Source organism: Taurulus bubalis (assembly GCF_910589615.1).
Source record: "Taurulus bubalis genome assembly, chromosome: 15".
NCBI lineage: Eukaryota > Metazoa > Chordata > Actinopteri > Perciformes > Cottidae > Taurulus > Taurulus bubalis.
The window spans coordinates 5,293,978-5,365,575 of record NC_136603.1 but is presented as its reverse complement, the minus strand read 5'-3'; the positions used below and the strand labels follow the sequence as shown (position 1 = coordinate 5,365,575).

At 45.4% G+C, this 71,598-nt stretch overlaps 3 protein-coding genes across 3 annotated transcripts; 1 reads left to right on the top strand and 2 right to left on the bottom strand.

Moving 5' to 3' along the window:
- Positions 1-12,982: 12,982 nt before the first annotated feature.
- Positions 12,983-22,270, bottom strand: efhc2 (EF-hand domain (C-terminal) containing 2; the record flags this gene model as incomplete). The annotated part of the gene is made up of 15 exons (XM_079230670.1): positions 12,983-13,111; positions 14,139-14,238; positions 14,499-14,591; positions 15,553-15,747; positions 16,088-16,221; positions 16,421-16,617; positions 17,116-17,255; positions 17,353-17,518; positions 18,435-18,573; positions 19,119-19,223; positions 19,965-20,216; positions 20,456-20,679; positions 20,867-21,017; positions 21,357-21,545; positions 22,229-22,270. The coding sequence occupies 15 exons, from the start codon at positions 22,268-22,270 to the stop codon at positions 12,983-12,985; spliced, it is 2,256 nt and encodes a 751-aa protein (XP_079086796.1).
- Positions 22,271-23,170: 900 nt separating this feature from the next.
- Positions 23,171-26,194, bottom strand: fundc1 (FUN14 domain containing 1). The gene is made up of 5 exons (XM_079230655.1): positions 26,145-26,194; positions 25,585-25,738; positions 24,816-24,891; positions 24,594-24,722; positions 23,171-24,073 (listed from the first exon to the last, which is right to left on the bottom strand). The coding sequence occupies exons 1-5, from the start codon at positions 26,161-26,163 to the stop codon at positions 23,996-23,998; spliced, it is 456 nt and encodes a 151-aa protein (XP_079086781.1). The 5' UTR covers positions 26,164-26,194; the 3' UTR covers positions 23,171-23,995.
- Positions 26,195-47,703: 21,509 nt separating this feature from the next.
- Positions 47,704-61,255, top strand: kdm6a (lysine (K)-specific demethylase 6A). The gene is made up of 22 exons (XM_079230423.1): positions 47,704-47,785; positions 49,031-49,157; positions 49,825-49,923; positions 50,596-50,815; positions 51,198-51,338; positions 52,543-52,635; positions 52,725-52,805; positions 53,925-54,035; positions 54,167-54,556; positions 54,743-55,626; positions 57,270-57,399; positions 57,513-57,618; positions 58,261-58,466; positions 58,666-58,718; positions 58,802-58,876; positions 58,990-59,138; positions 59,765-59,879; positions 59,973-60,160; positions 60,301-60,442; positions 60,544-60,670; positions 60,748-60,918; positions 61,140-61,255. The coding sequence occupies exons 2-22, from the start codon at positions 49,036-49,038 to the stop codon at positions 61,164-61,166; spliced, it is 3,630 nt and encodes a 1,209-aa protein (XP_079086549.1). The 5' UTR covers positions 47,704-47,785; positions 49,031-49,035; the 3' UTR covers positions 61,167-61,255.
- Positions 61,256-71,598: the final 10,343 nt, after the last annotated feature.

The window sequence follows — 71,598 nt, the reverse complement described above, 5'->3', positions numbered from 1 at the left end:
CACGAGTCGCCCACTAGAACATGTGTTTTTGTTAAGCGGACAACAGGTCCTGACCCCGACTGTGAAGCAAAGCAAACAAAGATGGTGACAGGAGTGATCCCCCGAGTAAACGCTACTTTACCGTAAATATTGTAATGTTGGTCCACGGCCAGCTCTGTCCTATCTGATTAACAATTAGCGGAGCGAGCCAAACATTACTTTGTATGCACGGCAAAGTGATTATTTTCTATTGATTGCCATCAGCCAGCTGCAGCAGCTCCGACTCTCACTGCACCGCAACGCAAACAGGGGACATCCCCCGCTACAAGGTGACGACACGTCATAATTACCGTCTCTTCTGGAGACTCGCCGCTTGAGCTCTGAAAAGCCGGTGATATCAATACATGGCTCCGAATGGCAGCTGGCTCAGATAATGGCGGCTTTCGGGGGATTAATAGATGGAGAGGCACTATCTGTGCGAGTGAGCTCATTACCGCTCTGCGAGCGCTGACTCGTGCGTGATCGCGATGCCTGGCCTCCCGGGCTGGAGCGAGGAGTGAAGCAAAGGTCAGTGTGGGGCAGGGTAGCGGCCTCCTCTCCAACAGCTCACCCAACACCGGCCCTGGACTCAGATTGATAGAACTCTTGGTGTTCGCAAACAGCAGCTGGATCCTCCCCCTCCTCCCCCCCATCTCATCCAAGTAAAATGGCAAAAAAAACAGAATCGTTACGCTCCGTCTCTTTCCTGGATCTGTCGTTTGGAATCGACCACATCGTCCACTCAAACCGAGGTTGTCTTTCTGATACAAATACAAAAGCAAATCCCCACTGAGCTCCACTTAGAGGTGCAGCGCTCCTCCTCTACTGGTGTCCTCTCCATGTTTCTGCTTCCATCCCTTCCTCCTTCATCTGTGTTGCAACCCGCCGGTCTGATCTACGTTTGGGAGCGTTGGATTAAAACGTCACGTTGGGGCTTTGCTGTTTTCATAACAAATAGCAGCTCTGTTGGCAGCGGAGCGCCGTCTGAATTACCCATGAAGTTTCAGCTCAATCAAAGTAAATAGCTTCGCTCGATGTTGTAGAAAGCCTGGTGCGAGGCCAGGGCTCCAACCAGTAGAACTCCACGGAGAAAAGTCAAATTTTCCGTCTGACAAGGTGAGGAACTTATCTCTGTTAAAACGCATTCGGGATCGTATGCGGTCTGGGACAAGAAACCCAGTGAGGTCATGGTTATAACTTTTGGTACATCCAGACTGAGTGGTGCAGGTTCTGCCACCCTGAAGCCACTGCCCTGACATCCCATGTTCAAAGCTCAGTTCTGTGGAAACAGTGGCTGCACTGTTGCTGCTTTAAGTGGGGAAAGAGAGATATCCTGGTCCACCGAGACAGGAAAAGGGAGCGGGGGCCTGAGGAGTGCCGAGACATCCAGAAATTAGCAATCGCAACCTTCCCATGATTGTAGTGCATCCAACCGAACTGGTGCCTTTATTATCAGGGGAGGGATAAGGCGGTAGAGGACTGGAGGCTAGGATTTTGCTGCAGAAACGCAATAAAAGATCAAGAAAATGGACCAATAGAAGCTTGATTCTACGATGGCTGCAACTAAAAATACATATTTGATCAGCATTAATTATCCTATGTTTTAACATCCTTGATTAATTGTACCTAATCTCTTGCAGGGCGCATGAGTTCTTCCCTCCAGACAGATTCAGGCTTCTCATTTCACATTCTCATCAGCTAAGGACCACGTGGAAGATGCTAAATAAAGAGCCTTGTTCTTGCACTTGCACTAGTTAGTATTACAAGTATCAGTTAATTAATACTTAAGACTGTAAGCTAGTTAGTTGTGTTTCATTTTTGCTCTCGTATTTCTTTGTTCTCATAAGGTAAAACCAAAAAGAAAGGACGTAGGTAAACTCTTAAATTGCAGAGTATCGTGCACGCTGCTGTGCATGTAGAGAAACCGAGAGCTCGACAAGCACATAACTTAAATAATTAGGCCCGACGACCCAAAAAACAAAGTTCCTGGTCCTCGAAAACTAATTAGAGAGCCCACGGGCGGATGAAATTAAACAGCATGCATTATATCTAACTACAGACATATTAAGTGTGGAGTGTACTGCTAATTAAAAGGCATATCGTATGTCATAGGGCAAATCAAATTTAGTAAATTCCACTTGGTTTTTGTAGATACAGCTCTGGCAGCGTCGCCATGGGGCAGATCGCTTAAGAAGGGTCCAGTATCTGCAAAAAACATCCAGTCTGGGTCGAGAATATCTGTGGAGCCAAACCCCACAACTACAATACGATCCCTCTTCATGTCCCACAATCCTCTCTGCTTTGGAGCTTTAGGACTTTGGGAGTTATGAGATGGGGATTCCAAGCTTAAGGAGTGCAGATATTGTGATGTGTCTCTTTGAGGCGACGGTGGGAAAGATGCTTCCCTCACGCACGCACACACACACGCGCACACACACACACACACACACACACACACTCAGAGTATTTAAGTACTACAACTATTGGAAATCTATTATTATTCCTTTGCAGACGCAATAACCTATGATATAAATATAATATGACATATAAACAAATAACACTTAAGAGGGACATTCTAGTGCATAATATATATATATATATATATATATATATATATATATATATATATATATATATATATACAATATTTAACTTTGGATTTTCTGCTGATGATATTTTTTTATTGTTGTATTGCTACATTTACTTAAGGAAATACTCACAATACTTCTTCCACCACTGAGAGAAATGGAATCTCAGAAAGACATTTACAAAACAATGACATTTTAATAAATAATTGTTGCTCTGAGTGCTAAAATACTAAGTTGTTTCATCAATATGTTTGTCCATCAACATGAAATAAATTGACAATTATTGTGATCACAAATTAGATATTATTTATTTAACTCATCCGGAAACATTAATTTCTTCAAGCTTTTAAAAGGATTTTCTCGTGAATTAAACATCTTCATATTTTTGAACTGTTGGTGCGACAGAACAAGTCATTTGGAGACTTCCCCTTGGACAGTTATGATTTTGAATTTCCAATAATGGAAACAACACACTGAAGTTAATGCCCAACAGATCGAAGGTGCGAAAATCAGTCATAATGAGGGCTTTTGTAGGAGCGGTAAAAGTGAAACAGTGACATCATCTCAGAATCTGTTATGAGAAGTGACACCACGACGCCGCCCACCTGTTCAGCCATATGTTGTGCAGAACACAATTTCTCCATCCGCGTCGCCACGTTTTGTTCTGAGCAGTGGGGCGCGTGTATAAATACCCCCGCCCACCTCACAGCTCCCAGACATGTACACGTATGCAGAGACGCAGGACACAGCGGCCTGTGTGTGTGTGTGTGTGTGTGTGTGTGTGTGTGTGTGTGTGTGTGTGTGTGTGTGTGTGTGTGTGTGTGTGTGTGATGGCAGAGGAGCCAGATCTTCAGAGGGATCCTCCGCTCTGTGACCCGGGCCAGCCGGCAGCTGAGTACACAGTTGTTGTCCAGAGACGGGTCTGTCTGCGGTAGCGGCCGGGCCCCTCCACAGAACAGGTGCATCAAAGGACACCAGAGGAGGGGGGGGGGGGGGGGGAATTAGGGAGAAATGACAGGTACAGAAGGGGGGCGGCGGGGGAGTATAATGTTTTGAGCCGTCATGAATACCTTTCTCTATCTCCTCCCCTCCCTCTCTTCATCTTTCTAACTACATCATCGGACTCCGTTCTGATTTGCTCCACCGCGGCTCCCCTCCTCCTCAACCTCACCACCCTCCATTGTTTCACCAGCTTTTAATAAACTAAAGGGCAGATTCCTGACTGGAGTGTGTGTGTGTGTGTGTTTGTGTGTGTGTGTGTGTGTTTGTGTGTGTGTGTGTGTGTGGGGGGGTGGGGGAGTGGGGGTGCAGACCCACAGACCTGTCCTCCAGCCACACACACATACAGTACATGCACACACACACACACACACACACACACACACACACACACACACACACACACACACACACACACACACACACAGACACAGACACACACACACACACACACACACACACAGTTTGGCATGCAGAGTGCCAATCTCTTTGCCTGTCTCCTGACGCCAGCTCCTGAAACACATACACACACAAACTTACCCTTTCACTCTCACTCTCACTTGCACACGCACACACACACACACGCACACACACACACACACACACACACACACTCTCTCTCTCTCTCACTTACCCTCCCCACGCGCCATCCTCCTAAAAGCTAAGCTCCCCACTAAATATATCCCCCCCAGTAAAGATAAGACAAACAGTGTGGATTTGAGAGCGGTGTACAGCCAATGGCAGGCCGCCGTGTGAGCCGCGGCTAAGCTCGTGTTAGCTTTACAATTTGGGCTTCTCAGAAACGCTGGTCCGACGCACACCGAGCAGGAAGACACAGAGGACAAATATGCATGAATATTCCCCGGATTTCTCTTTCTTTCTGACTAATGTTCAGTGTGTGTTACATGTGTGCTTTCATAGTAACAGAACCCCCCCCCCCCCCCCCCCCCCCACCCCTCAACCTTGCTGGGTCACACATGAACTTCAAATCCTGAATCCGCCTCCTCTGTTTTCTCCATCCTCGTCAGAGTGGGAGCCGGCGAGCTGCGGGGCTAAAAACCCAGTGCTCGAAACTAAATCAATCCTCCATTCAACCGCAAGCCTTAAGGCGCCCTCGAAAAAAGGAGTCGTGGGCGTGTTTGTTGGACCCGGTTTTCGGCGGGCAGCCGAGATCTGTCACACGCTTGTCTGGCGGGGCGGCGTTGAGGATCTTCCCGATGGCCTGCGGTTCGTGCCGAGCATCCATTTGTCACGAGCGCATTCCACCGGCGGTGAGACACTGTGAACTGCCGAAAAGCTTCAACACCGTCCAAATAAACACGCTCACAATGGGCCCCTGTGTGTGTGTGTGTGTGTGTGTGTGTGTGTGTGTGTGTGTGTGTGTGTGTGTGTGTTTTGCATGTGTGAGAATATGAAACACGAGAGCAGACACACATAACTGCCAGAACATTGCTGTCTATCTGCACCTGGCTGAATGTGCGAATGCTTCAAACACACCTCCTACTCCTCTTCCTCACCTTCCTCTCTCTCTCTCTCTCTCTCTCTCTCTCTGAACGGATCAAAAGGTGACTTTTTTTGGTTGGAGTGGAGGATGTGCAGACTCACGCGAAAAAACTATTTTCTCACCCCGCAAACTGTTTCTCATCTGGTGTCAGTGGAAGTGTCTGGAGGTGATGTTTTGCGTCACAGTCTCGATCTCTCTCTTTTTCTTCTTTTCTTCCTCCTATTGTGTCAGTCTCTCTGTCACTCTCACCTCTCTCTCTCTGCTCTTTCCTCCCCCTCTCACACATCTCAGTTTCATTCTGTTTCTCCTATTTATTGTGTTCTTCTCTGGCACTGCCTGTCCTCCGAAGGGTCCCCGGGTTCCTGTCTCTTTCTCAGATGTTTTTTTTTTTGTTCCCCTCCCACTTGGACGTCCTTCTCTTCCCCTTCTCATTATCCCCCCACTTTTTCGTAGACACTTCGTTTTTCATTTAAACACCTTCTCTCCCTCTCTCTTTCCCACGCACGCCTCTCCTTCTCGGCTAGATGGAAGTGGTAGCTCGTCTCCTCCTCCTCCTCCTCCTCCGACCTACCACAGAGTCTATTATATCTGTCATCATCTTCTTCTCGCATAAGCCAGCAGCCTCGGGGTCCAGCGGAACAGGCCAAGTCAATCACACACTCACGGACATAAACGCACGCACCTGTAAAACACATATCCACACGTATCCAAAGTTATTCACACCGCTATTAACCTCGTGCTCCGGCACACACACACACACACACACACACACACACACAAACCCGCACGCACACACTCCCTCCAAGCTCGCCGAGCTCCGCTATTTCCTTCCAGCATCGCTGTCACTGCCTGATTAGCGAATCCACCGGCGTCCAACACAAACATGTTTCCTCCTATTACACATCATGTCACGCTGTTTCCTAATCACAAGCACTTGCAGTTTCTGGACACGCGCGGGGAGCCCCCTTGAAAACCTGCAATAAAAGAGGAATGTGCACCTGAGCTTTCGGGACGTGCGCAAGCTGGGGGGAAAAGTGAGCAGCAAGTTAGGCTCGAACTCCAGCCGTATGACGCCTGTGATAATGCATGAATGTGAAAAAGAGGACATGCAACACAGCCCGAGGTAGTTTACGCTGACTTCTTCTACGGCCTGTAGCGAGGGAATAGAACACATCCTCAGCAAATTGGGCTTTAAAAACAGTAAGACGGGATCCTCCTGTAGCTGTGAGTGTGCTGATCCTGATTTGTGACGCCGCGGCCGGTGGTCTTACCTTCAAGCGCCCGGCAGCAGAGCGACAGCAGAGGTATCCAGAGGGAGGCTGAGATCCGGCACGCAACACTGGATTTGTTGTTCAACTATTGTTACCCAGCCAGCTCCTCTCTCCTCCTGTTTCCACCTCTCTCTCTCACACACACACACAGATTGTCTGAGCGCTATTCTCTCCTCCCTCTGTCTCTCTCACCTCCTCTCTCTCTCTCTCTCTCTCTCTCTCTCTCTCGTCCCACAGTCGCACTCTCTCACTTTCTCTTCAACGGGGGAAGAACGAGGGAGCAGCCTGGATGCTCTGCCTGTGAGGACGGTCGTCACATGTGGATCGTGACACAGCAATCGTATATCATACGCCCTTTCTCGCTCTCTGTCTCTTTCTCACACACACACACACACACACACACCAGCTGACGTACCGACACGCTCCACAGCGGCAAATGGGAATTCCAGCCCTGGACGGGCTCTGCCGGTCCCATCAGGAGAGAGCTGACCAAAAGCTGCAGCCAGTTTTACGAGGTCAGGGTTATAAAACTGTTAGCAGATTTGGTTTATTTAAAAACAACTGGCCCCCGTGGCCTTCCTCTTCACGCGCGTTCTCCAACCATGACATGAGGGCTGGGGGTGCGTGCAGGTGGGGTGGGTGAAGGGAAGTGAGGGGGAAAAAAAAGGAGAGGAGTTAAATAACTCACCCCAGCAATCTCCTCCTGATGGGAGCATCTGCGCCTTAAGTAGTTTAACGCGGTTGAAGCCGTGACGCCACCTGCAAGTTGCAGTTACTTACACGTTAAATACATCATCATAGGGAAAGCACACGGCATGCAGCATGTTCAACTTCACTCGTCGTGGAAGGTCATTTCTCAAACGACGGCACTCACTTTTTTTGTAAAAACGTACAGGACCCAGCGGGGTCACCTGATAGTACACCACTCACTCGGCAGATATTTCATTTTTGGATTATTTGTCTTCATCTGTAAACAATTATATGACGGTGCTCTGCCTGTAACGGTGGAAACAACAGCGGCCTCGTCCATCTTTCTCACGTGGCTTCGCCGTGACGACAGACGCCCTGAAGATAGCGAGGTGGCTGACCACGATGAGCGGAAAGCGAATAACTGCGGGAGGCATCCCCGTTCACCCCCGAGACAGCGAGCGCTTGCGTTTCTCCGAGGCTCCGCTGCCAAATTATTGCAATGTGTTACGTCAGCCGCTTCGCTTCTCTCTCAGCATTTCTGGAATCTTAACGGGGTTTGGCGGGTTTATTCCGAACCGTTTCAGTTACCAAAAAGGAGCTGAGTGCGATCGAAAAGCGACACTGATGGCGAAGGTGTAATCCAGAGGACGAATAAGTCACATCGCCTGGTGCCTGACCATGCATTCTTTCAACATGCCTCACGCAGGCGAGAATGTATTTTCTTACACATGGCAAACTCACGTATCTTTACAGCCGGATTTAAATTAGGAAAAGGGCGGTCAGACTGTGTGGGTAGAACAATGAGCGCCGTGCCAAAAAAAAAGGTGAAAAAGAACAACACGAGCTGTGTGAGGCTGACCGCATATGTTCAGACACTCATTGTATCAAAAACACACACACACACACACACACACACACACACACACGTCCTGGTATGCAGAGTCAAAACTCTCGGGGGAAATAAGGGGAGCAAGCAGCACACTAAGTAGGGCTTAGTGGGTCAAAAGTTTAAGAAGCACAATTACCTGAAAGACCTCGGATGACCCCCAAATTTCTCACCTTCTGTTCCCACACACACACACACACACACACACACACACACACACACACACACCTTCGACAGCGGCGATTTACAGGCAGCAGCAGGAGAGGTTGAACACGTATACACCACCAACAGGCCCCTAAAGAGAAGAGAGAGCGAGAGCACAGTTTGTATTTTGAAGACCCTTTCAGGCGCTGTAAATGATCACCACTGTGAACAGTGTCAAATTAAACGGCCATTACTCACCTGGACAGAATCTGACCGCCCCTCCTTGGCTTACTCAGCTTGTGTCCACAAGAAGGGTGGTGACAGCGAGTAAATGGCCTCAGATAATGTATCATAATATCACATTAAGGAAATGGTCAGCGGCGCCAAATGTGAATCCCATATGCGGCGGGAGGAGGAGGAGGTGGAGGAGGAGGAGGGGAGCGGGGGAAGAGGAAGAAAAAGCCAGGAGACAGAAGATATATTGAGCGAAAGGAGGGGATTCACTGAGCTCCCTGACAACTTGTAAAGTAAGCGCAGCGAACGTGGGTAAATGGACCGCAATGAAATGCAAAGTAAGGTCGTCCCTGTATGTGTCTGCTGCTGAAAGGTTCAGTCAGATTATGATAAACCCTTTACTTCCTCTATCCCACATTTCAACCTGGATACAAGTCGGACTGCTTGGTTAGCATTTAGGGAGCCAGCGTCCATTCGCACGAGGGGTCAGGCCAAAAGGTCGGGTTGCACCCTCGTTTCATAAGCCGGCCACGATAAAGACGTGGCAGTTTGTCCCCTGTCTCGGTCGAGTCCCACCTTGGCTGTAGGCAGTCGAAACGTAATGCGACTGGATGTGACTGGACCTGACGTGACACGAGTCATCAACTCGTCAGGAGGGGATTAGCGAGGGCGGGGTCAAAGCACGGCTCCGTCGCACCTGAGTTGCACCCGACGGCAGCCATGTTTAGCTTTTAGTTTTTCCGTTTGTTGGCTGACCCAATAGTAGTAACTCTGGAGAGTTAAATATTCGTTCCTGTCAGTTTTCAACTAAAGCACTCTGTTCTTTCCTTCAGCGCAGGAAGAGCCTCAATTTGAGCCGGTTCGTATTAGCTGTGAGGGGTAGATGGAGCACCGGGCATACTCCGTCTTCATTTGGATGATTGATCACTAGATTTATTTTAAGCAACATTAAAAAAAAGGGGGCTATAATTTTGGGAGATTTATGTGGACCGGTCTACCAAAAACGGTCTCCGCCGGGAACCAAAAACCTCAAAAAAGAAAAGTCTCATAGTTGTAATTTACAACCGGTGTAGAATAACTTTCTCTTCTCTTGACCAGGTAAAGTATTGTCACAGCAGCTGCCAAAGACAACGGATGTGTGATGAGTGTACCAGGTCTGGTTCTGGAGTCGAGGGGGGAGGGAAACACAAGGGCTCAGAATCAGGGGATAATGTCTAGTGCAGGATAAAACCCCGGCATCAAAATCAAAGAGAGACGGAGCTTGTCGAGACGGCGCTGCGGACACAGTGCAGACCACAGCGTAGCTGATGATATTAACACTCATGTACCCACACACATGCACATGCACGGAGCCGTGTGCATGATATTGCATGTGGGATGAGATCAGCAGCCGTGGACGGGAGAGAGAACGGGATGAAAGAGAGAAAGTTCAAAAAATTCAGAGACGTAGATAGAGGGAGATATGGAATAATGAGAGAGCAGCTAAGTGGTTCCCCATGTGCACCTGGGGCAGTGGCTGACCCCGTAAAGCGGGGTCTAAGCCTTAGCCCTGTCTCCCTCCACCCCTCTGCTCACTGCCAATGGCCCATAGGCACTGAGGAATCACTGGAATGAGGGAGAGCGGCCAAAAACAGTCTGCTAAACTCTCTTCATGTCTATAGAAGTGCCGTTACAGAGGGCCTCCGGTTGCAGACGGAGAACACTTAGCGGGCCGCTCCATCTTCTCAACGGCCCTCCTGGGACACTGCCGGGCTCCAAATGACTGACTCCTCTGTGTGAGACGCCAACAGGTAGGTAGGTAGACGCCAATGGTGCCAAGAAGCGTGTTCGAGACTTTGTGTCGGCGGAAATCAAGACACCAGTTGGAACCAGCTTTCACCTCCGAATTGATGGACAGGTTCGGTTGGTCGAACCGGCCGATCATTTTTCGTGTGTTTTCCCACGAAAGCTAGCAACAGAAGTCAATTCTTGTTAACCTTTCAAAATAAATTTCCGCCTCTACAGGCAGCAAATCTACTTACTTAGGTTCAGGGAAAAGAATCTCTGTTCGGGTTAAAATATCCACTGAGGTTCTGTTACTGAAGTGCGCAAGTTACACGTGACAAAAACATCAGCTTTACTTCTCGTGTCTCCTGCCTATGAATCTGTGTTTGTTGGAGCCATCCACCATCCATCCCTCACGAGAGATCATTTCATGGGATATCTATGAATTACGGCGCTTTATTTCTCGTGGGTGTGGCTACGAATGCTGGAGGAGACCTTCCTGCTTTGGTCCGCAGTGAAATATCTCAACGACTATCGGATTGACTCCCATGAAATCTTGCCGAGAATATTCAAGGTTTCCAGAGGACGAATCCCACTGACTTTGTTATTCAACTGACTTTTCATCTAGCGCGAAGGTCAAAATGACAATTTGGTTTGTGACCAAAATGGATGACATGTGTTGCCGGCAATTATCAAATGTTAGCATGCTAAAATGCAAAACAAAGATGTTAAACTTCACACCTGCTCCACATCAGCATTTTAGCATCGTCATTGTGAGGTTAGAACATGTTGGATGTGCACAGACAGGTGAGACAAGTGAAGTACCATTTTAAATGATGTGGCCCTCCGAATGCGGCAAGCATATATCAAGCTTTAGTCTGGTATATTCATCAATCCTTTCTGTTTTGAAAGAGGAAATGCATTGCATATACAGACCCCGAAAACAATCCCAAATGAGGGTTTCAAATTGTGTAACAATCAACTGAAGCAGCCAAATTAAAACATGAGACTTACACCGTGATATCAACTGACAGAAGCTTATTCAGAGTGAACTATAGGGCCAAAAATGGCTGCTCTGGGGGAACAGTTCTGAGAAAACCCTCTGAACGCAGGTGCTCGGTGTGAGTGTGTGTGTGCCTGTGTGTGTCTCTGTGTGCTTCCAGCTTTCGGATTTGTTGTCATGAGACAAGAAAGGCACGCAGCCAGTAAACAGAGACGTTTCCCCTCTTGTTCTCAGATATCTGTTTAGACTTCATAGATTAGCCATGACTCCATCAGACTTGCATTAGGCCCTCACATGCCTGCGCACACACACACACACACACACACACACACAAAACACACACATGCACGACCCCCAGGGACATTTATGAACTTCCCGTGTCTCGCTTTTTAACGTGCAGTGGTCCCGCGCGGGACAGCAGTAAAGTGGAACGAGGACAAAACAAGAGAAGCGGATTCTTTACAACGAGCCTCCGTGTTCTGCTTCTGCCGAGTGGAGTCGGCAGAGAGCAGGGAAAGAAACATGGCGTGTTGAGAGGAGACGTCATCGGGGAGGGTGATTCATGACAGTTCAATTCCCAAGTTAGCCAACGTGGTGGTTGAGTTTCGACAAATTATTTCTGTACATTACCCGAACAGAAGATGCCAATGGACTGTCCCAGTACGGTCTTTTATGGGCTTTCGTGACCTTTTAACACCATAAATGAAAATCAATATACTATTTGTCTGAACCTAAAGGATGCTCTGTACGCGATACCTTAAGCACCACACTATTCAAAGACCGATGACGAGGGTGCGAACTCATCCAGTTTGCTGTTGCTGTGCCGCAGAGCATGACAGGGCAGAAAAAAAGCGGGATGTGTGGGCGCTAAGAGGCGGCGGACGAGGACGTGTCGGAGTTCCTCCCTCGCTGTCCTCCCTCTCTCCACGAGGCAACAAAAAGGTCAAGTACGCACTGCAGAAGCTCCCTGCCGCCCCCGCCCGCATCGACGACATCACCCTTTGTGTTTTGGCAGCGGGTGACCGGGGAGGCTAATATTTGAGTATGTGCGAGAGCAGACAGAGAAGACCTGATAATGCCCGCGGTGATGTAATGCACCGTTTCTGGGCTCCGGCTGGACGGGCGCGTGCGGGATGTGTGTGCCGGTTGATTACCTAATGTTTGACTCATCCCCTTACAACGCAGGCTCTGATTACAGTGGCGCCTCAACCTGACCAACCTGTGCCTTTTTATAGTCGAGCACCGCCACGCACAGACAGCCGAACACATGCCGGGGGGTATAGCTCTTTATAAATGAGTTTTTATCCAATTAATGTAAGAGGCCAAGCAACCACTGACACTGCAATAAGCCTCAACACACCTCAAACAGGTGCAGAAGAGTGATAGTAGGACATAAAATAACTCGTCCATTATATTTTTCTACCTTGACATGTGAGATTTAGCCCAGATGATGAGGTCGTTGCGGCCTGGAAACACTTCCTTCCGTCTATGTGGTTTTCACAACTATTGGCTTCTGTTATGTTGGTGGAGCCAACGTAAAGTCATTATATAGCACTAATCCTTAACTCCAGAGCAGAAAAATGGTTCCGCTTTAACGCCACCTGTCTTCCGCCATGTCTCAGAGGGATTCCCGCCAACTTGTGTAAACACACAAGCACGAAAGTGTTCCCAGAACTCAGAAATGTTCCAGTCTCTTACACACCTTCATCGCTGCACACAGTAAAAACACAGACGCTGGTTGGCCGACAGACCGTGCTCTTTAATTACCGGAACAAGCATTGTGCGTGTGTGTGTGTGTGTGTGTGTGTGTGTGTGTGTGTGTGTGTGTGTGTGTGTGTGTGTGTGTGTTCGAGGGGCATCGTTCCACCTCCCACCTTGTGCCTAGGTTGTGGTGGAGGTTGTTGGGTCAGCGCTGTTGGAGGGAAAGCTGAAGACATCCTTCAGAAGGGAAGGGTAGTTGACGTGTTTCACTGCGGCCCCACCGGCGCCAGACCTGGAGTTCACATCGAACTGGAGACGACAGGAGAACACAAGTCACTGCACAACTCTGCAAATGTTTTGTTATTCAGTGTTGCCGATCACTTATTCTTTCATACTTTGTCCTGAACCTCCGTTAGACTGATTAAATCTCACACGTTTTTTTTTTATATTACAGAAGAAATGCAATTTAGCTATTTCTTTTGAGCAGGCGTTTTTTTTTTAATTGCTCCCAAGATTGTTGGATGTATTGAATGGGAGGGGGGAAGGGAATAATAGAGGTAATAAGAGGTAGTGAGAAAATTGGCCGTACTAAACAGCATTTGGATTGCAGCAAAGGCCAGAAAGGAGCAGGGAGTATTGAGTCAATCTGGGTCCATTAACATGACATTACTGGTGTGTCCTCGGGGGGGTACAACTTTTTAAGGAGGCCAAAGTCATCGAGCAGAGACTGAGAGACTCGGCAAGGCAAAGAGCAGCTGGAAGCCGTGACAGGGGAAAATGGAGAATTAAGTAAGCACTGCATCGGCGTACACACACTCACACAGCCAAAATCACACACACACACACACACACACACACAGACTCAGTCCACTTTCATGCTGTGCATGCAGGCCTCCCTTTGTTGTCGTGCCACGGTGTGTATCTCTCCTGCTCACCTGTTTCTGCTTAGATTTGGCTGTGGCAAAGCATGCTAAATCAGCATTACATAGGAAAGATACAAATGCAAGAGAGAAGAACAAAGGAGCTATTTCCTTCCTTTAAATACCACCTCTGTGTGCGTGTGTGTGTGTGTGTGTGTGTGTGTGTCTCTCTCCTTCAAGTCATTTTCTGTGCACAATAAATTGTCCTCCTGTCCGTCTGAACATTCCTTCCCACTCACTTGATTCGGCTTTTGGCTCACTCATCCACTGAGTCATCGCAGGTAGGGGTAAAATGTAGATTGATTTTCAATTTCAACTATTTAAGAGTCCGTGCACACGCTGAGAAAGCACTGACTGTGCTTTTCCGGTTCACTTTCATCCCAAAAACATGTCCTGCTGCCGCTCCGCTCTCTTACCTTCAACGCGTCTTCGGGCATCACCGGGGCAGCGAGGTGCTCTACCCAGTTAATGCCAGCCAGGAAGGCGTGGTAGTCAACCTCGTCCCCGTCTGCAAACCTGCAGCAGATTTGAAACAGGTGCGTACGACTTAGAGCTTTCGCTTGATTTAAATGAAGCCACTTTGCTCCACTTCATACATCATCTTTTAGTGGTATTCCGACTGAATGCTGACTCAGAGGTTTTTCAACCAAGCCAAGAAACATTTCTGGGCAAAGAACTGGACTTCACTTTACAATGAATGACTTCTTCTGTCTGAAAATGCAGTGGGACCCTGAAGAGTTCTTCCCTGAACTGTGCAGTGATCGGTGGGCTCTTACTTGCTGAGCAGACCCCCGAGCAGCTTCTCGGGCAGGGGAAGGTGGAAGGCCTTACAGATGGCCCTCGTCTCTTTGATGGAGAGACGGCCGGTCCTGGAAACACAAAGAAAAGCAGAGACATCGATATCAGCTGCGTAGAGGATGACGTGGTTTCACTTATGCACTTATGAACGCCATCCATGTGTACATCCAGTCAATGTTTGGACCCGCATCTGGCCGCTTGCCTCCTTGTATTGGGTTACTTGAATAAAGCTCCAGAAAAATACACTTGCTGAGGCTTAAGTCTCACATAAGACCAAAGCAAATGGGCCATCAGCAGCATTTGTTGTGCTTTTAAAAAAGCTATAATTTTTTTATATAAAATACATCACTGATAGAAGAAAATGCTGAAAATGAATTTGTACGAAAACAATGTGCGTGTGTGTGTGTGGTGTGTGTGTGTGTGAGAAACAGAAGTTGCTTGTCCTCTAAGACCAGAGGGTTTTTTCCCACCGTGATGCCAGCGGCCCACAGGCCCATTCTTGTCATACCATCTTCTCGACAATTTGCCGCTAACTGAGAGTGTCAACGCAACCACATGAACACACACGTCAGCTTAACCGTGCGGCACTGTTGCCCGTCCATTTCAGCTCGATAGATAGTTACTTTCTATCCATCCTACTTGGGTTAACGGTCTACTACGTATGGACGACTGGGCCCATGGAGCGTACGGGCATTAAACATGTGATTCTGTGCACAAATAGAGAAGGAAGGCACAAAGACAGCAAGTGTGTGTGTGTGTGTGTGTGTGTGTGTGTGTGTGTGTGTGTGTGTGTGTGTGTGTCCTCTGGTCTGCAGGGCTACGTGCCATACAGGTCTTCGGGGTCCATCTGGTTCCAATGCTCCACTCTCACACTACTGGAACTAATCGTTGCTCTGAGATATGGGGCCACTGACTGCACGATTGATGTCTTGTTGTGACGCTGCCTGTGTGTGTGTGTGTCTGCTACAGTTTTTTTTCTTGAGCTATGATCTGTGTGTGTGTGTGTGTGTGTGTGTGTGCGTGGCCGCCTACTTGTGTTGGTCGCGGTATGTGAAGGTTCTGTCCATGTCAGCGAACTCTTCAAAGTGGTTCTTCTTGAGGAGGTCCTGGGCCACAGCCAGCATCAGGCCCACGTCCGCCGCAGGCTGCTCGCGCTCCGAGAAGCTTCGGCCCAGCACCAGCACCTCGTGCTCCGACAGGCCGCACCCCAGGCCGGTTAGCAGGCCTCTGTGGTGCATAAATATATTAACGCACAAAAACTGACAAGACATAGCCACGTCTCCCAGTGCTACCTTTAAACAAAGAATGTCTAGAATTTCTCTTTGCTTCCTTTTGTCGCTTTCTCTCGTAATATTAACATCCTTTGTGGTAATCCCCATTTGTAATCCCGACACCTGTTCGATTTGTTCTTTCTGGTTATGCACACGGTCGTTACCATTATGATGTCCACAGGAATTACATGATCAGATCTTCCAGGTGGACATAAATTTGAGTTATTGCTCCATCTCAGTAGACTCATATTATTGCAACGTGGGGTGTACTGCACACATTGGCTGTATTGCTGTACCTGAATGACTCATAGGAAATGAAGCCGGTGTTGCTGGGGTCATTGAGAGTCAGAAAGCTCCTGATCTCGCTCTGTTTCTCCTCCGGAATAGATCGTAGTTTGCTGAGGATGTTTCCCACGTTGGCTTTGGGGAACTTTAGACAGTTACACACAAAACATGCAACAGGGGGATAGCATTACGTAAGGATCGAGGGCTATGTAATCATGTTTGCTCTGGCAACCTGCTCCGAAGACCACCACTGTTTGTAATACCAAAAACCTTTGATACAAAACCCCACATAAACCTTAGCAAGCCACAGGAAAGCAATATCCCTGCTGCAGTTCCCTGCTTACCTCCTCTGCATGTTGCTCCATGTAGATTAAGGTGCATTCACCCGCGTCCAGAACCTGGAAGTGGTTACCGCTGAGGCAGAGGGTAGCGCCAACGTACAGATCCTGAGCTTTAAGGTACTCAGAAAACTCGATCTTAAACAGCTCCTGGCCGGGCTTTTTTACGCGGCCACGCTGCAGGAACTTTCCACCGAGCACACCTGGTGCACGATGTGTGAGAGAGGGAGGGAAGACGTTAAAACGTTAGTCATTGTATCATCTTCACTGACTTCAGTTTGACTGCATTGGCCCTTTTTTTTTTTTCATGTTGGTTTTTGTACTTTTAAAATCGAATTCAAAGCTAAATTGAATCACGACTCAAACTGTTGCATCGAGTTACAGCATGTCGGCGGTTGGATAACTCATTTTGGAGCCATGCTGAACAGTCCTTGAACCCGTGACATTCTATTCATCTTACATTGTAAAAAATATACTGTCAAATACTGATTTACAATGATGGGAAAATCTCCATCCCTGAAAGAAATAGGTCTCTGAACTAAACGCCATCTATTTCATCTGTTTTCAAAAAGAGTTTGGAAATGGAAACTGAGCATGACAAACCTAATGTTTACCATGAGAGTCATAGATTTGTATCTGAAGTCCTCGGAGCAGTTGCGGCGCAGCTTTTGGGCCAAGCTTCTTCTTTTCTTTTTTTTTACCTGAGTTCTTCTGTGGTTGTTCAAACACACAGATGGTGTCATCGCAGAGATAGAAGTAGATGATGAACACCCTGTCTCTGTCAACTGGATCGGTGGTGACCATCTTGGCACGGAAAATCAGCACACTGATGACGTCACATCTGGGGCGGGGGGGCATATACACAGCAGAGTTGAGTACTGCCACTAATGCACACACAGAGAAACAAACATTTCAGTGTGTAATTTGATTGTCCGGACCTGTCGTGCTTCATAAACTTGTGGAAATCTTTCTGTGGGGGCTTGGGCAGCAGGCCCTGGCAGGAGCTTAGCGAGTCCTCCTCTGAGCCGAAGCCGGTGTAGGGGGGCATTTTCCTCGGGGGCTTAGGGGCTGGGGGAGATTTGTACACCACTGGGGCGAAGTCCTCTGAACGGACGAAAGGGGAAATAAAAGACAAAACACTTAAAAGAAGAAAGGAACCCAGGAGGAGCGCTGAAACGATCAGAGGGCAGCGGGTAATCCATCCATGCAGGAGCACAGCAGCCTGGGTCCGACCGTAACCCTGAGTTGACCTCTGACTGCTCAGAGTCAGACAGGACCCTCCATCACAGTGGCCTGTCACTGGGGGCTCTGCCTGGTTTACAACCGTGACTAATGCAGCGAGCCCCGAAGCCTGCCCAGGGTGGCAGACACATCCAGGTCCAGCTTGGGTTTCTCCTGCTGGGAAACTCTTGTGGTCCCCAGTGCCTTTAACTGTGGAGGCATGGAGAAATACCAGCGCTGGAGGGCCAGAGTATCTGGTGACAGGCGGACAGTGGCGCTGAACACTGGACTTGGCTCTTTGAACCATGGGGTGACCGAAAGAAAATACCGAAAGAAACACAGCATTATATAAGCTGCTATGTAAGTTTTTAGGGAAAAATCAGAATATTTCAGCTGTATTGACTGTACATATTTCCAAATACTTCATCCTCTGAACAAGAGTCTGCCATTAGGAAGGTAATAGCTCTTGCTGGTGCTTGCTCTTACTGCCCCTGAGTGTTCAGATTAATGTATTGCAGGCATGAGCAACAAATAACGGAAGATTAAATCCTTTCAAAGTGTCATTTGAAAAGGAAAAGCCAGAGTGAATGTACATCATATTAAATTAAGTATGTAAGATCAGGTTATTGTTGCACAGACAAAACACCTTGCTATAAATCAATCTATCCTATTTGAATAATAATTTAGTCTCTAAAACATACAAAATATGCCCTTTAAAATAGTGTTTTAAAGCTATTTCCCCGGAAACAGTTGACACGTTTGAAGCACTACTGAAAAAACAACAACAGTACTTGGTTACCTATTCCGTATTTGGAGCGGTAGTAGTTTTTGGTGAAGTTGTCACAGTCAGTGATGATCACTCTCCTGCCCCATACATTCACCTCCGAACCCAGAGTCAGATCGCAGTCCTCATAAAACTCATCATGGACAGCTCCTGTCTGTGAGAGAGAGAGAGAGAGAAAGAGAGAGAGAGAGAAAGAGAGAGAGAGAGAGAGAGAGAGAGAGAGAGAGAGAGAGAGAGAGAGAGAGAGAGAGAGAGAGAAAGAGGATAAACAGATGGCGGAACGACCACAAATGGGCCATTACTTTTTGAATGGAGCTAGAAAATTTACATTTAGCACCGCTCAGACTAGTTCATGAACCCGGTGGAGTCACACTGGCCACTGTTTAGTGTCAGTCAGAATGCTGTTCATGTACGAGCTCATCTAACTCCACACCAAACACAGAAAAACATGACTTTATGGCTTTATGGATTCATGTTTTACTGCTCGGGGGCAGCAATTTGCTGAAACAGGAAAGGCCCTTCCCCGAATTGTTAAAATATCATTATATGCTCTAGTGTTAAGATGTCAGTACTGCAACCTCTTGGTTAGTCTCCCTCACTGCAGGGCCGTTTTTGTGCATATTACATTTTTCAATTCTAATTATTCGTATTGTTATATCAGCGTGGTTGTGACGTGAGCGTGGCTGAGGCAGGACGTACTTTGAGGCTGTCCAGCATGTAGCGTTTTTCCTGATTGGTGGAGGCAAACACATTGAGCACTGTGCGGTCCGTGATCTGTCCGGGCAGCTTCATTTGGGCTGAACGCTACGGAGAAAGAACAAACAACCACACGCAGGATGAGGCAGAAGCGGTTGCTCCATCAAAACACACTGTACAGCACAAGATCTTCACAGATCTGTCTTTAAGGAAGTGGTGAAATCCCATTGGATGGTGGATTCTGGTCAACCTTTAGAGCTGACATTTAATACAAGGCATCAGAACACACACACACACACACACACACACACACACACACACACACACACACATGATTGAGGCCTGGCTGTCTTTCAAGATGAATTAGGCTTCAGTCAGTAACTGGAGGAGAAAGCCAAAATGCTTGAGGGAGACTGGATGCTGCAGCAGTCCTGTCAGACTGAATGACGTCTGGGTGAATGGAGGGATGGAGGGATGGTGGGAGAAAGACTCAAAGAACCCAACCAGAAAGTGAAGTCACTGCAAGCCTGTAGTTTTGGAATAAACCAGCAATATGTAAAACATGCAAATGGAAAAAGGACATTTAACACAATTGATGCAGGAGACAAGCTGTGAGACACATTCTGCTACATTCATGTACTCCCTAAATGCTCCTTACCACCCTTGAGATCTTATCAATTTCTCTGACATTTCCTGTCAAGCATGTTTCTGTCTATATTATAGAAAATTCAGCAATTTACATTATCCTGTGGGATCTGTGTTTTTTTTCTTTATTCCTCTGACAGCGAATGTGGCCCTGGTCTACTCTCCCACTTGATGAACATACAGTATCCCATCGCGGTGCCTCACCTTGGGTAGTTTGCTGCGGCGTAGGAACTTGGGCACATTGTCCCTCCCAGAATTTGGGGTAATGACCTCTAGGATCTCGACGGTGTCATCGGCCAGGTAGTAGTGCAGCTGGAGCTCCCGCTGGTCCCCGAACATGTTCTCCGTGTCGTCCCAGAGGCAGTTGAAGCACAGGACTTCGCGGTCGTGGTCCAGGAACTGCTTCAGTGTGTCGCGCCTCTCGTACGGCCGAAGTGGCTTCATACTTTTCTCAATCTGGGCGAGGGACCATGTGGTATAAAACAAATTTTAGTTTTTGCAATTCAATTCTTCAAGGGTGAGTATCTAATAATTGGGAACCAGCGCCATCAACTGGGCAGCAGTGTTGAGTAAATTATTACTTAATCCAAATACTATGAAGTGCAAACACCCCTCCATGCATTACTGGATTTTATCATTGTTATTTTTTATGAATCTCTTCATCATCTAAAGAAAATAAAGAACCCGGATCCTACCTCTTCCCGTTGTTTGCTGTAGGGGTCATCCGGTACACTGGCAGGGTTATTGAGGCGAACCCCAAGCTTTGCGAGAAAGTTTTGTGTGAAAGAGTCACAGTTGGTCACAGTGTACGTGCGTGAGTACAGCACCATCTGTTGGTTGATGTTGAAATGATAAACGTGGTAGAACTGGTCATCATTTGGGGCAGGCAGTGGGACACGCTGGCGATGAAGAAGTGTTCCTGCCGCAGGGAACAACAACACAGACGTGGTAAGGGACGGGTATTATATTACTCGTCACATGTCAGTGAGGTGCATTGTCGACTTGTGTCATGGATCATTTGACCAATTGGAGTCTTGAATGCATAACATGTAAACATTTTCATTTGAGCTACGTTGACATGACCTTTCCTGTGATATCACACACACCTTGAGGGATGCCACTGTTCTTGTACTCTGGCTCCACCACCTGGATGGTATCATCTTCCATGAAGAAGTAGATATTACACCTCCGGATCCTGTACGTCTCGGCTTGAGCCTCAGGCACAGCTTCCTGGAAGAATGCTTCAAAACACAGAGCCTGGAGGAGCAAAAGGGAATTTTGTGAATGAGATTCATCAAATTATGGCTCTTTGCGACATAACTGATCGGTGATTTTTCAAGATTCCTTTAATGATGTAACGGAAGTGTGCAAATTCAAGTGAAGTATTGGTAAAAATACTATACACTAAACAGATCAATAATATAATCCAACAGAAGTGGTGTACTATACTAAGAGACACAATGCTGTATGCAATATATTCATTTGTAAAGCCACTGCTGAAGTTTAACTTAGACCTCCATATAACCAGTACTCCAGTCAACTGTTAGGGACAATAATATATGTGTATAACTGGGAGGGTAAACCTGATGAAGTCACCTGTTTGTCAAAGGCTATCCATGATGGTAATTCCCTGCCCAGTCCTTTGGGGTAGACAGAGTACTTTGGTTTGAAGGTCTGGCCCACGAGCGGCTCTCCTCCGATGCCTGGCCTCTCAGAGCCCGCCAGCATTGGTAATTGATTGTAATATTCAAAATGTTGGGATTTGTGGAATCTCTCCTTCCCCAGCTGTAGTGCATGAAAAGAGAAAGTGTCTCAACTCAGCTGTCAACCTGAAAATACTTAACGTGGAAATCATTACATCATACTAATTGCTTGATGTATTTATAATGAAATAATCTATGAACAGGTCAAGTGCACACAAAGCAGGCATTTATGTAGAGCTAATTTAAAAAGGATTTTTCTGCTGCCTGGAATGATATATATATGGAAATTACACTTCTGACATCACATTCAGTACCGGTGCATTATTATCAAGCTCAAAACTCCACTACAGCCAAGTCTCTTATTACATATTATTGTATTGTTTACTAGTTCTTCAATGTTAAAAGTAACAAATAGCTAGCTAGCTGTTATAGCTAATTAACGCTAACTGTAAAAAAAAAAAAAAAAAAAAAAAAAAGCAGTTTCCCTCTGAACTGACGAGTAGAAATAAAAAGTAGCATGAATGGAAACACTCAAGGTAACTAGCTTTACAACCTAACGTTACTTGACACTTTTTTATTTTTATTTTGTACCATCAGCCACCTCCCCTTTAATTAACGTTAGGGCAGTTGGCTAGTTACATTACTCAGCGCACAGTTAGCTCGTTACAGCTAACTTTAGCTCACTAAAGCAGTAAAGTTACCCAAACTAAAGCTAAAGTCAAGCCGTATGTGTGAAGTCTGAGGTCCAGTGAATGCAACTCTTACTTGTTTATTGGGAGAATTCCCGGGTAGAAAAGGTAACTCCATGTTTGATTAGTTATCGATCTCCTTCGTGCTGCGGTGGCTTTTCAACGGGTTGTTGTTGGTTACCGTGGTTACGTCGCTTAGCGACGTCCACAGTACAACGTTGAGACCCACGTTCTAGTTTATACGCGCCGACATTTTAGAGGCAAATGCGACGGTTATTTGACATTAAAGTTACTGGATACTTTAATGGTCACTTTAATCACTTCAACTGGTGCAGTATAAATATATATTTTAAATATTTGTATTCTGTCTGTATATATATATATATATATATATATATAACAAAAATAATACTGCTATTGTGGATTCTTCACTGTGTTACTGTTTATTTATATAACTTATTTATTTTACTATGTGCACTTTACCTGTCTGCTGCTGTAATCCTGCAATGTCCCCACTGCATGACTAATAAAGGATTATCTTATATTATCTTATTTTAGTGAATACATATTACAAATTCAAAATACAAACAAACAAGATAAGTATATGTTATTATAGGTGAAGCTATATTGAAGAGTATATTAAGTAATGAAAAACACCCTCACCCTTACCAGCTGCAACATTAAAGTAATGTACACAACTCTAAAATGGGCCATTCTACATTAAGAGTAATGATACTATTTTTGTACTTTTACTTGAATGCAGTTTGTTCACACTTTAATATTGCTATATTTACTTAAGTAAACAATCTGAATACTAATTCTACCACTACTGTGAACTAAAGAGGCATTTATACTTTCACCAACTCCTTAATTACACAGAAATATGTGGTACACTGCAAGCTAAAGTAAAACCAAGCTAAGATAATAAACGTTGAACATGTAATGACTCTGTCATTCAAGACATACTCGTATCATTGTAAATAAATTGTCACAAAATACAAGAGAGAAAGAATTTCAACTGAGTGTGTTATTTTTATTTGTTCATCAAACTTGCATGGTAGACACACCATTGCTTTCTGTACTTGAAGCATCAATGTATTGCTACACAAAATACATACACCAAAAAAGGAGATGCAGGGGAGGCAGACATAACCCATCAAACATGTGGCACCTCTCAATAAAAGGCAGAACAATCTCTTATCCATCAGCAAGATGATTAAGCACAATGTCTGGAATTGAAAAAATATAACACTGGCACTGATGAATCCAGTGGACACCCGCTGCCGTGTGAAGGCGAAGGTTGAAATCTACTTGCACTCAGCTGCATCATGCTTGGCTTAATTGTGCGCAACAAGGCAGCGATAACGATACATACTCTTTCATTGTTTCACAATGACAGTTTGGTAAAAATAAATACATTCTGAGCCTTTACACTTTGTTTTTCTGACATGTATATCATTATTTGGCCTGTAGTATTTGAAGAGGGTCATTCGGGGCCATCCAAGGATCGAACCACCGAAAACATCATCTGAATAAAATAGAAATGCATATGAAGCCAGAGTTTTTTTTCCTACTTTATTTCTCGTGATCAGCACCTCATTACAACTCTTGGTGTGCGTTACTTTTCCAGAACTCTATCCCAGAAGTCCCACATCGACAGTGCTCGTCACATGTACAGTATTAAAGTAGACAAAAGGATGTGTGCAGCTTGTGTAGAAACACGCAGCTACAAGCTAATCTTAAATAGGTCGCTTGCTGTTGAAAACCCTTTAATGATTTAATTTAATCCAGCAATGATTTGTAATGTTGCACTATAGTTTCTCACGACACCAAAAGGAACACCCTAGGACACCAGGCCAATCAGGAATCCTCCAATGAAACCACTTGTGACAACAATGTTTTTCTTCACGAACACTGTGGACTGAAGAGGACAGAAAACGTGTTTCAGTATATGATAAGTACAGTTACATACCGTTCCAAACTGACATACAGCAATACAGGGGAATTAACCTTGTAAGTTACAAAGAATTTTCAACAGCAGGGACATTGTGAGTCAGGAGAATATTGTGCAATATTATTATTATTTTTAAGCAAGAATTTCAAGTATTGGAAAAATGAAAAAGCAGCATGTTTATCTTACTGAAAATGGTTCTGTAACTCATCATTTAAAAGAGAGTACAAACATTTGTTTAATCTAATTAGCCAGTGAGTAAATTGGTTACTTGTTTTCTTAAAGATACTTTTTAATTGTGTTACTGTAATTAACGTAGATGCCAACAGGAGACATGATGAAAAAGACAAAAGGGGTACGACATGCAATTAGGGTCAAGCATTTTGACGACAAGGTCCAACTGTGCTCTGTATACCCCAGCCGGATAATGGAAATTCTGATCTCCCTTAGTGTGACAATCAAAACTAAAAACAGCACACAAAAGTCTTACCTTGTCAACAAACGTGTTTATCTCTGGGCCTGCCTTATCGGTGCCCTTCTTCAACTGCTTCTTGGCTTTGTTGACATCCTTCTCCACTCTCTTCCAGTCCACCTGGATGTAGCCACTATTGTTGGCTATCTAAAGAGAAAGAGTTGCGGCAAAATAAAACATAGATGAGCGGCAGATTCACAGTAATTATTTATTTATGTATTCATAGTGTCGCAAGAATACCTGCAACAGCAGAAGACCTCCTCCTACGGATGTAGCAGCAACTTTTCCGACCTTCTGGAAGAGATATCCTGCACACCTAAAAAGAATCGAGACAGACACATGATGGTTCATCGAATATAATAAATGACTTAAACAGCCTTTAAAAAGGAACCATGAGCATTCTGTATTATCCACAAACTCTTACTAATACTGTACAGACATATTTATGTGCAACCCCAGACTGAGCTCTACCTGTTTATATTTGTATGATCTATCCTGTATTTATTTTGAATTTGCACCTCATTGTTAACTTTGACTTGTATGCGTGCACTCTGTATATTTGCACTCTTCCCACTTTGCATTGCAACTGAAGCACGGAAATTACCCTCTGGATCGATGACGTTTTATCTTATCTCAAAGTGACCACTGACATTTGCATGACAGTGAAAATGCCCCAATAGTTTAAAGTATACAGAACACATTGTTAAATATGGTACACCAAGTGCACACTTCTATAAAAATTGGTAGAAAGGATGGGCTTTGTTTTCAAAAAGAGGATTTATCTTTCTACGTTTTAGTAGCGGCATAAAGAGAGCATACTGTATATTCTAACAGGCATTCAGAAGGAAGAACAGTGGTGATAGAGGAGGGACCAGATGAGGGGAAGATACACCCAAGGCTGCAGGGACCATGTGTGAGTGTGACACAGCTTATTTAGCACTGGGTCCATAGACGGGTTAATGAGGAGCACCTGAAGGCGACACAATGCATTTCCAAGGAGCATATTTACCATCCACTCACTCCCCCTATGGCTAACTGTGTGGCCACGGAGTATTTCTCCGCTAAAGGGCCGGAGTTCTTCCCGAAGAGGCTGTTCCACCATCGCTGACGTTTGGCGTATTCTGTCAGGTCCACGACCTTGTCGTAAATCTCCTCTTCCAGATCTGACAACGGAAAAACAAACAACATACATTAGCAGCAAAGATGGTATGCAGCAGTGACTTGCTGAAAAAAACATTTGGAACGCAATGCTGCCATAACGTAGTAATACACATGAACAGTTCCTGTGTATGTTACAGGGACTATTGTCGTAACTTAGTAAAGTTCTGAGGCCTGACAACAGGTCATCTTCACGCTGGTAACGCTGAAGCTAAGCGACCGTTGGAAAGTTAACGTGAGCTATAGCGTTAAATAGGTGTGTCCGCGAGAGGGGACCGTTAAACAAAGATGCCCAAATATGTCAAATACAAAGTTTTAAAAACACAAACAGACGCTTCTAGTGTTATCTTGGTCAGAACGGACGGTGTCCTGGTCCGGGTAAAGATGTAATTAGCTTATAGGCCCGCTTACCCTTGTCTTGGTTCGCCATTTTGGAGTGCGCTGGTGTGTGTCCTCAGATGCCACCCGGGGAAGGGGCGGGGCCTCTCAGAGAGGAACTGCGCCTGTGACTGATCTGAGATCTGTGGGGCACCAAAAGAGACAGAGGCTATAAAGAATACAGTGCAGAATAAAGTGCTATTTAAGTGCCACAAAAGTGCTACTACGGTGCTACTTTCCTTATTCAAGGTGTAGTCGAAAAGATGTGTTTTTAGTTTGCGACGGATTATGTAGACTAAGTCTTTGTGATGTCAATGGGGAGCTCATTCAATCATTAAAGAGCCAGGAAATAACTTCCCAAGTGTTGTGTAAATACAATTATTAGTATTATTATTATCACTAAACTAGTTGGCTACTTATGTCTACTTTCTCAAAAGAAAACACTAAACCAAGTGCCCACAAGTTTGTTCTGTTTTTTGGGGGGAGTTTTTCCTGATCCGTTCTGAGGTCCTGGGACAGGGATGTTGGATGTGTACAGATTGTAAAGCCCTCTTAGGCTAATTTGTAATTTGTGATTTTGGGCTATACAAAATAAATTGAATATTGAATATTTGTGACAAATAATCACTGCAGGCTCTGGGTGGGGATGGACCTCGTGTGTGATGGACCTCCTGTCAGCAAAGTGATGGGATCCAGTCCCGGCAGACGACAGCAGGAGCCCGTCCCCCGTCTGCCTCCCATCACCACTTTCTTGCCTTTCCTGCAGGTGTCCCTGTTGAAGCATTTTAGTCAGAATTTCAACAAAAAAAAGAGTCCAAAGAAGAGAGAAAAATATCAATGATATTGAGATTTGTTAATGGTTTAGCTCCACCAACCCTTTAGTCTTACTCTTTTCTATATTTTGAGGCCTTCCTCTTGCTATCCACCCTTTGGGTGGGACCTCTTATATAAATGTAAAGCTATAGGGTTGGTAATTTAGCAAGTGTACACTCTATTTTATTTATTTATTATCCGACCCCAAAAAAAACAGTCCAGTGTTGCCAACTCTTTCCCAATGACAGTCGCTAGCGGCGCTAGCTCGAAAAGCTGCTAAATCCAGGACAACCCATCCATCCATTGAGGCCTCCCTCCAAAGCCACTCCCCCCAAATTCTGATTAGGAATGTGAACAATAGACATGGCTAGTGTTTCTCACAGCTGTTAAGCTGTTAAGACATTACATTAGGGCCGAAAGTAATGATTGGACAGGCTTTGGACAGTCCTGCAACAGCCAAAGAAACCATATTTTGTTTCCTTTTTATTTCAGCATTTGAATCATTACTGTGGGGATGTAATGAGAATTTAAACAAATATAAGAAACATGTTTCTGAAGCAGATTACCAGCCTTTAATATGATCAATTTTTAATGCTAATCTGTGATTGGCCAAAACAGTTAAATGACGCCATCCTCCCTTGGGGTCTTTACCAATCATCAACCAGAAAACAATAGTGATGTCATGAGCAATTCCAATTTTAATCTTCAATTCTCTACCCCTGTTTATTAGAGATAAACTGTCAGTGAGGCGATAGCATATATGCTCTACTTACTCTGGCAATAGAGGCATATTAGATAATACATTATAATAAAAAAGGTCTATTAAGTCCAACCTTTGAAATTGCTCAAAGGTTTCAAACATCAGAGCAAGAAAGAAGCAGTTTTTTTTTTACATTTGATTTATTGTGCAATAGGTTTAGATAACAACGTTTTTCATTTACAATAAATGCAGTTTTTTTTAACGCCAAACTATTTCATCATCACAAGACATATTTTAAAGTCAAATTTATTAAGAAAATAACACAATCACACTAATAATATTTTGTTTATGCTAATACAATTTAATGTATAGAATTGGAAAACTCATGATTGTACAAAGTAAGAAATTGACTGAAAGACTTAAGTGAAACTGTTGAAAACTTTCATTTAAACAATGTAAAAATATTATCTTTAAAATCTTAAAAATTAATAAATATATACATATATCTATCTATCTATCTATCTATCTATCTATCTATCTATCTATCTATCTATCTATCTATGCAACGTTGCAACAAACATACGTGACAGCTATTCTGACCAATAGGTTTGCGTTACAATACAGTTACGTAATCATAATATAACGTGAGGAACCAATCGCAGGCCTTGAGGCGGGTCTTGGAAAGCGCATATTGATGTGTGCGTGCGCGTGTTCGCCCGCGTGTTCGCGACACATCAACTGGAGACCGTCACGTGGCCGCACACGCCGGCCACCGATTGGCCGAGGTGAACGGAGGGCGTGCCGACAGTGGCGGCGTGCGTTTGCCTATGTGACACAATTACAACAACTTTGAGCCGATGGTTGGGGAAGTTTGCGACATTACCAAGTAACCCTCACTCCTAAAACCCAACATTACAGCAACTTCATGCATAAATTGGCACTGGAATATACGCTGTGTTTTGATGTACAATGAGGAGTGCGGAAGGTAACTTGAAGGGATCATTTCCTTGAGGATTTGGCAAGAATTACGCTACGCCCCGTTTTAGTCCTGGATAACGTTAGCTGTGCAACACTTTCGTTGTTACTGCGTTTTGACGGAGTTACGCGGTCCCGTCGATCTTCCCATTTCTTTCCCATGAAATCGTGCGGAGTGTCGCTCACCGCCGCCGCATCTGCTGCCGCCCGGAGTCTCGGCGTTGCTGGTAATGACGAGGAGAAAATGGCGTCGGGAACAGCGACTGATATCGAAGAGGACTTTCCGAAGCTAACAGCGCCAGAAAAAGAGAGCTTGGTCGGAACTGACAGGTTAGACGATCTGCTATGTAAACAGTCTTACCCACTTCTTCTTTTTTTTTTAAAAACAAAACCTATTGTTCTACGTGCAGTTTTGAATAAACAAATGGACTCCCCCACCACCCCCCCAAGTAACACGGAACCGCCTGTGTGTTGTCTGTCCTCTACTTGCAGTTCACTGTTTGGATTTCATAGGCTTCAAGAAGATGGCGCCAGAACGAAGGCCTTGCTGTTAAAGGTATGCCACAGAATAGGAACACAGCTCCTCTGATTAGTGCGCATCCCACCTGAAAGAAGTGACACAGACCTCCCAACGGCTCCCTTGCTAGCACGCGACACACACCAGCCTCAATTGCCACAACTTTAAAGCTGAACCAACGGCTGACTGTTTAATAAAAAAGAAAGACAAAAGGCTTTCACTTGTGGACGTTGTAATTACACATAAGCTGATAAACGCATAATAAAACGGCTCCGGTACGTGTATGTGACGTGTATTAAACGAGCACATACGATATATGAAGGACAAAACAAAATCGGTGGTGTCATCGGTTGAAGAGCGAATAGGTACAATGCTACGTTTCCAACGTTCGCTTTGTACCGACTGTTGGAAACGTGTTTGTTATATCGCTTTAAACACAATGGGCCTGGAGAGGCAGGTATGTGTGTGTGTGTAGGGGAAGAAAGCACGTTGTTGTTCAGACTGCTGTTACTTTGCTTGTTCGCTGTATAACGTTGGTCGGGATGTGTTAACACCTTGTCGCCCAACTGTTATATGTCGCTTTCAAAAAGTGTGACAGTGGGCCTCGGACGAGGGGTAAATAAATGCACACGTTCCTCAACGAGAGGAGGGGCATTAAAGTGACATAAATAGTTGGTTATCCCATTGAACCGTCCGTCCCGTCCTCGGTATAAGGGCTGCTAGCGAGAGAGTTTGGGGTCGTGCGTCAGCTCGCTCTGGGAGCGTGTAGCGGCCAGCTGCCCGGCGGGTTTCCTCCCTCCTCGCTGACACACACAGCCACAACAACTGACACTAACGAGGGGGAAACGCACACAAACCGTGGTCGTTTTAGGGTTTACAAATAAATAATGTCTGGTAGAATTGGTCCAAGATGGCGGGGGGGTGGTGGGGGGACGGGGACGTTATGCTAGCTAACTAGCAATGGCTGCTATGCTAATCACCATTTGCAAAAAAAAAAAAAAGAAGCCGCACGACGAAAGCGTTCTGTGTTTGAAACAAAGATGACCAATTACAAAAGCGGAAGCCAGTCCGTTAACTTCAGCGTGTGTGTGTAGCGCTGTAGGTGCACACTGGTGCAGCCAGTGTTGCAGCGTTACGCCGCTTGTGTTTGATCTGTGGCTTCAACATGTGGCTTCCTAAGCAAGGGGCTGGCTGGTAACGTTGGTGTGTTTTAAGCGTGCGCTTTCTGATGAGGCACAGACACACTTACTGCTTTAAAAAAATAAATAAAAATGTTTAAATTGCTGTCAGTGCCCTCCATACTCTGCTGGATACCTGGCCAACACAGACAGGCTTGCCCAGTACGATAACGTTACAAGTATAAGATGTGATGGTTGGGGTTTTTCTTCTTGAAAACATTCACATGCATAAGGCACATTCAATTATTTTGTGGCATAACTCAATATTGATGCGAGGTTCCCCTTTACATCCTCTCTCTGGACTCTTCCATTTTAAAATGTGGGGGGAAGGGAGAGTATTAGTTCACCATGTGGTACCGTTTGAACTGACACATAATAAACATAACGCTATTCATTTCAATATCATATTATGTATTATTATGTGTGTTTAATTTGCTGAATCACACAAAGTCTCTGCAGGGTGTACCTAACCCCTTGTGTCACAAATTCATATGCATGGCATTGTGCCAGCGCTTCAGACGTGTGTAATAATGCATGCTTGCTATGTGCTGCGTGGAAGTGTGTGGGGGAAAAAAAGCCAGTCAATTTTGTAAAAAGATGCAAACAAATCTGAAAAATAAATATTTTAAACTGTTCAAAGACCTCGCTCGTTAAAGTACGCAATAGTTTGTCTGTTTCACATTGCCGAAGAGCATTTTCCTGTGCTTCAAATAAACGCCCTTAATGGTTTATTCAAGATGTAAATGCTTTGTCATTCAGAACGATCAGACTGATTTAGTTTCACCCAGTAATTTTGCCGTAGGCCTTCACACTTATGACTAGTACATTTCTGAATCATTTGATTTTTAGAAAGGTGTAGTTGTGTTTATTTTGTTTCAGTGATGGCAGAGCTCAACAAGAATAGCATACGCTGAAGTCAATGTTCTATTCGACACAAAAAGACCTAATTTTGTTTACTCATCTAAATATTTGTTTTAACATTATGGCATATAATGTTGTGTCTCGCAGACAGATGCACACACTCCCTAATCATTCCTCTTCAGTGACTGCTGTGTGGGCTAGCAAGAGTCATTTGTTTAGACGTTGTTTAAACGCTCCTTGACGAGGTCTGTGTTTGGGCATTCAGTTGGTGCTATGCAAACAAAGACGACTTGGAAAAGCATCCCGTTGGTAGTATATCGTCAGCTGTGTGTGATCGCCTCTAAGAAACCTAGGCTGTTGGTCATATTGACCCTTTTATAACATAATGTTTTTTGTGTAATATGCGTAGGATCATTCAACCATTTAAATCTGTATTGTTCATTGCAGCTGCGTAGCGCCCCTTTAACTCTACACTGCTATTGCTCTTTCGTTTAGGCTGTTCGCTGCTACGATGCCCTCATCCTGAAAGCAGAGGGGAAAGTGGACCCTGACATTTTCTGCCAGCTGGGCCACTTCAACCTCCTGCTGGAGGACTATCAAAAAGGTGAGAGTCTCGATGTGTAAATCCTCCTGGCTGTTTTTTTACACACCATCTCTAAACATCTGCAGGATCATTTGGTTATTTTCTGTCCTTTTTTATATAATTTTGCTTGTTGTGTCTTTTCTTGTTATATTGATAACGTGTGATCAACAAACAACTAAAAACGTGTATTTCTATGTGGAGCCGAGGGACCACTTTGTGGAAGCTAATGGAGATCCAAATGAACAGAACAATTGATCACACTTTTTTTCATGAGTCATTTGATGTGCGCCGTTCGCTCTTGTGTTCTACACTCATACTTTTGGTTCCCACTGCTAAAAGCTTGTGACTGAGGATTATCCTGATTTGCCATTGCGTCCTTGTCTGGACAACCTTCCTGCTGAAGTGTAGCCGAGTTGAATATCTTGAGCTTTTAACATTGTCACTAATGGTTCACTCTCTCCTCTGTCTGTGCCACATTCTTTGATTCATCCCACCATTTTCTCAGCATTATCTGCATACCAGAGGTACTTCAGTTTACAGCAAGACTACTGGAAGGTGAGTTGCTATAAAACATATAATGCTACAAGCACTATTTTAGAGTTTTGTGTGTCTTCATTCGAAAAAATCGGTCATCGAAGTGCAGTCAGAAGTCAGAGCAGTCAGTTTTGGAGTATATGTTCCTGTTTTTTTTTTTTTTCAAACACATTTCATTTACAAGGTCATGGAGAAGTACTGCATTACCCACAATGGGGGGGGGGGGAAACAAACCACTGTCCTAAAACTGTTAGAGCAACAACACCTGGAATGCAGACCAAGTGGACTCTTGTACTGTTGAGTGCTGTGCACACAAGAAGGTTGGGCTGGTTGTCAGTCCGTTCTATTTATTTCTTTAGGGCGCATGGATGTGTTGTACTGTTGAATGCATGTAAGGCCACGGCGAGGGCCTGTATATTATGTGCGTGAAGCGAGGGCGCTGTACAGCCACAGAGTCTCAAGAGTGGCGGATTGCCAACTCTGTGTGTGTTAGGGCACATTTGTTAAAGGGGTACACAATAATGCAAATCTTCAGGTTACCGGTAAACAAGAGCCTCGCAGAGTAACCTACTGTCTCTGATGCAGGTTTAGTGAAACGGGGAATACAGAGCAGCCCATGTGGACCCCAGGAATGGGCCACATTGGCGGTTGCAAGTTGCTGCTGAATTGGCAGTTGGTCGGTCAGGCTCTACTTGTTTCTCTTGCATGCTGTTGCATGTTCATACGGGGTGACACTGCTGCTTTGAAATGTGTTCCTACAAAGACCCCAAAAGGTCACGTGGAAATAAAAAAATGTTATTGATTATTTAGCGGTACCCCACAAGTTTGTGTTTACCTCTGAATACGTTTGCATTCCTTTTGATCCATAGAGGAAGGCTGATCTATATTATGATATAGTCATAGAAGAAAAATGATTGCAGCTAGATGCATAACTAGCAGAGTTCGGTAGCCCAGCTCTCTCACCGACTGCTGGTTGAGACGAACTGTTGCTGTAATTGTGGCTGCAGGTTGTTGACGTGGTCATGCTTGCCGAGTGTTGTATTGAAGCTGCTGTTATTGCTGGACTACTGCGGTTTATGCTTCCTCGGCCAATGCTGAGTGCAATCGCAGTGCAGCCACCGTAGCCAGATGCGTAGCATCATAGATTCAACCACCACTGCAGCCGTGGACCGAGCAACAACCATATCCAAAGTCACTTCGACCAGGCAGAGCAGCTGCAGATGTGCTCACAGCCAGTGATCGCACACTACTGACGCTCCGCCTTTTAAAAGAAAAAAAGAGTAGGTAGCATTTGATGCGTAATGTAAAGTGTCACATCATCCTTCTGCAGAGAGTTTCCCCAAACTGGCCTATGTATCAGGGGGAATGCACAACTTAAAGAGAATGCTAAAGTAGTTCAGATCCCATGTGATCCTTCAAGGGCTCTGACGGTTTCTACCACTTCCCAGCGGACAGTACACCCATACAGGTTTTCAGATAATCTGTCTGAGACCAATCAAGCAACTTCTTCCTGTTAGCTTTGTTTAACCTGTTGGGTCGAGACACGTTGCATCTTTTATCATTCCTATTGGTAGATGATGATGATACATTCCCATCAAAGCACCGGCCCAGCTTCAACCTGAGCAGAGGTATAATCCGCTAGAATAACTGAAAACTCTTGTATGGGTGTGCAGAGTCTTTACTTTCTTTAATATTGGAGCATGTGTCATTCCAATGGGCTTTGCTGCCAATGGGCTTTTATGAGGATGTGATCTTAAACTGTGGATGTGACGATGTTTTAGAATTTCTTTGCAGAAATATTGGCCTCAGTTTAGATTGCCTACAGTTCCTGGAGTTAAATTGTCCAATCAGCTGTGACACGATGGCGGTCAGCCTGTGCTCTCTCTCTGTGGGGGGAATAGGCCCGTTTTGCTTTGACGCCTCAGTGTTTTGATAACCGTTAAACGAAGGTGCTGAGGGTTGGATTGCGATCGGACCTGACAGCTTTGGGGCGCTCGGAGTTAGAGATTGCCACAGTGAAGTGAGGGTGTGCGGTCCTGCCCTCCGCTAGATAATGGTGCGGTGCAGCAGACTTCTCTTGGTAGCAGTAGTGATGGAGAACAAAAACACAGCGCTTTTATTGGCCAGGATAGGGGTGGTTAACCAAATAGGGGTCTAACTGTTAGAGGAAAACTTTAAGGACAGGGAAGATGTGTCAACATAATAATGTTGATGATGGAAAAGGTATTGATTTACACTCGGTGTGTTGGTGTTCCTCACTCTCTCTCGCTACTCTAATCTTTGCATGATGTTTTATGCTTGTTATCTAGTTGTTCACTTTAATTAAATTCAACTGTTTGTTTACTTAAAAAAAAAGGAAAGAAAGGAAAATCCAATTGCACTTCCCACTTGCTAGACACATTAGCGTGTTACGTGGTAACAGCGGATGCTGACTCAATGGTCACTTGTTTACAAAGAAATGAAAGAAAAAAGCAATGCTCATTTTGTATTGATCAATTGATTGAAATGTCTTGGCTAATTGTTGATTTTCAACAGGGTATAATGTAATTCTGGTGAGATTGATTGGTGCCATATGTCTTTGTTGTTATCCTATTATGTTCATCAATACCTTGAGATGTGTTGGTCAGTACTGCCCACTCCTTTTGTCTTGATTGGTTGAAACAATTGTTTTGGTGGCTTGCACCGAGGAAAATAAATTCACCTGTACTGCAAATGTCAAGAGTTGTCTTGAATGGCTTCTTCTACTAGTTTCTTGACTGAATTAAAACATTGGGATACCTAAAGTATTGTAAAAGTTATCAAGCAAAAAAAAAAAATCAAGAGAAATTAATGAATATATAATTTTGGGTGCAGATATATGTAATGAACATACACTCTTGAATATAAATGTGATGACACCATCACGTTTATAACCGCTAGCTTTTAGCTCCTCACCAAGTTGTGAACAATAATCATTACAATGTGCTGAAGAGATTTTATACTTCTGTTTTTAACAACTTTCCAACACTTTCTTTTTCCCAGAATGCTGCCTTTTTATATGGCCTTGGCATGGTTTACTTCCATTACAACGCATTTCAGTGGTAAGTGCTTTTAATGAACCTCATTGCATGCATGGCGTCATTCAGTTTCACAATGATTATTGTCTTTGGTAATGGCTAATCAAAGGTTTATGCTATCTAAAAGAAATACTGCTTTCTTACCTCTGGTCGGGTGAGAACATAGATGTCATCGTCTCTGTGTGCTCGGTACAGAGTGGGCTCCAGAATGTGTTTAGCCTAGCTTAGCACAAATATTGTAAACGGAAGGGGCGGGGGACTGCAAAGCGAAGCCTTGAAATTCCTCCACAGCTCTTGTAGTTGCATATGTATTGTGTATTATACATATTGCATGTGTTTATTTCAATGGTTTACACATTCAAAAGTAAACCATTGTGGCTGAACTAGCAGTCAGATCTTTACCGGCCATCAGCGGCTGGGTCTAATGGTGAAGATGCCAGCTGTGCATGTTTTTAACATTAAAAACACAGTGCTGTTCTCTGACATATTGCTAACTAGCGAACAAGATACAATATCTAAACCCCAAACATTTGGAGCTGTAGTATTTTCTTGTTGTGGTCGAAGCTAGCCGGTTCCCCCGGCCATCTTCTAGGTTAAACGTAATTAAAAGATTACACTTGTATTGCTTCTTGTCTACTTCATGGCTTTCTCTGGTTGTGGGGTTCATCTGTAAGGGCCGAGTCCACCAGTAGTCCTGTTCATGGAACATGAGTCCCGTTTCAGTTAGACCCTTGAAACATCTGTGTTATTGTTTTCCGTCGGCTCTCTGAACTTTGTGTCATGGCAGAATTGAAGATGAGGATCTCATTTCTATGCCTAATTAAAGCCCTGTAAGTAAGAGAGAGACAAACTGATGATCCACAAGGAGAGCTAGGAGCTTAGCTCCCCTTGCTCTCCTAGGCAAAATAGTTTGTGGTCATGTGCGCTACAAGTGAGATTTCTTTCCAGGCTGAAGGCCGCTTTCATTCACGGAGTTGATGAGCAGTCAGGGAATGTGTTGTCTCTAAAATGAGATTGTATTTATCCGGAGGACAATTCCTGTGCAGCAGTTGCAATATGACTTCTGCAAATAAGAAGTTCTACAATGGCTTACCTGATGTCATTTTGCATTTACGATGCAGCTGGGAGCGTCGCTCTCACAGCGCTCGTTCAACACTGTCGTGACCGGTTTGCTGGTTATATGCTCAAACAATCTTTGCTGCTTTTGACTGTCTTTTATGACTTGTCAGAAGAGATACAGGGTCGTTCAGTGTTTCCTACTATTTTAAACTGTGCATATTATTGGTGGTCCCCCATGGCGTGCACTGGGGCTGCTGTTGTTTTACCAAGAAGTGAGGAGCTGAGACATCCATCACATGAGAACTGGTTGCAAAACGGCAGCAGGGAGATCCGTTTGTGTGACGACGGCTCTTATCAAAACACGACTACTGATTGTATGGTAAGCGTTGCACGTACTGAAGTGTCCTCCAATGAACCCTGCAGCCAAAGTAGTAGTGAATGGAAGAGACGTCTCTAGTCTGTCAAACTGGAGTTGCTGCCCCGGCATTTACTGTCTGCTTTTTTCCTCCGCTTCGTTAAGCTCTCCTCAACAGAACCTTTCTTTGCTCAGTTTTCTTAGTCTAAGCCGAGTCATTTGAGATCATGGCGTTCATTTAAACGTCGCTGTCGTTCTGATGTTGTTCCGGTCTGGTCCCAGGTGAGCGCTTTACCCCACCGGGGCTGAGTTTCCCGAGGGGACTGTGTTGTTATCGTACAGATTTAGAGGGGCCATTTTGGTACCACCTCATGTGCAGTGAGCTCCATCTCTCTGCCCTATAGGGACCAGAGCGTCACTGCCTTTGACAGCAAAATGTTTTCACGTACCACTAACAGCTAGACGGCTTGATGAGAGCAACATAATGTTTTTCTTCAAATTACATCACGTTTTCAAAAAGTGAGGCGTCAACATTTCAGTCTTCTCCCTCGGCACAGCCGGACACGCAAAATGTTATGTTTGAAATCCAGCCGCTTAATAAGTGGAGCTTGAACTTTGTTCTTACTTGGTTCACTACTTAACTCCACTTTTTGTGTGTATACTACTGGCTGATGACATTGATTAGAGACGACAACTGCACTTTTAGAGACTCTGTTGAACTGAACTCTATTATACAGCTCTGGATTGGGCGCAGGCTGCAGAATTTAGGGCACGTTGACCATTTAATTTCTGTCAGGCTGTGTTTGGAGTCGCGCCTGGCACCGTAGCGCCAGCCTCTGCAGACGCGAGCTAGAATCACGCACCAAGGCGTTAATGCTCACGCCGCTGTCGGTTGCATTATCCTCTGAAGCGCCAGAGGGCGTACAAACTAAATGTACTGCGAAGAAGCAAGGGTGTAACTTCCGAAACGGTATAAACCAACCTCCACAATGCTGAGGGGGAATTGTAATTAACAGTAATGTTGTATAGCTCGTATTCATAGGCATACCATTGCATTTGTGTACCAGGCCTGTTAAGGAAGGGGTCAACTATTAAATGCATTATAATGGAACAAAAGTATCCTGAAAACTTGATTTGGCTGGCAAAATATTTACTCCAATGTCGATTATTAGCTCTGATCACATGGCCGTTACTAAATGATTACATAATTTTCTGGCGCCTGCACCTTGTGTCAGCTTTACTACATGGAAAGTAAACTAAACTTTACGCTGTTTACTCCGGCAACAAGCTAGTAGAACACGTCCGCGCTGTTTCCGAACCGAACCACTTCCCCCTCCAGGTCCTGAAACCTCCCTCGCCTCCGCCGACCCGCGGCGACCTTTCCCCTCTGTTTTTCCTACTGCCGCCCCGCTACCTCATCCGTGACCTTGAAGGCCTCTTGTGTTGTTGCCCTGCCAAGTTTGTATGTCGCCATCACTGAAGCCTGTGGAATGTATTAGCGGGGGGGAAGGAAGGGTAGCAGCGTGTCAAGTTGGGTTCAGGAGGAGGGATTACGTCACCCTGAGGCCCAGGGGGAATGCTGAGCTGTCAAATGGTGCACGTTACTTCACAGGGCGCTCACCGGGAGAAACGCTGTTCACAGGACCTCGTGACGGTATTAAGAATGAACATTTGTTTGTTCCATTATTGAAATCCGTCCAAAACAAGCGCCGCTGCAAGACAATGTCACCTGCAAATGTTAATGTGGAACATTTATCCCATGAAAATGTCAAATGGAGCCATTGTTTTGCCGTCAGGTGGCCGTTTCTAGAGGAGGGAGGCGTTCTCAGCTCGCCGTTTGGCTGGAGTTAGCCGTACGCTGTGTGTCACAACCTATTCTGTAGAAGAGCTGTGCTCTCCAAGCATTCACGTTGGATTCTGCCAGCGAGGGAGGAAAGGGTGAACGCAGAGAACAGAGGGGAGGAGGGACCAGATAAACAGGGAGGCGGCGCTGCGAGATGGGAATGGGGGCAATGAGTTCTGTGTGTGTGTGTGTGTGTGTGTGTGTGTGTGTGCTCTGCCGCCACATTACAGGAAAAAGGCTTCATGCTGACATGCATTTGCTGTTGTTGTCATAGCTACACAGTGAGTGGGTTCAATTGGAAATGTGCGTTTGTTTTTATTGTGCTGTTTTAATAAACCCTTATTTTCTTTCAATGTTATGAGAGGAGAAGAGTGTTTATTGCGAAAGCGACAGCAGCCCTTTCAGCATTGCAGCTCTTATACACTTAACTTTCAAAGCCAGCCATGCGGCCACAGACCAGGTGCAGACACTGGATCATTTATTTCGACCAATGAATTACACATTGAGTCCCTTGCTTGAGTGTCGACGCAATGCTTTTCTTCACCAAATGGGACAAATGTCACTGGGTCAAGATGACAGACTTTAACAGGCCGTAAGAGGCGAAAGAATTATCAGGTGACTTGATTTTTGCAGACAACATGAACAGCCGTAATCCACAAACTCTTGTCTAGGTAATGCTTAGTGTTTGCTGCCTTTCAGTTAAAATAAGCGACGCAGTCGTGAATCTACTTCTTGGCGATCTAGCTGATGGTTTCACATCGTGTCGACCATCTCTAATGACCGACAGCTGGTCGTTAGGGGAATCTTCCAGTTAAACTTTTAAGCACATCATAGCACTCTTATAAGCTTATCATCGGAAGAAGCCCTGAATCTAGACTCGCAGCGATTCAGGGCTGTGAAGTAATCGTCCATTCAGACTGGGAAGCTAAAATTAGCTCAAGTGCAAAGTCGATCATGAAATACAATCTGCTCTAAATTCAGGTTTGGACATGTCTTCATTTTTTTGTCTGTGACTCAATTTGAAGCACCTCATCCCACTAGTTTAAGTCTATATCAAATTATGTGTGTCCGCTATTGTAGTTATCCACTAACATGTCCGGTTCCATGTATTCCGTCACTGCGGACTGTCTGAGTAAAAAGACAAGTAGAACCCATTCACCTGGGGACCACGGTTGTTGTACCAGCTCCGCCTTCCGAATTTGCCTATTTAATTTAAACTGGCAAGCCAAATTAAAATAACGACAACCATTACCAGGTGTAGCGCAAATGCCCACGATCCGATGATATCATCTATACAAAGCATCCAGATACAGATACACATGCTGATACCAGGCGTAAATGGGGTCGCTAATTATTGCATTTTCCAATCAATAGTTTGTGGTGTTAATGTTGGATTATAACATGCACGCAGGAATAGTCCACTTTACCTGAGACGTAAGCACCTGCAACTGTCAGATCTACAATCTACAGCGAGGGTCTCCAATCAAAAGCTCATCTTATTTGGTTGTTCTGCCTATTTGAACATTAAATACTGTATTCAAGTGCCATAGGCCCCATTTACGCTCGTCATTCCATGCGTCTCGTACGCGGATACGTTCTGGGTGTGATTTAATATCCTTTTGCGTGCTAGCGTCTTCGTGTGATCTGTCTTTCATTTCACCTGCTCCATGGCAGTCTGGGTTAGCCCTATGTCTATGTTCATGAAACCCACTGTTTTCTGTCGGTTTTCTTTCTCCTCCAGGGCAATCAAGGCGTTCCAGGAGGTGCTTTACATCGACCCCGGCTTCTCAAGATCTAAAGAGATTCACCTCAGACTGGGACTCATGTTTAAAGGCAACACGGACTACGAGTCAAGCATAAAGGTACAAATCTAAGTGGTTGGACATATTCTCAAACTGTGTAATGGGCGGAACACAATGGGGATCTTTGTGTTTTTATTTTGGTCGGGGTCATGGCCGGGTCAAGCAGGAACTCGTAGTAAGGTTGTTGTGGTTTTTTTCTCTCGCTTTCACGCTTTGCTTTTTGTTCATGCAGTGATTCCACGTGGAATCATTTTTCATTCGTGCCAGTCTGCATTGTATACTTCAGAGAAGCCTCCTTCCTGCCGAAACACACTTGACCTCCCTAGTCCCCGGATTAACAAAGGCTGGCGGATCATCTGTCCCGTCTGTCTGCGCTAAACCCCGTCTACGCGCCTATCTCCTGACACCTGTGAGCCATAGATGTCCAGGCAGTAACAAACAAGCTCTCTGAAGGGATCCTCTGGATCTATTGTTGTCTGAGAGTGCTGGTTGCCTTTGGGGACAGACTGCTGGACTTTGTGCTGCTCCAGATATTCTGTCTCAGGAGATTTTACGAGGCATTTGAAGGCATTGGCAAATAACTGAGCCTTGCAAAGCATTGTTTGCTTTTGTTTTAAACTCGTATGCTAAGTGTTGAATGGTTGATTCTCCAATTTGGTTACTGAATTAAAGTAGTATGTAATATTATAATTAATTATGAACAGTGTGTGTGTGTGTGTGTGTGTGTGTGTGTGTGTGTGTGTGTGTGTGTGTGTGTGTGTGTGTGTGTGTGTGTGTGTGTGTGTGTGTGTGTGTGTGTGTGTGTGTGTGTGTGTGTGTGTGTGGATGCTTGAGCTGGTACAGTATTGAGCTAAACGGGCTGCACGTGCTGCACGTCCTCACTCCGTCTTGGACGCTTCCCTCCCTCTTGGTCCTGGCTCGTCGCCAGCAACACACACACGCGAAAGTGGAAACACACACACACACACACACACACACACACACACACACACACACACCGCACACATGACTGCCCCAGATACCCAGAGGGAGGGGTGTGTGTGTGTGCACGTTTTAGAGGATCAGAGATTGAATGAAGGTAGGAGAGGGAGAAATGTGAGAAGGGAAAACAGGAACTTGTCATCAGAGACAGTTTGCTGCAGATGACGAGTGTCGGGCATGAAAGGAACGTTGAGATTTCTGTGAAGGATGCGTGTCTCGTGGTGCTTTCTCTCCATTCATCCCCCTGTTTTCCTTTGGAGCACATTGGCTAGAGGAAGCGATTGAGAGGCACCGTAGTGATGGAAGGATGCCGGCAGTTTCTCAGAATCCACTGTAATCTAATTGGGAGCCAGCCACTGCAGTTTTGCTTGTAATTCGTTTCTTTTTTTTTTTTTACTCGCAAAAAATACAGACAACTTTAGTCCACCAGCAGCTGCACATTTAGCCTATGAGTGGAAGAGGAAATTAAATTAGCACGAGAGCGTTTGTGGGCTGCATATTGGTAAGGTGATGAGTTGGCGGTCTCCGTAGAGACATGTAGACATAGAGGAGAGCTGAGAAAAGAGGTGAGACAGACAGAGAGGGAGGGGGGAGACAGAGAGAGTGTGTGCGTGTGTGTGTGTGCTGCCTGTTCCAGCTTTGAGGTATTGTGTGTCATCTCTCTGCACTTTCTACTGCAGCCGTCTGCTGAATAGTAATCAGTGACACCAGGATAGAAGAGGGGGGGGGGGAAGTAGCAGGAAGGGGGGGGGAGAAAAAGAAAGAAAGATAGCAGAGAGACGGGAAGAGAGAGAGCGAGGAAGGCGAGACATGGGGAGGGAGGTGGAATGCCAAGCTGACAATCCTGCTGCATTATCTGCCTGGTGGCAGAGCAAGTGTGAAAGGGAAGGAAGGAGAGGAGAGGCAGAGGGAGAGATCTACAGGAGGATGCAGTGGGGTTCCTGGAGGAGTGCGGTGTGCCAGCGACCTAGGTAACTCATTGCTCTGTGTGTGTGTGTGTGTGTGTGTGTGTGTGTGTGTGTGTGTGTGTGTGTGTGTGTGTGTGTGTGTGTGTACTTTCCCTGACATTTAGGCATCTGGATGTGAGGAGTGTTTCTGATGTTTTGTGGCTCAAAGCTCTGCTTAAAATGAGTTTGCTCTCAGCAATCTCCTGCTTGTGTGTGTGTGTGTGCAGCTCTTTTGCCTCAGCATGGATAGCAGATATTGATATTTATCTACGGGGTCTTTTTTTTTTTTTTTTTTTTTTTTAAGCCCCGTAAGAAATCCCCTCCAGCTGACCAGTGGAGTCTGGCAGCAGCAGCAGAACAGTCTGTTCTCTAACTGAGAGCTAGATTCTTGTGTGCAGCTCCTGCTTCAGGAGGCACTCGAGCTGTGAGAGTTTTCGGCTGACCCAGTTAAGAGACACCACCGCCGGTGCCTCGTTTCGCTTTCTTTTTTTAAATGCGAGAAGCTGCCTGTGGCTGCATTGGTTCACGGCGCAGCTTTTAGCAACTGCAACGGCACCTGTCACCTTGAAGCCACCTATGGGTGCCCGAGTACTCTCTGTACAGATTCACAGGGTCCGACGCCTCGCTTGGAATTTGATATTTCCACCCTCAAACCTCTAGTGCCTTTTTTTATTATTATTTATTTTTGTACTGCTGGTAGGAGTATCTGCTCTGCACATTTCTGATGCACTACAATGAAACATAAGGTCAGGACACTGGTTGGCTCAGCAGCATGTCAACACACGAGGGAAGTGGTAGTTGCATGGCAACCCTAAAGGTGGTCAGGATAAAGCCGGAAGAAGGAAAACCCAGAGAGTTGTCTCTGCAAGTGTGCAATCTACTCGTGGACTAATCTGTTCAATGACCCTGGAGGGAGATATCGCCTCGTAGCGTGCCACGCCTCGGCAGCACAGGCTTAGCCTCTGCAGACATCTGTCTTACCCGGCAACACCGCCTGTAGTTCACATGACGGGGAGGGGGGGCAGGCGTGACGACCGGACGTCGGCGTCTCGTTTCGAGGACGGTGTCTTCCGGTTTGCACGCGAGGAAGCAGGGAAGAGCGGAGGGAAGATGAGCGACCCGGAGACGGGAGTATCTGAGGCTCGGCCCCTCCGGCTATCGCTGTGCTCATGTTACGGTCACCAGAGTTCATCTATGGGTTGTTGTGGATCGTTAGCAGATTTGATGGAGGAGATAAAGAACGTCTGATTTCTCTACCATCCGTCATTGCCAGTAGGTATTGGGGGATGTTTATTTGTCTATTCTGCTATCACTTTTTTTTTGTAGAAGTACAATGTGATTGCCTAAAATGTTATGATAATAAAATCGTCTTTTTTCTTTCTTTTTTCCCCCTGTCCGCAGCATTTTCAGCTGGCTTTGATCGACTCCAATCTCTGCACTTTGTCCAAAGCTGAAAGTGAGTACCATCGTTATAAGGGCCACAACGGGAAACCAGCCACGCGCTGCCGTCTGATACAATATTAGATTTGACGCACCAGCTTGTCGGTGCTAGATGGCGCGCATATTGAAACGACACCGGGAACATTTCCAGAAACGATTTCTTTCCCTCTCTGCTGCCGTTTCCCTGCTGACTCTGCCCAAAGACTGGGGTTGCCTAGGAGACGGCACATGGAGGGAGATCTGGAAGTGCATGCACATACACACACACACACACACACACACACACACACACACACACACACACACTGTGATTTCAGATTACATGTACGCTCTGGGGAAACTGTGCTTCTCCCCCCTCCCATCTGCGCTCCATACTGTTTGCAATCTGTACCCGCCGAGGTCCACGGGGGTGACTTTGTCATATCGCTGATCACAAACCCGTAACGCTGCTTTCCTCTGCTTCTTCTCCTCCACAGTTCAATTCCACATCGCTCATTTGTATGAGATCCAGGTAAAGTTCAAATTACATTTGGGCAGTGTAAAGTTGTTGCATACCTTGTTGTACAAACTGTTGCATGGACCGCTCTGGAGGCTAAAGCGAGCATTGTTCTATGTTTTTCTCTCTCGAAAGACCGTGACTTCTTTGACGAGGCTTATCACATCTATTTTGTTGTTAATGCTTTTGAGCGAAATAGTGCTTTTCTCTTATATCTCAGTATCTTCAAAACGCCCACGGTCCTGTGGTAAAATTGTGGTTAAAAAGAAGTTGCCTATTATTAGCGGTACTTTATCTTGCCTTGACATACGGACATGCTCTCGCACGCACGAGCTGCTGCTCCACTGTCTCGCTTTGTTGAAGTAAGAGAAGCCGTTTGAGCTGTTGTTGCACTCTGATCTGTCATCTTGATGTGAAGTTTAAATTATACACACAAGATTATGAATTGCCTTTTTCATGGGTGTTGATCAAATGGGTGACGTTCAGCCAACAAGTTGCCAAACTGACATTTCCATTTTATTGTGACCGGCTGTAAATACATATTCAATGCTACATTTAGATTTTTTTTACGACCGGCGACATAGCTCTGTTAGCAGGGCCGTGCTGCTCGCCCATCGGTCGACTGTATTTCGAGTATTTTCAGCTGCAGCCATGCTAAAGGTGAACGCCACCAGCTGGTCGGCTCTTGCATGCCTTCTGATGTCAAAGCGCGTGACGACTGCAGCCCACCTGCTTAAATTGTTGTCATCGCGTGTTTTCCGCGTCGGCATTCTTGAGAATAGGCACGCTGCTCTTGGAAATATGGTTTTAAATCCTCAATCTACAAGGATGAAATGGTTCTGGCTGGTTGGCGGGTGTCCATTAAGAGTGTTAATTGGTAATTTATTATTTTTGATAACTGGGATATGTCTTCCAGGTGTTGTGGCAGCTGTGCTGTTAACCTAGGAGATGAATGATTATATTCTAGAGTTGTATTTGAGGTTTCTTCGATGGAAGCTTCAGATGTCTGTCGTCATAATTTCTGATGTCATCTGTTCGGGAGAGCAAACTGTTTTTTGACTGCAGTGAAAATGTTGTTTTTAAAAGGCTAAATACATATAGGGAATCGATTCTTGGATGCATTGCGATTCTCTCTCAAAAGATTATGTCTCGATTCAGACAACTCAATAATCCAAAATGTAAAACTCAATTCTCAACGTTATTGATCGCCTGTAACGATTCTGTGACTCAGCTGTCCCGTTACTTACGGCTGCCCCTGAACGCAACAGACCTAAAAACACATGTGTCTAACTATATTGCCGACAACCACGGCTATGGCGCTATGTTGCAACATTCCATCTCTACGTTTTGCCCATAGCAGGAGGATACGGTTATTACTATATTTATTTGTGCATAAGGGCAGCTTTCTATGTAAACGGATTCAAAACATGCGGAAGTCTGTTTTTACAACGAGGATGTTGCTACAGGCTCAATTTTCTTTCTTTTTCCGTTGGTTCTCTTTGCAATGCTGGAGAATATGTTGAGAAATGTTCAGTTGACGCATCTCTTCTTTTAGTTACATTTACATTTTCTTAAAAGTGCATTAATTAAAAATAATGGAAGTAAATGCATCGTTTTTTTTAAATGATGAATCGATACAAATTTGCGTTTTAGAAGTAGTCACAATAAATATCATGTATATAAATAATAATGTTGCTGCATCAAGATTCACTAATAATTGTTTCAAAATCGCATCGTAGCCCTGAATAGGATACAATTTAATTGTGAGATTCCTACAGACTACGAAACAATCCTACGCTGGAATCTGATGCTGCAAAGAGTAAAATACTTCTTAAAGTAGCGTCGCCTAATCGTTAGCTGCAACTGTGCTGCAATACCGGCTTTAAATAGAATAAAGTATGGAAGCCCATTCCCGCCAGTAAACGAAAAAAAATAATGAGATAGAAAGTCGAAATTATGAGAGATAGAAAGTTGAAATTACAAGGCATCTGAACTGTTTTGTCATCTGGGTTTCTTTCTTTCTTACATGGAATAATAGAAAGTTGAAATTATGAGATGGAAAATCCCTGACTTAATTATGACTTGTTATCTCATAATTATGACTTTTAATCGCATAATTATGACTCAGAAAGTCGACTTTCTATCTCATAATTTCCATTTTTATTTTGTATTTTATTTACAGGAATGAGCTTCCATAATAAAGAGACGTGCAAAACAAAAAGCTGTGCAGCTTGTTGATACGTTTTTCTGTCAACGTTTATGAATGAAGCCTCGATCATTGGTTGCAGCCCTACTGTTTACACACAGCCGCCCATTCTCGCTGGCGTGAGCGTGATTTGAATGCAGTTACACGTCACAAAGCGTCCCAATACAAAACGCATACTGGACGCGGTCTTTGCAGCGCGTCCGTTATTCTGTAAAATGTGACATCCAGGAAGAAGTCCGCAGCAGCATCTACTCAAAACTCATCAAATCGAAAACACTTGAGGAGACTTTCTGCTCTAAAAGAATGCGATCTCTTTACTTGAGTCTTTATTTCAGTGAATCTTTAGTGGTGAGGAGTCAAACAGCTATTCAGGTATTGTGTCATGTCCGTGTGTCGTCTGGCTTCATGAAGATCATTAATCCGAGCAGGAAGGAGCCACTAAGAGCCTCTCGTTTATGTGCCCCAAGTGTCGGTGTTTACCCTGAGGTGTTTTTAGTGTGTGCAGACAGGAAGAGTCCAGGACCAGACAAGGACTGTGTGTGTGTGTGTGTGTGTGTGTGTGTGTGTGTGTGTGTGTGTGTGTGTGTGTGTGTGTGTGTGTGTGTGTGTGTGTGTGTGTGTGTGTGTGTGTGTGTGTGTGTGTGTGTGTGTGTGTGTGTGTGTGTGTTTCCTCACACTCGCATGGGCATTTAGAGCTGCATGGTTTGAGTGGTGGGGGCGGTTTGCTTTTAAGAAGACTTGTGTTTGAGCTGATAAGAACATTGAGTCGATGCGCACACAGACTCACAGACTTACACACACACACACCTTGACTTATGGGTCCAGACCCAAGGTCAGCAAGGTCGTCAAGTTAAAACAAACAGTGGGCTCACCTCCGACCAGCCGGGGCTCAGGTTTCCCCAAAAATACAAAAGCGTGCACTTCGGTGGACACACACACACACACACACACACACACACACACACACACACACATGTGCCTAAACGCAGACACACACGCACTTAAACCTGCCAGACGTGTTGAGTCCGGCCTGTCCTCTTTCACAATGACCCTCCCCCGTGTGTGTGTGTGTGTGTGTGTGTGTGTCTGGCTGGCCATTACGAGTGTGAGGAGATCTTAAGACTCTTTGTGTCTGTCCAGATAGAACCATAAAACACACTGACCCTCGTGTCTGGCTTAAACAACCTCTCTGTCTCTCTCTCTCTCTCTCTCTCTCCTCGTGTTCTGCCTGCAGAAGAAATACAGAGCGGCGAAGGAAGCGTATGAAAGTCTGTTGCAGACCGAAAATCTTCCTGCACAGGTGAAGGCGACCACACTGCAACAACTTGGTGAGTGTCCCTCGGCAATGATGTCACTTTTTGGCCGTCATGTTGTTCAATGAGATTTATTTCTGCGCCACGCAAACTACTTTTGTCTGCTACTTTCTACCTGTTTGTCAAAGTGCTGGTTTGGGGCATTGTTTTCTCCCGTTTCCCCCCACACACACACACACACACACACACACACACACACGTGCACTCGAATGCAAAGCGGCTTTTGCAGTGTCGTGTAACAGAAACATAAAATGTCCCTCTGCTATGATTAGAGGGACTTTGAAAACGTTTGAAGTTCCATCACACGCGTTTCAAGTTGATTTTTTAAGTTGTGCTGCAGTGGTAGTCGAAGAAAAACATCTACATTGCCAATGTGAAATCAGTGTTTCCCACAGGATTTCGTGAGACTGGCGGCTGAGCCTCAAAACCTTATTTAGTACAGTTTAAAGTTAAATGGGAGGTCTAGATCTGTGAAGAACCCAATGCTCTTGTGACAACAGTGTAGCTTTCTGCATTCACATGAAAATCATTGATCATAGTTCTCAAATTGTAGGCTGCTCTCGTTTTGGAAATGTGCTTTCAGAAGGAACCGGGTTTTGCTTTTGTGCCGATTAATCAATGAAGCTTTTAAGATCACCTTCAAGGTCACGGCTTTGAAAGTGTAGCTGCAGCCAAAACGTTAGATTTCCGCCTTTTCAACACATTTTTTTTTTTTCTTCCTTCTTCCGTGCAAACACGGAGAGGGAGTTCCATTTTCTTCCCTCCCACCCGCGCTGTTGTAAAAACCATTCCCAGTCTAGCCTTCTGAGGTTGTCATGGTGACCTGTGGAGCTTGCCACAGGTGTATAGGAGAGGAACGAGGGAGGTCTGGGATCGCTTGCGTCGCTCTTCGTGTGTGTGTGTGTGTGTGTGTGTGTGTGTGTGTGTGTGTGTGTGTGTGTGTGTGTGTGTGTGTGTGTGTGTGTGTGTGTGTGTGTGTGTCACACCCCCTCCCCCTCTTTGTCTGCCTCTTCCCTCCCTTCCACTTTGACTGAGAACTGTGGAAGGACGAGCCATTCGCTTTGCTTTCTTCATTTGCACATGAGACACACTCACCGCTTTTTGATTGCACATTGTGTATTTTCTTCTCCATGATTCAACTCCCATCAGTGCTCTTAATTCTGCGGTTGCGACTCGGTACTGGCGGAGCCAGCGGTTGTGTCCGAGGTGCTTTTGAATCTGGAAGACTCACCCCCAAAATCTTTTGCTCCGCTCCTCCAGGCTGGATGCATCACACGGTGGAGCAGCTGGGGGATAAAGGCACCAAGGACAGCTATGCCATCCAGTGTCTGCAGAAGTCTCTAGAGGCAGACCCCAACTCTGGCCAGTCCTGGTACTTTCTCGGCAGGTAAGGCAAACAAGGGTGCAGGGTGTGTATTTTGTCGGAACCCGGGACGTTTATCGAGTCCAGATTAGACTTGTTTGTTTTTACCTCAAAGCCATCTGCCATGTGCAGTGAAAATCATCTTGGCTACATGAGCTTTTTGTTGGTTGAATACAGACTGTAGTGGGTTCTCCTTGGGCCAAATAGGCAGCCTAAAAGCACACAGGCGTTGGAGCGGATAATCATACACCCCCCCCCCCCCCCCTTGAGATCCACGCTGTCCCTTTTTTAGCTGTAAGCTAGGCTAGGCTACATCCTGGTCATTAAAAAGCTGTCTACGTAAAACCACGTCAGCGTTGTTCTGTTATTCCGACGGCTGCACGCTTATCTACAAAGATATGATCACGATTATTCATAGATTTCTAGGGACCAAACATTTTCTTTGAACTTTCACATTTTAAACAAACGGCGCACTGCTTTCATTTCCATGTTGTGCTTTTAGAAATTAGAGGGATGTGTGATATGTTTTCTGCAATATGAAAAGTGCAGGAATTCAACATAGACGTTTATTTAACTTTAAAATGTAGCCTATGATTTTTAACTGTGAGCTGATTTTTACTACACGTTTGTCTCTAATATCTCATGTCTTTTTGTCCTTTATTTTTCCCTTGTTCATCTTCTCCCCTCCCAGGTGCTACTCTAGTATTGGGAAGGTGCAAGATGCCTTCATCTCTTACCGTCAGTCCATCGATAAGTCAGAGGCCAGCGCTGACACCTGGTGCTCCATAGGGTAGGAACAGAACTCCGTAGTAGTATATTTGTATACTGAGATGCATTAATGGGTTAGGTCTGGGTACTGGAACAACAATCTAGAAGGAAAATAAACACCATTTGTATGGTTTCGCTCGCAGACAATTAACGCCAGAATTCTACGATTGAATGGGACGTGTGATTGGCTAACTACTGCAAACGCTACAACCCATACGGCCCAATATTTGACAGAATTGGCTGTTCAGCGGGCCGAGATGCCACCAAAACGTTCCAACGTTCAGCTGCACCACACGCCCGTGGCGTCTGATGAATTAAATGATGGTTATCAAATGAAGTAGGAAAAAAAGGATAAAATCAAGCGTACTATTGGTATCGGTATCACTTTACGGGTGATGGGGGTGCTAACATCTTGACTTGAGAAGATAGCTGGTTTATTATATATATGTGCTCGGGGCGCCGGTGGCTGTCGAAGCGCCTCGTGGAGATGCAGCAGCTGCAGTGCGACAGAGGACGTAGGGAGAGGGTGGGTAACCCAGCAGTAGGGGATTCAGACCGGATCTATAGATAGATGTATGACGGGTGCCGTATGCCCTCTGAGAGTTGATATGGCTTGGAAAGATAAAGACCTAAATCCAGGAAAATGGCAAGAGAATAATCACAGTCCCCTCCCTCCCTCCTCCTTTGCCTCCAGGGTGCTCTACCAGCAGCAGAACCAGCCTATGGATGCACTGCAGGCCTACATCTGTGCTGTTCAACTGGACCACAGCCACGCGGCCGCCTGGATGGACCTGGGCACCCTCTACGAGTCCTGCGGCCAGCCGCACGACGCTATCAAGTGTTACATCAATGCCACGCGCAGCAAGGCCTGCCTCAACACTGCTGCTCTCACACAACGCATCAAGCTGCTGCAGGTAGGCCCGGCTTTTACAGTGTTAACCCTTGTGTTGGATGTTGTGCAGTGTTTTGGTGTGTGTGTATTGAAGTGCTGTGTTTATTGCCAAAGCAATCAGCTTTTTTTTTCTTCCTTTTTTTTTAAAATGCAGATTGTGCTTTTGTCATTTTGATTTCTGACCACTAAGATATGAATGCTAATTCATATTGGTGTGTTTTTAAAACACGTTTTTCTCTCACTTGTAATTGTAAAGCATACCTTCATGGCATTGAACATTTCTGTTTTTTATATTCTGTATGCCGTTACCTAAAACACCGCCTACAAGTAAGCAGTAGTCTTTGTAGTGGCTTGTTAAACCCGAGCTCAGCACTAAAGCTTGTGTCTTACACAATTTCTCCTAGGCTCAGTTGTGTAACCTACAGCCAGGTAGTCTGCAGAATAAGAGTAAAATGCTTCCTAGTATTGAGGAGGCATGGAGCCTACCCATTCCTGCTGAGCTCACGTCCAGGCAGGGGGCCTTGAACACTGCACAAGCACAGCAGGTGAGATCCGGTTTATACGAGAGACTACAGCCTCTTGGAAATTACTTGAACTAAACATTCACGAGGACCGTTAAAGCGGAGGCCTCGCTCTCATACTTTCGGACGTTTAAACCCCCAGGTCGCAACTTTGCATTCGAAAGGGGTTGTACGTGGTCCGAAGGAATCTGAGCGAGGCCCATATTACAATAATCTAATTATCAGAGTGTAGTCGACCTTCAGTGTGTGGAAATTAATAAGCCAAGCTACAAGGGGGGCTAGTTATATTATAATGTCCCACAGGTCTCGCCCTTAATGCGAATCTTGTGCAGCCGTGACGAATGTATTTGGCAAACTGCAAGGCTGAAAATGCATGCTTAATGGACCCAGTTTATTAAGTATTAAGAATGCATGTATTGGACACTTGCATAGCTGAATTTTCCTTTTTTAATTTATTTAAAAAAAGGGTTTAACAAATTGGATAAATAGATGTTACGTCTTTTGAGAATATGGCATATCTCAGTCATGCACATTACATCTGAAGGCTGACCACACCATCAACATATCAGTTTTATTTAGTCCTCTTTTCCTCGTCAAATTCGTCCTCATGCAGTTTTGTGTATTATAATCTTTAACATTGACATCATCCTCCTTTGATGACGAATAACATCATTTTCATTATTGGCACTTTGCTTGATCTGCTCCATCACCAAACATACAGATACACAGGAGCAACCGAAATGTAGTTTTTAATTATTTAAACTATTAATAGACATTTTTAGCTCATTCATTTGAGATGTGATTGAGTAACGTAGCCGAAAGCATAATTGATGCTGAGAATGTGTAAACAGCCAGCGAGGGACTAGAACACGTGGGCTGCATGTCCAAACAACCCTCCGCTAATGTTGCATTATCCCACATCTTAACCACAGCATGAATACTCTGATTATGACCTTAATCAAGCTCGTTCCATTGGATTAAGGTGATGACACAAATCAAATTTCAATCGGAGTTTTGCCCATCATGCAACATTCGAATGCACAAATTGTTGTGCATGTAACTGTAGTATCAAGTTTATCCTCCACCGCTACTGTGCAGAACAGTTTGAATTAATGTTTTTGTTCTACGTTAAGGCTAATTTTTAACTACTACTACTACTACTGCAAAGCGTTGCTGTTGTTGTTCGTCCAGCGTGTCCTCACAAGCTGTGTCTCTGCTGGCTCTCTAGGCCTGTAAGGGGGAGGCAGGCCAGCCCGCCAGCAATCACACAGACCCGCAGGCCAGCCCTGCCAAGAAGAAACGCACCGCCAGCCCTGTTAAGGTACACCTCCGAATATTAACAATGCTGTTGTTCTGCGGGACAATTGAGACGGCGAGACATGGTCCACATTGTTTTGTTCCCACTCGCAGGGCGTGGCAGACTCGTGGGCGAACGGCCCCAATCAGCAGCAGCAGATCCCCAGCTGGTACCTCACGCCACAGAAGCTCCAGGTCGGGAAAACGTTTTAGTATTTAGTATTATGGTCTCTTTTTTTTGTTGCACAAATATTTCTAATTGAGTCATGTTTTTACCTGTTTAATTGAAAATGCGCTCAATGCAAATCTTAAGCGGTGGTTTGTCTGTCGCAGCTACAGCTGGATTCACACTGTGGTATAAAGTTGTTTTTGCATGTAGCTTTAAATGTAGCTACACTGACCCTGAAATGCATCTACATATATTTCCCCCTTGATATGCATGTTGTCTTTTTGTTGTTGGGACTTTTAAGTTTTGTTAGGTAGAGCAAGGATTAAGGGAGAAGAGTTCAACAAAGGTTCCTAGCTGGAGTGAACCAGACATGTTGGTTGGCATATTTTCCCATGTTTATTGTGTCTTACTGACACTATTTATTTTTGTATTGGTCCAGTATTGAAGCCGAAGGCTGCAGATGCCAGCGGTTGCGGTGTAATCACATTCCTCAGTCAATTTACATTCACCAAAAGTGCTTGTTTTGCACAAATTGTTAATAGACGTGTCTGACAACACGATGGGAAACGCTGCTTTGTTGCTGTGTCTAACAGAGCCGTGCTCCGAGGAGTCTCTTGGTCTGAAATCGCATCGTCAGAATCATCTAAATATTCAGCCGCGACGGTGAAGTTCTTTTAGCTAACACGGAGCGACGCTTTCTGTTCTCCACAAATACAAACGGGCAACACCGTCACTCCCCTCTCCAACGCGTTCGCCCGCTTCCACCGTTGTCTTCAGGCAACGTGACACAAGAGCAAACGGAAAGTGAAAGGTAAAGAAAAGAGGTTTCATTTCTCTGTCGGGTCCTTTCCAGAATGTCATCAGACACTTAAGCAACAACCTGAGCCTCTTTTGTGGCAAAAAACAACAACAAAAAACTGCTTTTAGTAGCTCTACATTGACGACAATTGCATGTTATGATTACACTGCAGTGTTCTCCTTCAATACTGGACCAATTTCCAACATGATTGTCCCCATTAGTCATTTAGACATTAAAAAAAAACGTGGGAGAATCCGGTCCAGGTTGAAAAGTGCCACGACGGCCCTTAGCGTGACTCCTACTATAAGCTGCTGATTTCAATACACCGCTGTTGTTTCATGCGCAGCTCCTGGATCACATGCGGACGAATCGAGCAAGCCTCCAGCCTCCACAGGTGCAGATGCTGGAGCAGCTGGAGAGCCAGTTCGCCATCATGCAGCAGCATAAGCAGCAGCGGGTAGATACATACACACACACACACACACACACACACACACACACACACACGTGACTTTAATTATACCAAACTAGTATACGCGCTACGCAAAAGCTCCCGGTTTGAATCTCCTCTCCTCTCCCCCGTGTCAGATGAGGCAGCAGGCGTCGGCGTCGAGCGGCCAGCCGCGGCCCGGCCTCCCCAACGGGCCTTTGGCCGAGTCCTCTCACAACCACGCGGGCCTCTCCCGCACCTCCCCGCTCAACCACACCGCCATCCGGCCCCCGTGCGCCACCCAGCCCACAGCCAACGGATCCTGCTCGGCGAGTCCCTCGGCGGGGCCGCTGGCACACCTGGACAAAAATCGCACCCTGGCACTGGGAGGTGGCGGCGCGAGCAACGGAAACGTGCCTTACCCGCAGCAGAACTCTCTACCTCACAACTGCACAGCCGCCAGTCACCCCAGCACCAGCAGCACTACCAGTAGTCCCAGTCATGCAGACGAGGCTTGGAGGAGCCAACAACGCAACACTACCACTCAGGTATGTAACCGCTTCTTTGGGCGTTTGTGATTTTTTTTTTTTAAATGGCCTCACATTCGCTTTATATTCTCACAGTATTTCTTGTGAGAAGGACTCACGTGGAAGTCTTTATTACTTTGTTTATGCATGTTGAAATGTAACAAAACACGTTTGTCATGTGTACTTTTTTCTTCCTCTCGGTTCCAGGGGCTTCTAAAAGGTCCAGGTTCACATTCGGCAGGTCCCAATGGAGAACCCCTTTTCTCTTCCTCCTCCTCCCCTCAGACCTCGTTCTCTTCCTCTGGCATTCTGAATCAGGTGGGACATTCCTCTGGGCCCTGCACTGCCTCCTCCTCAGCCTCCTCTTTATCGCCCACGTCTCCCCAGACCACACCCAACCACTTGTCCTCGCCTCCCCACGCCGCTACTACCTCAGGGGTCCACACCAAAGACACCACGCCTTCAGGGGGCAAAAGCTGCAGCAGCAGCAGCAACGGCGCCGCCGCCACTTTGCCATCAGGTCCGGAGGCCGCTGTCAGGCATTCCGCAGGGACGCCCCGAAGTCCCAGCACCGCCCCCGCGCAGGGATTGACTAATCACGTCCAGCCGCGGGTGGCGGGCGGCTCTGCTAGCTCGTCGCGGCCCGGCTCTCCCGCCCCCGGCGTGCTCACTTCAGACAATCCTCAGCTCTCCGCCTTGCTAAAGGGAAAAGCCAATGCTACCAGTAATGACGATAACAATAACAGTAACCACGGAGGGCCTTCCTCAGAGAAAATCAACAACGTCCACCCGGGTCTCCACGGCGCCGCCAAGCCGACGTCGGAGCGGTCGGCGGCTTCGTCGCCACTTCTTGCCGCCGCTGCTTCCTCTCCGCGTTCAGCAGACGCTCACAGCACCAACAGCCTCTCCTGCCTTAACAGCCCGTCCAACACCAACAGCCAGGGGCCCACAGTTAACGGGAAGGGGCCGGAGGACTCCAAGAGCCCGCTGAAGGTCGAGCCTTCCGGAGGAGCTCAGAGGCTCACTGGTCTGGCACCCTGGTCCTCGGTTTCCATCTACCCCAGCTCCAGCGAGGTGCTCAAGGCATGCAGGTAAGAAGCGTGTGTGTGCGTGTGTGTGTGTGTGTGTGTGTGTGCGCGTGCGTGCGTGCGCGCGCTAGTGTGAGAGATTCGGAATCTGTGTGCTGAATCCTTTATTGATATTGTCGTGCTTCTTTGTGCGTCAGTTAAAAGCCCACACCCTAACTCCTAATCCTATTTATTGTATGAGTTGTGTTTAGAGGATGTTCATGGGGATTATATATTATTGTAGCCCTGATTTTTTTTTTTTTTTTTTTTATTTATTTATTTATTTTTTTATGTTTAATTTGATACCTAACATGTTTTTTTTTTTTTGTTTTTTTTTTGTAGAGGGAGGAGGATTTATACCACTTTTTTTTTCTTGATTTGTACCTCGTGACCTGACTATAAACGGGTTCAAATTCCTTTATTTAACCTAAAAAGAGACTTGTCAAGTGTTTTGAAACCACTTGCTCATGTGGGTTGAGATCGCAGCTAGAAAAAAAAAAATGTCCCGAGTCAGCGAAATCCAAAGCTGTGTAATTGACTGAGAGGTGTGTGCGAAGCGCTGCTCACACCAAAGACGCCGCCGCGTGACACTGAGCGCTCGTGGCTCCTTTGCGACACGCCACGTGTAGAAGTGAGTAATGTGTTGATTCTTCGCTGCGTTCGGAGGGAAATGTCACTTTTGGCCTTTTGACTCCACGCTGCGTGCCGGTTGTTTTCACCGTCGTCTTGTTTGGAGGGAAACTGGCACGTTGTGTCTTTTTTGAGGATGCATTGCATAACTCCCCCCCCCCCCCCCCCCCCCCCCCCGTGCCGTCATGAGTCCTGAGCTGATATCGGACTCAGATTGGAGTTCATCTTGCGATGTGTGGCTGCAGATGCTTGCATTTTGAATCCACTAGGCAGCTGTCATGATGCTCTAAATTTGGACTCATCACTGAGCCTTTTTTTAATTTTTTTCTCTCTGTAGTTTTAGGCCAAACTTCATGCAGAGCCCTCTCCTCTGCCATGTTCACGTCTTATCATTCACACCATCATTATGAGCAGCCAAATCTGAAAAACGGTTGTAATTCAGTCTGCCAGATACAATCTCTCCTACTTGGCAAATGCAGAAGTGTCAACAAACTGCTGGAGAAATGTCTGCAGAGCCTCCATCACTGGGAGACGCACCCAAAAATGTATCCCATATTAAAACTAATCTGATCAGTTCTGATTTTAAAAGGATCTATACGCTGTAAACATGAACCGAAACAAACGTCGCTGATCTGTTCCTCTGTATTTACACCATTTAAAAAAAAAAAAAAAAAAAAAATGTGCAAATAATGTGCCGACCGCTCCTCAGCAGGATTAACCAGAAGCCGTTTCATGAATGTAGCTTTAGGCTCTCGTTGGTTTGCACAAGTTGAAAAGATGTAAAAGCCATAAAGGCAAACATTTAGTTTCCTCCCCTCCTGGCGTACGCAAATATTTAACAATAAACAGACATAGCAGAACTGATTCATTTACAAAAGCTTTAATCAGTTCTTTCCTCAGTGGCCTGTTCGTCATACCACATCGTGTCTAGTTGTTTATTGTCAGCGACAAGTGGCTTATCTTTTACCAGAGCTGATGCACTGACTGATCTCTCTCTCTCTCTCTCTCTCTCTCTCTCTCTCTCTCTCCGGCTGCAGGAACCTGGGGAAGAACGGCCTGTCGACGAGCAGCATCCTCCTGGACAAGTGTCCCCCGCCGCGACCCCCTCGCCCGCCCTCTCCTCCACTGCCAAAGGACAAACTCAATCCCCCGACACCCAGCATTTATGTGAGTGCAGCCGCGCCATAGAAGAATTCGTGCCGTTATCGCGTGCCTCTCAAACGCGTCGCTCTCTCTTCGGTGTTTCTTACTCTGGCTCCTGTGTCTCCTCTCACATGCAGCTAGAAAACAAGAGGGACGCCTTCTTCCCACCCCTCCATCAGTTCTGCACCAACCCTTCCAACCCGGTCACCGTCATCAGAGGACTTGCCGGAGCACTCAAACTAGGTAGAGGCGGCGTTTCAAGCATCTACATGTGGTTTGATTTAGCTGTTTGACTTTACATGAGGTTTGTGAAGGCAGCTGTGAGCATGTGCAACTGGATGTTGCTTTCTGCTCCAGTCTCACGTGGCTCTGTGGGTGTGTCTCTGTGATCATGTGGCATCAGTGGAGTGTGTGTGTGTGGATGAATTTTTGACATGTATGACAACAGCACCACCTGCAAGTGGGAAGTGTTACTGCACGCGTTTGCTGTTGGGGAGAACTCGTTGGCTTTGCCAAGAATTTACAAACATCTGCTCCTCTATTATAATGACTTGCTGCCCTATTATGCAATATCCTCATCTGGCAGATTAATCCATGCTTATTTGTGGAGGAGTTATGTGGCCAAAGTTTCAGAAAGACAAAATAAACATGGGAGCACACGGCATACAATGAAGCGTCTAACCCTGCTGCACCACAGGCGTGAGGTTGACGGTCAACTCGAATCTTGCTGTCTCAACTTGTTATCCTTTAATTAGAAGATAAAGTGTTTGCAAGATAGTTTATTTATGAATGTTTAGAAGTCTCCTTTTCTCTCTGAGGTAACTTTTGAAACTAATACGTAACTCGCCTCTATCTGCCCTCCTTCTTTGACTCCTCCACCCACAGATCTGGGCCTGTTCTCCACCAAGACGTTGGTGGAGGCCAACCCGGACCACCTGGTGGAGGTGCGCACCCAGTTGGCCCAGCCCACTGACGAGAACTGGGACCCCAGCGGCAGCAGGAAGATGTGGCGCTGCGAGAGCAGCCGCTCACACACCACCGTCATCAAGTACGCTCAGTACCAGGCCTCGTCCTTCCAGGAGTCTCTGCGGGTCAGTGGGACACACACACACACACACACACTCTTAATACTGTGTGCTATCCACGATGCGGTGCACACAAAGTAGTTCTTTGTTGTTGTTGGTGTGGGGCTTCTGACGGCAGTCAAAATTAAACGGTACTGAGTTCAAAATGGATGTTTGATGAGCTCATGAGAACTTTCTTAACTCTTAATCCTTTTTATTGCGACAGGAGGAGAATGAGAAGAAGAAGGAGCCGGAAACAGAGGCAGGTTCTTCGGACAGGTGAGATCATTTCTTGTCTTTCTCGTCTCCTAAGATGTATTATTTTGTATTTATGTCACTAACTATATTCAACTCTCATGCAGTGCGATGCGTCGAAGGAAGGGGTCTTTCAAGCACATTAAGTTTGGCACCAACATCGACCTCTCCGACGAAAAGAAGTGAGTGAACCGCTGAATGTGTTCAACCGCCACACATCTTCTCCCCACATGAGGCTGTTTTTTGATCCAGGCAGTGTGGAATAAGGAATATAATATCAGTCTTTGTGCAACAGGTGGAAACAGCAGCTTCAGGAGTTGTCCAAACTGCCAGCGTTTGCCCGAGTGGTGTCGGCCGGTAACCTGCTCAGCCACGTAGGACACACCATCCTGGGCATGAACACCGTCCAGCTCTACATGAAGGTGCCAGGGAGCCGGACACCAGGTATACACGGACAGATGTCAAAATGTCAATGATTTCATGAAGTACACACACTGCATGCAAACTGTTGTCGCTCGCCCCGTTTCTATCTACTCCTGCCGCTATCTTAGAAAGCAGCGCAATGAGCGAGGAACGGCTGATTCGAGAAGATGAAATGAAGAATAATCTATCGGGTACTTCCTTATTGCACTGCAACAACTTAAATATGGTGTCAGCGGGTAGTTTCCTTCTTGCTGCTGTTCTGCATTTTATGGCATTTGCAGTAAATATCACAATGGAAAACATGCGTTTTTCTGTAAGAAAAAAATAATGATACAAACGTCGGACGATCCCACTTACCCGTCTTTTAAGTCCCGCCTCCAGTCTGATGTGGGGCACACAGGTGACGGGTGCGTGGTTTATTGACATGAAGTTCTCTGCCAACATCGCGGCTGCTGTTGACTTATCCATCGTTCAGATTGGTCTCGCAATACTTTTCATCAATTAATGAAAGTGAGGCGCTCGCGACAGACGGTCACAGCGTTTTCATTTTATCTACACACATATATATATATATATATACATATATATTCATTGACAATCCTAATAACCTAGAACCTCTCTGTGTTATTAATCGCATTTCTTTGCAGGTCACCAGGAGAACAACAATTTCTGTTCGGTCAACATCAACATTGGTCCCGGGGACTGCGAGTGGTTCGCCGTGCCTGAAACGTACTGGGGTGTCATCAACGACTTCTGTGAAAAGTGAGCGACTTGAGAGCTTCCTTCTCCCGGAGGCGACACCGATGGTCCCGTTTTTATTTATTTTGTTTAACTCAACTCGCCCTCCTCCTGCAGGAACAACATCAACTTCCTGATGGGCTCCTGGTGGCCCAACCTGGAGGACCTGTACGAGACCAACGTGCCTGTGTATCGGTTCATCCAGCGTCCCGGGGACCTGGTGTGGCTCAACACGGGCACCATCCACTGGGTTCAGGCCATCGGCTGGTGCAACAACATTGCGTGGAATGTCGGACCCCTCACAGGTGAGAAAAGCAAACTAAATATCACGTTGTGCGTGCGTTCATGGCGATTTTACCTGCTGAGACGAAGCAGAGCCTCGGACAGAAAACAACCTCCAGGTGCCGGTCTTAAATGAAGAGCGCCTCTTGTTCTTTGTCCTCAGCGCATCAGTACAAGCTGGCGGTGGAGCGCTACGAGTGGAACAAACTGCAGAGTGTCAAATCCATCGTTCCCATGATCCACCTCTCCTGGAACATGGCCAGGAACATCAAAGTGTCGGACCACCGGCTCTTTGAGATGATCAAGTGAGGACTCTCTCTTGAACCCAATAGCTGATATGACTGTTACCCTCTCCCCTCCTCCCAGCCCCGAACTCTCCCAACGCCTGTGTTTTCTGTCCGCCCAGGTATTGTTTGCTCCGGACGCTGAAGCAGTGTCAGATGCAGCGGGAACTGCTGCAGGCAGCTGGGAGAGAACTGGTGTGGCACGGCAGGACCCAGAGCGAGCCGGCGCACTACTGCAGCATCTGTGAGGTAAGCACACGCTTCCTAAACCGCCTACATGACGCTGCATTTGTGTGAACGCCACTTGAAAACCGGCTCTCGTCCAGGTGGAGGTGTTCGACCTGCTGTTTGTGACGACGGAGAGCAACAGCAGGAAGACGTACGTGGTGCACTGCCAGGACTGCGCCCGTAGGGGGAGCGCTAACCTGGACAACTTTGTGGTGCTAGAGCAGTACAAGACCGAGGACCTCATGCAGGTCTATGACCAGTTCACCCTGGTAAGTAGCGGGCGCAAAGCCACCAGCTGGACCCGTCTCGTTCAGAAGAGCATCGGTTTAGACACACAGGAGGCTTTTAAAGTGTTCCATCCATAGAAATTCTCGATAAACTAGGACTGAAATCTGAATGATTGCCTCTTTTTTAAATCATGCTTTCGTGTTTAGAGTTCCAAGAGTTTTGTGTGCAGAGCTCAGTGTGTTCTTCCTGTATCCGTCTCCAGGCGAGTCCCCTGCCTTCTTCCTCTTGATGCCGTTTGATTGAACGCCGTTGTTCCGAGGACACGTAGAACCACGATGGACTTTATCGGAAACTCTCCGGAAAACCTCTTTTTTTTTTTTTTTTTTAATTCTTTTCTGATATTCAGGAAGTAAGCCGGCAGTCCTCAAACGGCGCTCTGTAGCTATCCCGTAAAGGCAGCTGCGTGAAAGCTGTGTGTCTATGCAACCGTCACCCGAGTGGTGTGCTTCCCCCCGGTGGACTGGAGGAGGGGTGGCAGCTCCTCGTCGTCATGGCGACCAGACTGTTCTACTGCTGGCCCAGCTGGACTCCCACTAGAAAATACTCCAAAATCCACACAGAGAAAAAAAACATAAAAACACAAAAAAGATAAATCAAAGTTTTGTACATAATGTTTTTTTTAACTGGCAACATCGTCACGCCAAGACTACTGACTGATTAGTTTTTCTTTTTTCCACTTTTGTATTCCGTTTGTGAGTTTGACACCAGAGCTTTGCTCCCTCCCCTCCATGAGATGAGTCGTTAGCATAGCCGGCCTTTTGTGTGTTAGGTAGACGGGACAACCGCATAAAACCAGTTTTGTAATGTGAACAGTTGAGACATTTCCCCTCCCCCCATTTAATTTAATTTTTTTTCTATCTATTAAAACATTTTGATTTAATTCTGCTGGAACTATGATGAGATTTTGGTTACTTTATGTTGGGGGAGAGGAAGTCATGTAGGCAAATGGCCAAGTCACAGAAAAAAGGGTTGCACATAGATGAGTGAACTTTAATTAGTTTTTTTGTATTATTTTGATGTAAATTTACACTATTTATAAATGCATATTTATTGCTTGAAAAATATTTGTTGATGGAATGCTGTAATTCTTTTCCTCCAGAGAAACCTGCCATTAAATTTGAAGGAGCCTCGTGATTCTAAGCTTGGCCCCTCATACGTTTTCTATAAACATAAAACTGCTTAGTAAAGCGTTGTACAGAGACCGGACCTCGAAATGGGTTTATTGTTTTGAAGGATGTTTTATGAGTCATTAAACAAGAACTGTCTTTATTTACATCTGAAAGCTCTGGTGCACTTATTGTCGGTCGGTGTTGAAACCCGGAGCTCCTCGGTTGTGGGACAACCGTACGCATCGAGGGGGCCGAGCCGTTTGGGGGTTTCACTCGGTGCAGATATCTTGACCTGCAGAAGGAAAGTCAAAGTCTGGAAACACGTCAAAGTCCAATACAAAACCATACAAATGCAATCAATCCAACATAGAGATGAACACAGTAGGAGTTAAAATAAAAAAAAAATGGACGTCTTCTGTGGTTTAAATGACCACTAATCTTTTCTTCTTCCACAGAAACTAGTTTTCAAACTGTCAATTGGGTCCCTTTTTTAAATTTTTCTTTTACTAAATTCTCTGTGAATTCAGACATGGCATATTTGACCAAAAGCAATGTAATTCAGTTTATTATGTGTATCCCACAATTACAACTTTCCTCAGAGAGCTTTAAAATCTGTGCACATAACATCCCGGGATCAGGAAAAACTTTCACGGGGGAAAAAGGAGCAACGGAGGAGGATCCCTTTCCCCGGATGGACAGAAGCAACAGATGCCATGTGACCAGAATGAACAACGTAACAGTTACAGCACATTACATGAAAGAAATGACTAATTCTTCCACACACAACACCTTTTTATTGCATTCAATTTACTTAATTATTCACAACGTCATGCTTTCAGGAAGAGACTTCTCCAACTGTGACGAGCTCCTCAAAACTATCGCTGGGCGACGAGAGATCTTCCAGTCAGGTCTCCAAACAACTTGAGGATGGACTGTTCCATTTCTTTTTGCGAGCATTTACAAGCAGAATCCCCCCCACCAAGGAAACGCTGCGATCCCACTCATAAGTGTGTCTTTTTGAATGTGGCCCCAAAAAAGAAAAAGTATAAAATCAAAGTCCACTGCTGTTGGATCTGAACCAGAAGAGAATGGAAGAACAGTTCTGGGCTAGCGAGCAAGTGAGAACAATGCAGATGGCGGAGCGCCGATGAAAGACTCGTTATCCAAGCGGCGGCTTGAGATTTAGAAAGGAAAAAGGAAAGACTTTGCACGGCGTTAGTGTATTAAGGAGTTAATAATAGTTGTCTAATAAAAGTCTGCAGTGTAGAGTTGGACGTCTGTGGATGTTCAGTCAGCCACGGAGAGACGGATTTCAATGTTTTATCATTTTATCCACACAGACAAAGTCTCCTTTGCTTGTTTTGTGTGTTTTTTTTTGCAATGCATTCTGGGGAGCCTGTTATCCCTGCAAATTGCACCACATCCACTATGCCAGAGTCTGATCCCTGCACCATAACAAGGCCGTAATGCCTCATTAAATGCGCACATGCTGCATCCAGTCCACCAGGCCCCAGGCGGGGGACTTTCTATCTGAATGAAGTCCACGAGGAGGGGGGGAATATAATGAATCAGAACAAAGTAGCCGAGAGGAATCAAAAGCTCGCCTGATGTCCCTGACTGTAATCAATACACGCTGCACCGGGTCGGTTATCTCACGCGGGAATTCAGTTGTTACGGTTCTGCATCACAAGGAAAAAAGACCAGATGATGCCACGAAAAGAGGAACTCTGAAAAGGGTCGGTTTGCAAAAGAGGAACAGAAAGCATTTCACTTCCTCCGCAGTTGAGTGGACGGTAAAAATAATAATGCAACGTGCCTAATGAATGAGGAATAATCAAAAGGGATCTGTGTTCCCTTTTCTGACTATTTGTGGCCGGCGTGTAACCGTCCCTCTGCCACGCTTGATTTAGTCCGGCACCATGTTGGGATGTAAAAAATGGAGACTGATGAATTCAGTCCCGATGAGAGTTGTTGGCCATGCAGGGGTTGGTTCCTCAACAACTCCTCATGGATGGCCATGAAACCTTTTTGTAGAGGCAGTTAAGTTTAAGAGGATGTCCCCTGACGCCACCAAGAGGTTGAACGTTGAACATGGTGATAACATGTGGCTCAGACATCCTGTATTCCCCTCGGCGTGAATTTAAATAACATCAAAGCTCTTAATTCATGGAAAACATGGACTTGAATCACGGACACGCTACACATCATAGTCAAGCTAACGGATGTTGTTGTGGAGGGTTTTTATACCCGGGACGTCCGGGTCCGCTTCACAGCCACACAATGCCAGCAAGGAAGATACGATAAGGAAAGAGCCTGAAATGCCAACATTAATCTTAGTAAATATCCTTAAAACAGGCAAAAAACATGCAACAAAAACAACTACATTGCTTGACAAACTGTTTCTAAAGTCAGAACTCAAGCTACTTACACCTGCTATGTTAGCGTTAGCCGAACACCACGTCATCGCTCAGTGTTCGTGTCTTTTAATGCAAACCTCGACCCCCGTGGTTCCTTACATACCGCTTTCTTTTGTGCGCCTAACGAACTGCAATAATGACCATAACTAACTGAGGACTGGCCTCCAATTGCTGCTTAATGGAGTCCTGATATATATATGTATATATATATATATCTATAACCCGCTTTATGCAGCGGTAAAACCCAGCAGAGATGTATAACCAGGAGGAACTTAATGGAATGAATGATATTGGCATATAAACCTTGTTAAATTCAAATTTAAGAAATATCTAGTTGCGCAATACCAAATAGTTTTTTGCCAAAGGTTGCACAACAAATGACATCTGCTTGTTAGATTTCTGCCTCCATCACAGTGATACAGCGGATTAATAAATAGCTGCACGGTGGTGTAGCGGCTCGCAGCAAGAGGGGCCGGGGGTTCGATCCCCTGTGATTGGTCTCTTCTCTGTGTGCCCTGTCCAGGGTGAAGCCGGCCTTCGCCCCATGTCAGCTGGGATCAGATCATTAACAAATAGCTAAATACATTGAAAACATGTCTGTAACTTGTGCCCTTTAATCTGATTTAACCATATTATGAGACAAAATAATCTCACTTTAAAAACATGTTTGTTTAGTAATGCAAGGGTGTGTATTAAAACAAAACTATTTATAATGTAGTCTATTCGCTACATTTCATGTTGCATCCCTTACATTAGGAGGCTAAAAACAAAAGCCACATGGAAGGCATGTCTACCTGTCTGTCTGCCTACCTGTCTGTCTGTCTGCCCGCCTGTCTGTCTGTCTGCCTACCTGTCTGTCTGTCTGCCCGCCTGTCTGCCTGCCTGTCTACCTGTCTGTCTGCCCGCCTGTCTGCCTGCCTGTCTACCTGTCTGTCTGCCCGCCTGTCTGCCTGCCTGTCTACCTGTCTGTCTGCCCGCCTGTCTGTCTGCCTGCCTGTCTACCTGTCTGTGTGCCCGCCTGTCTGCCTGCCTGTCTACCTGTCTGTCTGCCCACCTGTCTGCCCGCCTGTTTACCTGTCTGTCTACCTCTCTGTCCAGCTGTCTACCTGTCTGTATGTCTGTCTACCTGTCTGTATGTCTACCTGTCTGCCTGTCTATATGCCTGCCTGTCTACCTCTCTGTCCGGCTGTCTACCTGTCTGTATGTCTACCTCTCTGCCTGTCTATATGTCTACCTGTCTGCCTGTCTATATGCCTGCCTGTCTACCTGTCTATATGCCTGCCTGTCTACCTGTCTACCTGTCTGTCTACCTGTCTGTATGTCTGTCTACCTGTCTGTATGTCTGTCTACCTGTCTGTATGTCTGTCTACCTGTCTGTCTGCCCACCTGTCTACCTGTCTGTCTACCTCTCTGTCCGTCTGTCTGCCTGTCTGTCCATCTGTCTGTCTGCCTGCCTGTCTATCTGTCTACCTGCCTACCTGCCTGACTACCTGCCTACCTGCCTACCTGTCTACCTGCCTGACTACCTGCCTACCTGTCTACCTGTCTGTCTACCTGTCTGTCTACCTGTCTACCTGTCTACCTGTCTATCTACCTGCCTGTCTGTCTGTCTACCTGTCTGTCCGATGCTGCCAGTGTGTCTGCGTCCACAAGAGGGCGGGGTTTCCAAGGTGTTGTCATGGTGGGAAAACTAAAGTGTGTAGAAAGGCTCCGACAGCCCACTGATTATAATGAGTATAAACTAGTTAACTCCTGGACAAACAGTTCATTCATTTTTGTTGCATGTGCAAAAATAATAAATATAATATATAGTATTTCTTTTGTATTTTATTCAGCAAAGAACACAATGAGATAAATCCAGTGTTTCCGAGCCAAAAATATAAAGTTTAAGGTTTTAATTTGCCAACGACAAGAATCCCCGACTTTCACTTGACCTGTTTTATTTATGACATTGTGAATTTCTGTTTTTTTGCACTTTATTGACAATTTCCCCAGAGATAAGTCATGCACCTGTCTCTCTTTGACCGCCTCACGTCACATGCTGGATGTTTCCAGGGAGCTCAACCTTTAGTCGGAGCCTCAAACATCCTCTCCATAAACACATGTTTGTCTCCTCTCGGGTAGCAGCAGCCATTCAAACCTCATGTCACTGATTCCAGAGTATCTTTCCCTTTTCTCTGCTGCACAAGCGGCTGGTTTCCTCCACATCGTTGGACGTGAACCTTCATTCAGCCCCTAGAAAACGAATAACGTTCCCATACAACGAAAGTGTGTTGGGATCTACGATTCAAGGGTATTTGGACTGGGCTTAAGTTTACTTTTGAGTTAAGTTTCAAAATTAATGGATTTTCATCCAGGTGAAGAACCTAAAACCAATGAACAAACAAACAAACAATACAGTGCAATGTGAAAAGTCCCATATTGGCCTTTCAGCTGCAGAACAAGCAGAGGAAATCAATTATGTAAAAAAAAGAAATCACCTGTTATCACCAACTATTTAATGTATTCCTTTAATATGATGCACTTGCTTCCCTTTAGCCCTCAATACTTTGTTTTAAAAAGTCCTGTACCAGGTGGGCTGAGAGAAATGTATTTAAATGCTTGTTATGTATCTCTGCATGAGTGAAAAGAGCTTTCCATTAAATCTTTTAATGCATCTCGCCCATCGCTCAAACCAGCAGGAGGAAAAGCGTTCAGCCCCAAATTGCTGGTTCACATCAGAACACCTGACAGCAAGATTTCTGTTCTCAGGTCTTTCAGATGAACACTTTATAAACTTATTTTAAGGATTCGGGGCTCGTTTATTGTCAGGATGCGACACAAAGGAGTTCAGCTGCATGTGGCAGTGGTGCATTCCTGCAGTGCATTTTTTTTCTTCTTCTAAATTTGCATCATAAGGAATGCAAACCGCAGCAGCAAAAGCAATTCTCTGGGTAGATAATGTCGCCCGGCATCTTCGCATTAATAATTCAACACGAGGAAAAAAAACATTGTCAATCATTTGGACTTTGACTGTTCGAGCGCCATTGATGTCCAGCTCCTCTCGTCCCACCGGAGTCCTCTTTTCTTTTCTTTTTTAAGATTTCAGAACAAACGAGACTGAGAGCCTCGGACTGGGCAGGGAAGTTAGAGAGTATTGAGGGATGAACTGATGATTCATGGTGCTCAAGTGGCCCCTGGGAGGCTGCACATCTTCCAGCTTCACGGCTCTCATCCTCGTGGCCTTTGCAGCTTTTTCCACGGGAAGCAAAAAGATAAGACAACGTTTCGGGCAGGGTGCACGCAACCGCCTGAGATGAGGATTCTGACGAAGAAGGAGAAGAAGAGGAAGATGAAGAAGAGAGAGAGAGAAAGGACAGCAATGGCCGACACTGCAGATCAAATGTCAGATTCCTCACAAAACATTTCACCCGATGTCGCAACCCATCCCAGAGATCTGCACCAATGAAAACATTAAAGAACGTTTTATTTTTATTTTCACTGATCTGCAGTGAAAAAAAAGATGCACAAGTATCTGAAAAAAAACAAAAAAACTGGCAAATTCAAGTGTGGATTGAGTTGGTGTGAAAAAGCTTTTACATGAACACTTGGTCGCCGGGTGTGAAACGCATGAATAAACGACGCCTATAATGCCACTGAAATTAGACTCTTTGGTCATTTATGGTGCCGGAAAAATCATTCGACAACACTTCAACCTTTTTCTTTCTCTAAAGTTTCTGAAATGTAAAATGGAGGATTTCCATTGTGCTCGCTGACATCCATTGTGCCAAATGAGCGCGGGATCGTTCTCCGGTTCCATCAATTACCCCTTTGTGCTCGCCAGTTATTTCCTAATCACAGCCACAGGTGGCTGCATTGGGCCTGATGGACTGACAGCCACTTCAACCAGTACACCTTTCATTTATTCATGAGCGCTTTTGAATTTTCAGGTTCACTTTCTTTTTTATTCACACACCACCTGCCTCTAAAAGTGAGAGGTTGACATTTAAGTAAAATATCGAGACACAGTTTATAACAGTGGGGCGCAGTCTGGACTCGCTGTTTCTTATCCTTTGCTTCTTGCATATGGATGTATGTATGAGCTTCAAGTTTGCAACGAATAATATTTTAATGCACGGGGTTTGGCATCTGCAGGAGAATATTTATATTTTTGTTCCCATTTTTGTTGTTATTACAGAAATGCACTGAAGTCTACCTGTTCAGCAGCAAAGGGCTGTTGTTGCAAAAATAGATCTAAAAGAAAGTGATTATTGTACTGAATCCTTAAACGTTTTTTTTGTATTATGAAAGAAATAGACATGTGACTTGCAGTCTACCTAATTTATTTGTTATTATTTTTTAATCAGTATGTTTTTGCAGGTTTTTTTAAACATATATTGCCTTTTAAAACTCAGTTTCTGTTGGTGTTGATGCGGTTCACAAGTTAAAGCAACTGCTGCGTCTTAGTTTGACCCAAAAGTGCCAGAATTTTATGGAAGTAGTATAATTAATATTTATATTATAATTTATAGTATAAGTAGTAAACATGATCCTTGTTTGAGTTCCTCACAGGAAGTTCTCCTGTATCAGTCTCCTGTCATTTCCTGTTGGCTCTCCACTCTCACTGTTTAATAAAGGCCATACTGACATTTATATTCATGTCCATGCAGTTAAAATATTCTTTTTACTATTTTGCTCTTACAAGATGACGGAGAATACCTTACGTTTGGCTACTTTCATTGTAAAACCATGATGCATAATTGAACTGAATGCTTTCATCTCATCTGTGAATTCCTTTCAGCGTCAGAGCTGCTGAGAGTGAAGGCAGAGGATGAGAGAATATAAAGAAAGAATAAAAGGACGAACACATTATTTAGAGGTCCCGCCCCAGACATGTGTGACAAAAAAATACTCAGAATTGAATAATAAGTCAAGTTTTAGGTTTCAACATCACTTCATCGTTCTGAACTGTGAAAGCCAAACAAGCGGAGCAGCTTTTTGACATTCAGAGACCGACTGAGTTTTAAACGAGGCTTGAAGTGAGTCCCCGTTCACCACGATAGCCGTACCCGCACCGAGCCGCGCACGCCGGGGCCGAGTGCAGCGAGAGCTCCAGGCGTCGTGCCGTTCAGAATATGTGAAACGCGATAATACGGTTCTCTCTCTCGCTTCGCCTCCACGTTGTCCTCGCCAGACCGGAGGCCCCCGGAGTCAACAGGGACCAAAGCAGGAGCCGTTGTAGCCAGGAGCCGGTGTAACCAGGAGCCGGAGTAACCAGGAGCCAGTGTAGCCAGTGTAACCAGGATCCAGGACCCAGTGTAACCAGTGTAACCAGGATCCAGGACCCAGTGTAACCAGTGTAACCAGGATCCAGGATCCAGTGTAACCAGGATCCAGTGTAACCAGTGTAACCAGGATCCAGGACCCAGTGTAACCAGTGTAACCAGGATCCAGGATCCAGTGTAACCAGGAGCCATAGTAGCCAGGAGCCGGTGTAACCAGTGTAACCAGGATCCGGTATAACCAGGATCCGGTGTAACCAGGAGCCAGTGTAGCCAGTGTAACCAGTGTAACCAGGAGCCGGTGTAGCCAGTGTAACCAGTGCAACCAGGAGCCGGTGTAACCAATGTAACCAGTGTAACCAGGAGCCGGTGTAGCCAGTGTAACCAGGAGCCGGTGTAACCAGTGTAACCAGGAGCCGGTGTAGCCAGTGTAACCAGTGCAACCAGGAGCCGGTGTAACCAATGTAACCAGTGTAACCAGGAGCCGGTGTAGCCAGTGTAACCAGGAGCCGGTGTAACCAGTGTAACCAGGAGCCGGAGTAACCAGGATCCAGTGTAACCAGGAGCCATAGTAGCCAGGAGCCGGTGTAACCAGTGTAACCAGGAGCCGGTGTAACCAGGAACCGGTGTAGCCAGGAGCCGGTGTAACCAGTGTAACCAGTGTAACCAGGAGCCGGTGTAACCAGTGTAACCAGTGTAACCAGGAGCCGGTGTAGCCAGTGTAACCAGTGTAACCAGTGTAACCAGGAGCCGGTGTAGCCAGTGTAACCAGGATCCAGTGAAACCAGGATCCAGTGAAACCAAGAGCCAGCAGATGTCACTGTGGCTATGAAAGAGATGGGCGCTGACTCATGTCTGGTTCACACACACACACAGACACACACACAGACACAGACACACACACAGACACACACACACACACACACACACACACACACACACACACACACACACACACACACACACACACACACACACACACACACACACACACACACACCATTAAAGGGGATCAAAGCGGTTCCTAGATCCTGAAGGTGTATTCCAGATGTCTTAGTCACTCCGTGTGACTCAGCTGGTATTTGTTCCGCCCCATATTTGTTTTTACTCTCTTTTAAAACCAAAAGTGAGTCACACTGGAGTTGACAGAGAAAACACATGCCAGTATTTTGGAACAGGAAGTGGATGCACAGAAGGGCACACATTATATTCCTTGGACCGTGCGGATCAAGTGCTGTCGGCAGCCAAGAGGAAACCAGAGTCATTTGTGGAAGCGTCGGGTTTGTGAGGAATGTGTGTGAGAGGAGCGAGGATCTGCAGTCTGACGAGGCAATGACAGACTGATGGTTTCTCTCTGGAAGCTTCTCATCTTTCTCATCCAGCACAGTTCATTTTACTTTGTTATTTAGAGAAATTACGTTTTTTCTTTTTTTTTTTTACAAATGTAATTATTTCATTGGATATTGGACCTTAGAAATTGGAATATAATCATGAGTCTGGTTTCTGTGGGTGAAGCTATTAAATCAAAGTTATGTAAAAACTTCACAGAAATGTCACAGGGAACGAATATAAGAGGACACAAGTGTCCGATTCATGCAGATAATACATTGAAATGAAATTCCAAGGATCCATACAAATGTCCTATTGAATGCAAAGATTAAAAAGGTGACGTTTTCACACCTTCAAGTGCTGTACTTCACAAGGATGTTAATGAAATTTTTTTTGCACTCAAGTATTTCAATCTCATGCAACCATCCTGTGACATTTCAACGAGTGCTTCACATAAAAGCATCAGAACATAATGCTGAAGAAAACAAGATTTAAAAACAATTAAGAACATTCATTTTAAAACATAAAAAAACTGTCAAAAGGCA

What these genes read in the sequence shown, in the direction of transcription:
- fundc1 (XM_079230655.1), bottom strand. An exon ending in ATAGGGGGAGTGAGTGGATG is followed by an intron (nt 24,892 to 25,584) that starts GTAAATATGCTC and finishes GATTCTTTTTAG; the next exon opens with GTGTGCAGGATATCTCTTCC. An exon ending in GAGGTCTTCTGCTGTTGCAG is followed by an intron (nt 24,723 to 24,815) that starts GTATTCTTGCGA and finishes CTTTCTCTTTAG; the next exon opens with ATAGCCAACAATAGTGGCTA.
- kdm6a (XM_079230423.1), top strand. Translation starts at nt 49,036, where the DNA reads ATGCATCACACGGTGGAGCAGCTGGGGGATAAAGGCACCAAGGACAGC. An exon ending in TGCCGGAGCACTCAAACTAG is followed by an intron (nt 57,619 to 58,260) that starts GTAGAGGCGGCG and finishes CTCCACCCACAG; the next exon opens with ATCTGGGCCTGTTCTCCACC. An exon ending in GCCAGGGAGCCGGACACCAG is followed by an intron (nt 59,139 to 59,764) that starts GTATACACGGAC and finishes ATTTCTTTGCAG; the next exon opens with GTCACCAGGAGAACAACAAT.